The 72089-nt window shown below is 33.8% G+C and overlaps 6 protein-coding genes across 8 annotated transcripts; 3 read left to right on the top strand and 3 right to left on the bottom strand.

Annotated features, from left to right (window-relative positions):
* The first annotated feature begins 959 nt into the window (after window positions 1-959).
* On the top strand, window positions 960-4102 carry LOC145602797 (calcium uniporter protein 3, mitochondrial-like). Of its 2 annotated transcripts, XM_081658949.1 has the most exons (3): window positions 960-1644; window positions 1935-1949; window positions 3353-4102. In XM_081658949.1, the coding sequence occupies exons 1-3, from the start codon at window positions 1087-1089 to the stop codon at window positions 3821-3823; spliced, it is 1044 nt and encodes a 347-aa protein (XP_081515075.1). In that variant the 5' UTR covers window positions 960-1086; the 3' UTR covers window positions 3824-4102. The 2 variants fall into 2 exon arrangements, with proteins under 2 accessions (XP_081515075.1, XP_081515076.1); XM_081658950.1 differs by lacking the exon at window positions 1935-1949 and having other exon boundaries at window positions 961-1644; window positions 3353-4099.
* Window positions 4103-25461: 21359 nt separating this feature from the next.
* LOC145602259 (fatty acid elongase 3-like) lies at window positions 25462-26987 on the bottom strand. Its single transcript, XM_081658444.1, has one exon. The coding sequence runs from the start codon at window positions 26569-26571 to the stop codon at window positions 25657-25659; it is 915 nt and encodes a 304-aa protein (XP_081514570.1). The 5' UTR covers window positions 26572-26987; the 3' UTR covers window positions 25462-25656.
* Window positions 26988-30297: 3310 nt separating this feature from the next.
* Window positions 30298-31636, top strand: LOC145602184 (uncharacterized). The gene is made up of 2 exons (XM_081658353.1): window positions 30298-30476; window positions 30618-31636. Exon 2 carries the CDS (start codon window positions 30675-30677, stop codon window positions 31425-31427), a length of 753 nt encoding a protein of 250 aa, XP_081514479.1. The 5' UTR covers window positions 30298-30476; window positions 30618-30674; the 3' UTR covers window positions 31428-31636.
* A 12786-nt stretch (window positions 31637-44422) lies between these two features.
* On the top strand, window positions 44423-47721 carry LOC145601013 (putative galacturonosyltransferase-like 1). Its single transcript, XM_081656915.1, has 2 exons — window positions 44423-45240; window positions 47326-47721. Exons 1-2 carry the CDS (start codon window positions 44589-44591, stop codon window positions 47679-47681), a joined length of 1008 nt encoding a protein of 335 aa, XP_081513041.1. The 5' UTR covers window positions 44423-44588; the 3' UTR covers window positions 47682-47721.
* A 558-nt stretch (window positions 47722-48279) lies between these two features.
* Window positions 48280-54601, bottom strand: LOC145600303 (vacuolar lysine transporter YPQ1-like). The gene is made up of 12 exons (XM_081656220.1): window positions 54363-54601; window positions 52835-52877; window positions 51534-51560; window positions 50456-50554; window positions 49793-49893; window positions 49570-49714; window positions 49190-49287; window positions 48997-49114; window positions 48859-48879; window positions 48684-48742; window positions 48496-48586; window positions 48280-48369 (listed from the first exon to the last, which is right to left on the bottom strand). Exons 1-12 carry the CDS (start codon window positions 54599-54601, stop codon window positions 48280-48282), a joined length of 1131 nt encoding a protein of 376 aa, XP_081512346.1.
* A 4898-nt stretch (window positions 54602-59499) lies between these two features.
* On the bottom strand, window positions 59500-65371 carry LOC145602154 (vacuolar histidine transporter YPQ3-like). Of its 2 annotated transcripts, XM_081658320.1 has the most exons (12): window positions 65036-65360; window positions 64608-64650; window positions 63358-63384; window positions 62649-62747; window positions 62452-62558; window positions 62156-62348; window positions 61243-61347; window positions 61037-61132; window positions 60910-60930; window positions 60736-60794; window positions 60213-60303; window positions 59500-60060 (listed from the first exon to the last, which is right to left on the bottom strand). In XM_081658320.1, exons 1-12 carry the CDS (start codon window positions 65287-65289, stop codon window positions 59956-59958), a joined length of 1200 nt encoding a protein of 399 aa, XP_081514446.1. In that variant the 5' UTR covers window positions 65290-65360; the 3' UTR covers window positions 59500-59955. The 2 variants fall into 2 exon arrangements, 1 of the variants encoding a protein (XP_081514446.1); XR_014104501.1 differs by lacking the exon at window positions 59500-60060 and having other exon boundaries at window positions 60247-60303; window positions 60736-60818; window positions 65036-65371.
* Between the last annotated feature and the right edge of the window lie 6718 nt (window positions 65372-72089).

Genomic DNA, 72089 nt, shown 5'->3' on the forward strand with positions numbered 1-72089 from the left:
ATAAATTCAAATTTTCAAAAAAGATAAATTTATAGGATTAATAAGTTTAAACATTTAATTAAATTACAAATAGAGTCAATAAGTTCGAATAAGATGAGTTCAAGAAAAATAAGTCTAGAAACAAAAAGACATTTCAAGTTTATTTTACAACTCAGTGTTAATATGTTCGGATAAGATATGTTCAAGAAACTTAAGTTTAGATAAAATTTAATCAAGGTTAAGGCAATTTGAGTCCCATTTACGACTTAGGGTCCATAAACGGTTAAGATTAGTTTAGTAAATATTAGTTTAGATAAATATACGAGATAATTAGGGTTAAGAGAGATCATCGAAGTTCAAAATAAATAAATAAATAAATTTCAATAAATTATGATCAAAATCCGATGAATCAAACGGAAACTTAAGGGCTTGTTTGGCATTGTTTTTTGTTTTTTGTTTTCTGTTTTTTTGAAAACCAAAAACCAAAAACAGGAAACAAGAAAAAGGTGTTTCCACTTTTCAGTTGTCAGTTTTCAAAATTATCATGATTTTGATAAGTTTGACTAATTTTTAAACCATTATATGACATATATTATATGATTTTGAAAAACAAAAAAAAACCAAAAAACAGAAAACCACGGTGATGCTAAAACGAACCCTAAGTCATTAAGTTACTTTTTGCCATTTCATTGGTGTTTTGGTACATTGAGATATCCATTTAAAGTTATAAACACATAAAAACGTAACTCTAACTTAAGTAATTAAGCATAGATACCCTATAAGTTTATTGTACCATAAACTTATTCTAGGTCCTAATACACACAACCAATTTTTAAAATTTACGTCATAAATTCCATATTACCTTTTTTTTTTTTCTTTTTTCTTTTTTCTTTAAAAAAAATAGCTGGGTTGTCTTATTTATCTCCTAACCTATGGGACCTATATAAAGGTTCGCAGCCTACCCAACATTTTTCATTCAAACCTTCCATTTTCATTCGGATCTCTATTCTCTCTATTCAACTTAAACCCAATAAAATCCGATTAAATTCACTGATTTCCCCATTTTTCATTCAATTCATTCAATTAATTTCTCTCTCATAAACAACAATGGCGTTCAAGAAAACACTAGTACAACGATTATTCAATCTCTCACGATTCTCAACACCTTCAATATCACGAACCACCGCCGCAAAACCACCCTCTGAACCACCCGAACCTTCTAGAATAAAGCGAAACATGCAACGCCGTCCACTCTACCAAGCCGCGATGCCGCCGTCCTCGGCGGCGCTCCGGCTATTCCCTCCGACGGGAGAAAACCTCGTCGAAAAACTAAAGGAATTAAACGTCGCAAAAGATCGAATCCGATTGAGCGGGTTGATTCCGTTGCCGGAGAAATCGAGTGCGGCGGCGGCGCGTGAGGAGGAATCGCCGGTAGGATTGTCGGCGAGTGAGGTGAGAAAAGTGTTGAGAGCGTCGCAAGTTGAATTGATAAGATCAAAGTTGAACGAAGTTGAGAGAGATTGGGTAACGTATGAGGAATTTATGGAGTTGATTGAGGAAAGTGTTGGTGGTAATAAAGATCAAGCGTTTTCTTTTGCTAAGAGTTTAGATGATAGCGGTTCTGTTATTGTTCTTGGAAACGCTGTTTGCCTTCGTCCTCATCAGGTTGGTTTCAACTTTCAATCCGCTTTATTTTTTTTAATTTAATTTCGATTTGAATTTATTGTCGTTTAGGGTTCATTCGGTATCATTGCGAGTTTTCAGTAATTTTTAAAAGAGTTAATATAGATTGTTGGATGAATTTTGATTAATAATGTGAAAACTCATGACGATGACGAACAAAGTCTAATTTTAGATTGAATTGTTTAGTGATTGATTATTTGAAATGTTGAATGGGAACTGATGAGTTTATTACGTGTTTTTTTTGTTTTTATTTTGGATTGTGTTATGGACAGGAAGTTAGAACATTGGTACGCCAGATCTAAAAGGGTTCCACTATTGACATCTATTTTATCGTTTGTGGAACAAATTTTTAGCATTCTGGTAACGTTTCTGGAAGGAGAAAGGAAGGGAGAAAAAAGAGTGAAATTTGTGAGGAAAGAGGGAGGGAGGAAGGAACGGATGAAAAAAAAAGAAAGAAAAAAAAAAAAAAAAAGAGTGTATTTATTTATATTTATATATATAATTATTTATTCATGAGAAAAAAAAAATTGAGGGGGAGTAGCATTATTATGAAAAAAATATATATATTCATCATTTTTTATATTGGTTTTCAAAAAAAAAAAAAAAATCATGTTTGATATTAAAAAGTTATTTCATTAAAATGAACCCCCACCCCTCCCCCACCCAAGGAAAAAAACAAAATTAATTTTTATAAAAAAAAAATTTGGAGATGATTTTTTTAAAAAAAAAAAAATTTGTTGATGATATATCCTTCAAAAAAAAAAAAAAAAATTTAATTCTGGAGTGCTGTTTTTTTTTTTTTTTTTTTTGAATCGCTAGTTTAATTAAAAAAATAAAATTGAATTTTTTAAGAGATACGTGATGGCAGCAAATATAAAGTCGGTGTTACTTAAACAGAAAAACAATTTTTAAGGCCTTTTTTATGTTATTATAAAAGATGTTATTTGCAAAACAAAATCATTCAACCTTGATGACTAATTATAATTTTTTTAATTTTATTAATTACAGTACTAGTTATAATTATTCATTTTATTCAAAAAAATTTAAGTTATAATTGTTCCTAAAAAAATAGTTATAATTAAATAATTAATATGGAGCATTTAAAAGTTAAGAACAAAATTATTGGAGTTTATGTACGAATCATAATATTATTACTGGTGTATAATTGATGACACTAATTGCTTCCATCAGCTAATTTACCCATGGTAATGGGCCAGATCTTATTGCAAGAAAAGGACCTTAAAAACATCATCATCCTTGCATATTTGATAGTTGCATTTCACATTACTATTATTTTAAAAATTCTTTTCCGTCCATTTTACAATCATTTGTTAGTAGTCTTTCTTTAATAAAGGTAAAGAAAACGAAACCTTTAGGAAACCCTATTCACAATAGAAATTTCTAATACGTTATTATCATCTACTCCGTAACACAGTTATACAAGAAAAGGAGTCTTGTTTGTTGGTATTGGACTATTGGTCCTCTTCTCTATTATGTGATCGGACAAATTGTAACCAAATTGTTTTGAAGAATATGTGCTCTTTGGTGCACGTAATAATTTACTTTGTTATTACGTGTTTTGTGATTTTAAACTGTCTTAAAAGTTCAAGTCTTTGAAAATACTGGGCAATGTAAGTGAGAAGGCAAGTTTTACCCAAATATTGTTTGTTTCCAATTTCTTTGATTACAGGTAGCTAAGGCCATTCAGAGCCTAGTCACACCAGCAGTTGTTTCGGATCCAAATGATCCTCGGATGCACGAGCTGGAGCTGATGGAGGAGCAAAAGGCTGAGATTGACCAAAAGGCAGAGGCACTAGTCCGCCGGGAGTTGTGGGCTGGGTTGGGCTACATGGTGGTCCAAACCGCGGCCTTCATGAGGCTCACATTCTGGGAACTATCTTGGGATGTGATGGAGCCCATTTGCTTCTATGTTACTTCCGTTTACTTTATGCTTGGATACACCTTCTTCCTTAGGACAGCTAAAGAACCTTCATTCGAAGGATTCTACCAAAGCCGCTTTAGTGCTAAGCAAAAGCGGCTTATGAAGACTCATAACTTTGATATCGAGAGGTATACAGAGCTCAGGAAAGCTTTCGACCCTCACTATTCATCATCCTCCTTGGATAAGAGGATTAAGTTTGATCAACCTACAATTAATTGAAGAGAACAGGAATTATTGATATTTTTATTTTCTTTTTTTCGAGTATTATGACTTCTCTAATTATCGGATAAGCCATTTCTGTACTCTTTTTGGGTCCTTATCCATTAAAAACCGAATTCTATGATGATGAAAGGGATGTTGAATATAGGCAGCTGCGGCACTGTGTAAAGACTAAGGATTAGAGGAAACTCATTTTTGTTGCACCCCTTCGTTAGAGCGAGCCTTGGCTCTGCAGGCTATGTACTATCCATTTGAGAACAATATTTATTGACAGATGAATCAAAAGAAAAAGAAAAGATTGAAATTATGTTGATAACTTCGCATTCGTCCATGGTTCAATAATTAAAATTATGTTTATTACTTAGTATCCTAGGAACAAAGAACAAGTTTATTTACTAAAACCTTTTCAGGTTTTCTTCAATCTTCCTACCTCATTGCATAGAATCTGAAATTATATATCCGTATAATTGAATAAAATCCTATCCGACTTTATGTATGATGATGTGATGTATATATAGAGTTGTGATGATGTATCTTTAAGAAATTTATAACTTTGTTACTTAGTTCAACATAACAACGTAATGATTAATGAAGCAGTCCGAAAGAGGAAAATATAAATGTCAAGCAATTTTGAATAAGGTATAATAATGGTTAATAAGTTATGAACATACACTACATCAATTTTTTTTTTTTGAAAACAACATACACTACATCAATTAAATGAAGGAAAATTTCACATTTACTACCAGGGAAAGCACCATGTTTCACATTTGCTACCCCTTTAAAATTTTATTTTATTTTACTACCAACAAAACACACTAACTTTCATAATCACTACCACTTAACGGAATTCGTCAGGATTTCCGTTAAGTTTATTAAAAAAAATTTTAAAAAAAAATTAAAATAATAAATAAATAAATATAAAATGAAAAAACCACCCAAAAAACCCTAGCCCTCCCCGTCATCCACCCTCCCCCTGCCAGCGGCCAGCGCCCAAACCTGCGGTCGGCAACGGCGATTCGGGTCGGAATCGGACCCCTCCCCTTCCCCACCCAAAACCGACAATCCTAACCCGAATCCCCCTGCCCGAAACCACCCTAAACGAGTTTTAGGGTTTCGCTTAGGGTGGTTTTTGGTGGCAGGGAAATCCTTCGTCGCGGCCAGAAAAGGGAACGGGGGACGAGGAGGGGCTGGATCAGGTTTCGAGGGGAGAGGGGCTGGGATCGACGGGGGTTTCGAGGGGAGAGGGGTTGGGATCGACGGTGGTTTCGAGGGGAGAGAGGGGCTGGGATCGACGGAGGTTTTCGAGGGGAGAGGGGCTGAGATTGAGGTGGGTTTCGAGGGGAGAGAGGGGCTGATCGGGTTTTTGAGGGGCTGGGAATGCGACGTCGGCGCCGACAATCAGGGTGGTTGGAGTCGCGGGCAGCAGGGGATTGGGCTCAGGCCACTATGGCAGTGGCTTGGTGGCTGGGTTTGACGGTGAGTGGTGGTTGCGGCGGATTAGCAGCTGGTGGGTGGGAAGGAGTGGTGGCTGGATGGTGGTTGGGTGGTGGTAACGGAAATACTAACGGTATAAGTCAAGTGGTAGTGATTATGAAAGTTAGTGTGTTTCGGTGGTAGTAAAATAAAATAAAATTTTAAAGGGGTAGCAAATGTGAAAAAGGGTCTTTTCCCTAGTAGCAAATGTGAAATTTTCCTTAAATGAATGAATCATATACATGCTACTTATGTATGTGTAAAAAGAGCCGAATACTAATGAATAGTATTAGGCAATTCATCAGCTAATACATTTCTTAGAATCATGTAATGTGTTAATGAACTCGTATTAGGGAAGAAGGCAAGTCAACATCGTGTTACTAGACTATTGTAGAATCGTAATGTGGGGCTAAATTTCCAACAGGACATCCATGATATCTTATAGGCACAACAAACATAAAACACAATTAAATACTAGGGAAAAACCGAATACTAATGAATATCATAGGCAATTCATCCGTTCATATGCTTCAATTGTATCGTATAAGAAAATAAAATGAGTTAATGAATACTCGTATAAGAAAATAAGGCAAGTTAGTATCGTAGTTATGGGACGATTGTCGAATCGTAGTTTGCTACCAAGACTCTCAAGGCCACATCATCGATAACATCTTACCTTATAGGTTCAACACCCCATAAAACACATTTAAATACTTGGAATACAACATTTTTTTCCTAAATGTACAAAGTAACTAATGTATACTTCCTCCGTTTTTTTTTTTTTTTTTTTTTTTTAGTTGCAACAGTTTGACTTTTACATTATTCATGTTTTTCACTTTAACTAGCTTTGACGATTTATACTTAAATAAAAAATAGTCATGTGGGATCTTGTTAGATTCGACTTGATTTATACAATTTTAATATCTAAAATTTATAATTTTTACATATTGGTAATTAAAGATATTAACGATTAAAAACATGTATCGACAAGTGTGAAAAGAGAAGTGTTGCCACTATAAAAAAAAAAAAAAAAAAAAAAAAAAAAAAAGTTTGAGCTACACGTAAATGTGGTCCAAGTTTGAACTACGATTTAACACACATATTAGTGTGTTGTGTCGTGTATATCTATGTATGTGTCATGTCATGGCTTTTTCCGTGTTAAATATTATCATGTCTTACTACAAGCCGGCCTAACCCAATGTCATCCTATAAATATAGCTAAAGGGAGTTGCCTCATATAAAACTTGTTGACACCACGGTTCTATACTTCTATGTTCTATGTATAAATATCATACCAAACACAGTCGTATGTAAACGTGACAAGTTTCAATTGGTCGCTAAAAACTTGGAGAACAAACGCACAAGCCGCTAAATGAGAGCTATATATGTGGGGACAAACATTAATAATTCTGGAATTTTCTTAGAAGACATGAATACTTATAATTGAGGTTGTTGGGCCATATATTTGATATAAAGATATTATTCACCAATTTCGTTGTCTAGATGATGGTATGCCAGATTGATCCATATGTTTACCTCATGAATTCATGTGTCACTTCAAATCTTTGACAAGAGCAGCAAATGTCAATTACAATAATTTGGAATTATGTCCTAAAATTGCATGAATTTTGATTTTTGGGAGTGAACTAGGGGAGGTGCCATTGCTGCAAATTATGAACCATGCAATTTTTTCCATGCATTGGGAGTTCAAATTGATGCTCTGATCTGCTGCATTCACCAAAATGCTCTGCATACTGCTTTCATCAAGTTTTTTCTATACAATGCAAATTTTTATTAATATTTGGAGGGGAAAAAAAAATTATGGATAATATTAATCTAAGCATAACTCACAAGGCGTTCACAAATTATAAATAATGGAAGTGTTAAACTTGTGACCTATTGTACACAATTCTTCAGTTTTTGCCTCTAGGCTAGACCTTGTTGAGTCATTGTACTAATAGTGGTGTTCAATACTTGATCTGAATTAGAAACATGGATCAAACCGGATCGAAGAAAATTGACATTGAATTGAGCTACAAACCTCTAATAATACTCTAATATGATTATTTTTATGCTTAGGTAAATTAAATTGTATAAGCTATTTTATGTTAGACCTTTTTTTTTAAAAAAAAAAAAAAAAATGAACAATTGTTTTTTTCGTTTTACCAATGATTTATTTTTTTAATACTACTCGTATTATAAGAAAATTGAAAATTTTGAAAAATGTCCAAAAGCGATCCATAGAGATTTGGACCGGTTTATCATTAAGTCCAATTATGGTCCTATCGTATGTGGTGGTCCAATCTCTTACTCTTAAAATGTCATTTATTCGGTTTTAATTTAGTCTAATCTGATTTGGTCTGATCCAATCCGATCTTAAACCAATGACCCCTAACCTAATGGTGTAAATCTAATCAAAATTTGAAATCTTTTTATTATTTGAGCAGATCACCCATAGAAAAATATTCACCTACTTTTTACGACATTTTGAAAAAAAATATTTCATACTCCGTAGTTCCCAATTATAAGATCTAAAAATCCTAAAAATGTTAGCAACTTATTCCATATTTCCATCCCTTTCATATTAATCGACACCCGTTAACTTTTTGGAATAGATATAACACTCCGTAACAACTTAAGATTTCTTGTCATCAACTTTCCTATTTGGGGCAAAAAAAACAACCTCACTCTGGGATAGTTTTATATAGTTTTAGTTGATGTCTAACATGTTAATCATTTATCCCTAGTGAAATATACAACTCCCATTGTTGATTGCGTAGTCCAAAGGTAATGCTAATTTTGAGGAATGCCAATATCTAAACCTAACATTTGATTGGAAGATCAAGTAGATACGTATATGCAATATTAATTACACAAGCTAACCTTAAGTTAATTGGTTTTAATCAATCAAAGCAGTGGGACTCCCACTCTAAATTGCTTGGTCCATATTTCATAAATTGACATTTATCACTTTGAACGTGGCACGTCTTATGTCCAAATTTTTTGGGTTGTTCTTTATTTGTAACCCCTTTCTAATTAAGTTTGCTATGACATTGAATAGTCATGATTTTATCGTTATTGCGTGTAGATTGGAGAAGGGGCATAAGCCACAAGATAAGATCAATGGCTCCCAATGAATTTTTAGTTTGAAAATAAAGCTAGGGATAATTTAATTAACTATTAAAGCTAAAATTAATATTGGTGGTAATGGCTTAATGGGTTTATGAGAAGGCAAGATATTTGTTCTACCTGAACTTGTGAATGGACTATAATACATACAGTACTTTCTCTGTTTTAAAGTTAACACGTGTTGAGTGTTGACATTAATACCTTTTATTAGGCGCTTTCCATTCCCTTTTGAGTTTTGACAGTATTTTGTGTTTTAGATACTTATAAAAAGTTATAATAATAAATATATTCGTGTATATTAGGTCTTGTTAAATTTGACTCGATATATAGTTTTAAAGTATCAACTTTTAATAACTTTTGTTTTTAATTATTAATAACAATTGAATTTGTGAGTTCGTCAAATACTAGATTTATTGAGATCCCAATTTGTAATTAATCAAAGGCATTTTATTTGTATTATCATGACAAATTGCCAGCCACGAGGTGTGGAACGAATCAGCTGTTCCCCCACAATATTCCGACCAAGGAATCTCTCGATTTACTTCGAATCTTTTTCTGTGATGAAACCACTACAATATTCTTTTAACAAATGAAACTAGCTTGCTAAGCCTAATTCGAATATACTTACCTTGTACTCGTAAATAATCTTATCTGAGTCATCTCACCGGAGTACTTCTTCCGTTTTTATCTACTTTTAATACATCACGGTATAGATGAATGACTTTTTTTTTTTTTTTTTTTTTTTTTTGTGGGTAATCAAAGACGACTCTACTAGATCGGGATCACTCATAGTTAAACTCATAAACAAGTCTTGTTATTTAGGTCAGGCCCATAAACAGTACTTTGTTAATAAATACTTGCTCCATTTCTCCATGCGCGGAATTTTAGGAAAAATTGGAAAAAGTAATAAAATATGGAGGTAGTGGGGTTGGTGGAAGAATAAAAAATTGTAGAAAGCAAAATACTGGAGAAAATTGGAGGAGAGAAAATATATATTGGGTCCACTATGAGAGAGAAACTAATTAAATATTGTAAAAGGTTTCCAACTTAAGAAATGAAGCAAGTATGTAAAAACGGCCGCAAATGAAAAATGGAGCAAGTATTTAAAAACGGAGGGAGTACTACGTATGATGGAATAAGTATTGACGGATAGTGCCTATATGCTTTACAAACAAATAGGATAGCAAAATATATTACTACAAGTCTACAACATAATAGGTGACAGGATGGCAATGATGCATTGGACTAAAGTTGCAATGTGAAGTTGACGCACACAAGATTACAAACTAAAGTTGGCCTTTTCTACCGAAATTGAAAATGTGTTGGAAGGAATTAATACTATAATTAACCGGTCGAATGTACGTATTTATTTGTGATTAGCTAATCAAAAAATCTTTTGATTCAAGTAATCACTTTTAAATCCTTTGGTTGTTTAAAAATAAAATCATTGGTTATTTTGTGCATCAGCGCATAATAAATTAATAAGCAACATAACTACGTCAATTGCTTTTTCTTTTTATAATTTTCTTCTACTCCATTTGTCCTTGTTTCACTAATGTTTTATAGAGTTTTGACTTTTTATGATCTTTAACATTTTTCTCCATTAATAATTATATAAAATCTCTTGTAATGATATTATCTCTTCTAAATTCCATGGAGTAGAACGAGTAATTAATTTTGATTATGATTCTTAAGTTGTATTCAAAATTTTTTAATGAAGTAATCCTTATGCGAAGGAGGAAGTACGTTTTAATTATTTTGTTGACACATTAAAATATATTGAAATGACCATTGAATATTTATTAATTACTCGTATATAATATAGTTTTATTGTTTTAAGTAGTGTATGCTTTTTTTAGAGTTTTAGAAATTGAAAAGGTATTCGAATAAGTTAAATAGAATCATTATTGTTAGTGCCATGTAAAAGACAAGAGAGAAAACGATTGTTGCTACTTGTATTTAATTTGATGATAACGTCCTTGCTCCTTGTGTATTGTTAAGTTTCTAGAAGTGTGAACAGGCCCTTATTATTAGAACCTTTTTTAATTACTACGAGTAGACGTAATTCATTTAGAAACTTTTTTGTTAAAATTGACTACTATCATCAGAAAATAACGAATAGGAGAGGAAGAGTTGCAAGACTTTAGTGCTAATGAACAGGCACTTGAAGCTAGCAATAGCAAATTTGATCCGTTGTTTTAATTGCAAAGTTGGAGTTTTCATGCTTATCAATGCACATTATACAATCTTGTCAAAAAAAAAAAATGCTCATTATACAATATTTATATATTTAATTACTCGTATAGTTTACTAAAAATAACATAACGAAAGGAATTTAACATAAATCACATGATTATGTTTTTCTTAACATACAATCACAAAAACAGTCAAAGAATAGTGTTGAATTCTTTATCGTTACAATAAAATAAAATAAAATAAAGTAATTATGGAGTGAATTAAGTACATTGAAGGTCAATACTATGCATTGATACCCAATTATTCCTTGTAGTTCATACCCAATTATTGAGTAAAGCATACAACTACTCCCTAAACTTAGCCAAATGTTGCACTTTACTCACTAAACTCTTAAAAGTTGCAATTTACTCACTACTCAGGTGGCTGGAGGTCATTTTTCAGGTAGTAACCTGATATAGCAGGTTAAATCCCTAAACTTTGCCTAAACTATTATACTAATAGGTAAACTCCCTAAACTTTGGTATTTTTTTAAAATAATTTTTTAATTTAACAATCTAATCATACATTTGTAAGCTAATGGGAACTAACTAAATTTTTAACTTGGAAAAAAATTATTTTTTCATTTTTCCCTTTGCACTAGTTTTTAATACAATTAAGGGGTAATCAAATATGACTTTTTAACTAAATTTTTTTCTAATATGACTTTGATGATATTTTCATTTTAGAAAAGTGTTGCAAGTATTAAAAATGGAGGAAGTATTTTTTTCTAATATGACTTTGATTACCCCTTAATTTTTATATATATATATATATTTATATATATTGAAAGTAAGATACATGTAAAAAGATTAGGAACGTCTTCTCACAAGACCGTGCCCTAACCTATCTTGTAGTAAAAAATATGAAAACTTGCTATCAAAGAATGGATCAATATCCTGGTGGGTCAGAGTAGAGTAACCCAGAGATGCAACATTGTCTGTTGCTCTATTTCCTTCACGAAAGATGTGTTGAGATTTAAAGGGTAAGAAGGAGTCCAAGATGATCTTGATGTCGTCCATAAGGAGCTGAAGCTTCCACGGGCAGTTGTAGTGTCCCTGCAAAATACTAACAACAGTTAAATTGTCGCCTTCAATGAAAATATGGGAAATATTATGCTCCTTAGCCAAAAGAAGACCATTTCGAAGGGCAATTGCTTCTGCAAGAAAAGCCGAGCAAGAACCTAATCATGGCAGTTACCCTTTAATTTATTACCCCCAATCTAAGCATGACCTAAAACTTAACCCAAAATCAGCTATCCAAAAATCGCCCAAACCAATTTGACCCAATTGACACAATTCGAATGCCCAATCTAATTCGCAAAAGCTAATTTAAGCCACTTACCATAATGTCATCTTACTCATCAATTTTTACAAAACAACTTACGAGTATGTATGATGATGTATTTTGAAACAAAACAAACTCTACTCCGCAAACTTACAGGCTAAGCTAAACACAATTGATTTTCGATCTAGCCCAATATACAAACACCATTTTTCGGCCCATTGTTAATGTCAAACTAAAATTTCAAAGCCCAATATACAAACACCATTTTCTGACCCATTAACTAGTTTTGTACTTTTGTTGCTATAATGGATTAACCCCGCACCTATCGTATGAGTCCGGACCTGTTTAATGGGTCGGGTCAATTCTTAATGAGACAGGCGTGGGTTGGGTCTTTAATGGGGGCCCAGCCCAGTGAACACCTCTACCTACGTATCCATAACATTAATTACATGGTTGCTCATCTGGTTAACACCACACATAATATGGGCAACATTAATACCAGAAAATTGACAACACTCCGACACGTGTGAGTGGTTGACAGGAAGTTGCAACAACTTCGTAAATCTTTTAGGACTTTCAAGGTAAAGGATTCATCACTTATGGAACAATATGAGAGATGGGCTTGAGACAATGTAATTTGATAAATGAGTATTGAAATCCATTGTTGCCCACTTGTGAGTGTCCCGCATTAGAGAAAGAGGAGAGATGGTTTCACTTTATAGAGGAGTATCTCCTACTTATTGCCAATTGGTTTTAGTATGGAAGTTATAAAGCCTTATTTGTGGACCAAACTCTCTTCCTTCCTTGTTCGGATTGCCCAGGCCCATTCCATATTGTCTCGAAATTTAGCCAATTGGTCTAAGGTGCACCCTTGTGCACCATATATAGGTGTAACAGCAGCCCAGAAGCCCAATTACACACAACCCAATTAAAAAAGGCCCTAAAACTAAAAAAACACGGTAACTACAATATATTCACTCACACCCAATACACCCACCCACACCCAATAAATGTAACGTCACTTTCAAACTCAAAACTCTTCTTCTATATGATTTTCTCTCTCCTCTTTTTCACTTTCTTTCTCCTCTATTTCATTTTCTCTCACTGAAAAACTGCAAAAACATCAATGGACATTAAAAAAGAGATGCAAAATCAAAAGGATCTTCCCTAAAAAAAGGCAATTTTATGTAAATTTCATTTAATTTTGTTTGAATTATATGATTATCACTTAATTTTGTTTGAAATTGTTCGAAACTCTATTGTTCGAAATTTTTTATTGGAATTGTAAAAAAAAAAAAAAATAGTGAAATGAAACGGATACTTATGTTCACATTTTGAAGTTCATATGTTCATATTTTGAATCCATTTATAAACTTTCTGAAATGCATACATTCACTTTCTAAATCCATATGTTCATATTTTTTATGTATATGTTCACCTTCTGAAATGCTTAATTATGTTCATACGCATTCAAAAATGAACCAATGCATATGTTCATATTTTGAATGCATATGTTCATATTTTTTATGTATATGTTCACCTTCTGAAATGCTTATGTTCATGCGCATTCAAAAAATGAACCAATAATGCATATGTTCATATATTGAATACGTATATTCATTTTCTAAAATGCGTATATTCATATTTTTGATGCATGTTCATATTTTTTTTAATACTTATAATATGTATCTTTCATAATCATTTTATTTTTTATTTCTTCAATTTTCTTGTGTTCATAATTAAAGGTCGTAAATTCAATTCATATGAATTACATGTTCACAAACCTAATCGAATTGATCAAAATTCATTACAAAATCACCACATAATAAATCGAAATTCATACATAGATCAAATTGATATAAATTTAACAAAATACAATTGCAATTGAATAAAACATTTAAAAAAACTAAATGAACACATACAAAAATGAACATGATAAACAAAGTGATAAACAATTAGTATATTAAAATTGAACATGATTTTCATATTCAAATAGTTCAAATTCATTGTATATAATAAAAATGTTCATTTTTTGTAGTAAAATGTTCATGTTTACTGTACTAATGTTCATTTTGTAATAAATGTTCATTTTAAATTATTACATGTTCATTTTTCTTACATAAATTATACAAATATTCGATTATAATTATTCCAACTCCAAAATTGATTATATATCTTAAATCTAATCTTGACTCATCATAGATAAAATAATTACTGATCTATGATTGATTAAGAATAAAAACAAAAAAAATATATAAAAAAAGAAAATAGAAAAGGAGGAGAGAGAAAATAAAATAAAACCCACCTTCTTCTCCATTAGTTCTCTGAAACTCAAAATCATTTCACACAATGACAAAGGGATGAAGATCATTGTAATTATATTATCATTATTGCAAATTTTTGATCAAGAACAATCTTCAACAACATTCGTGGTTGGATTTGATGAATCAATTGAAATAAAAAAAAAGGAAGGAGAAAAAACAGAGTAAAAGAAAATTATAATGAAATTTATGATTGAAAATTTTGATGAGAATTAGGAAAGAAAAGAGAAAAGATAGAGTTAGGAAGAAGGAAACTAAAAATTTTAAAAAAGAAACAAACTTCTGCGGGAAAAACATTTTGTATGATTTGAGTTTGGGCTGCGTTTCATCCATAAATTCTTGTGTTTCATGTTGTTGCACCAACACTAGGTGCAGAAGGTTACACCTAAGAATATGCCAAATTTAGCAATGAGTAATCCTACTTTTTTCCTCTCCTTTCATTCCTCCCCCTCCCTTCCATTTTACTTCTACTTATTTATCCAAACAAACCGTTAATGAATTTCGTGATTATATAATTCACCTATATAGATATAAAAGTGGTCCCGCTTCTATCAAAATATTGAATTATTCTTTTGTAAATACCTATGAATCCAGGAGTGCACATGGTCGTGTTATTAGTGCTACCTTGTTTATGGACATGTTCTTAAAACAATTGTTTGTGTGGTTATTCGGATCCTAACATTAGACTCTGTGGCTCAAAAACTCTTTAGCTGCCATTTTGTTAGGATTCTGAGGAATTGTCACTAAGTGATGAAAAGTATCACATGGAAGATACTTTCATTTATGCTCCTTTGTATCTGAGGATTTGTCACTAAGTGATGAAAAGTATCACATGGAAGATACTTTCATTTATGCTCCTTTGTAACTTTGTTAGCTTGAAGATTAGTGAGGGATTGTTGTAAATTGTAAGCAGTCAATGGTGTGAAGGATGACCTAGGGAAATTGTACCACATGTCCACATACGAAGAAGTGAAACGAAAGATATTGCAACCTTTTTATAGAGTACACCACCTTCACTACCGTTTCATATATGATTAAAATTAAAGATATTATTGGGATATATTTTAGGAAACAAGATAATCTATCTATAACTATATACTAAAGGCGAAACCAGAGATGACATGTGTCATCTTTTGGTTAAAAATTTTCCCGCCAAAGGTGTTATTTTTTTTTTCCTTTTTTGTTTTTTGTCAAAAAAATCTTAGAGAATATTTAATATATGTAATATAATATTTTCATTCCTTTCTTACAAAATAATAACACCTTTTCCTTCCAAAATATTAATTATTTCATTAGTTGATATGTCAAGTATCTTTAATTATTTTACACAGGTATAATTTTTGTTTTCTATCTTTATCTAATAATTACATATCTATAACTATATACTAAAGGCGAAACCAGAGATGACATGTGTCATCTTTTGGTTAAAAATTTTCCCGCCAAAGGTGTTATTTTTTTTTTCCTTTTTTGTTTTTTGTCAAAAAAATCTTAGAGAATATTTAATATATGTAATATAATATTTTCATTCCTTTCTTACAAAATAATAACACCTTTTCCTTCCAAAATATTAATTATTTCATTAGTTGATATGTCAAGTATCTTTAATTATTTTACACAGGTATAATTTTTGTTTTCTATCTTTATCTAATAATTACATACTAGGATACTACATAGAAAAAAATAAAAGATGTACTACATACATGAAAACATGTAACATTATGATGCAACCAATGTTTTATTTTATTAAGCATACTATACAATTTTTTTTAATTTAAAGATTAAATTAATAAATCTGTTAGATTTATACATTTATTTTTTATCTTTAGATAAAATCAAAAAAATACCATGTAGGTAATTTTAAACATATTATCATAACTTTTAAAGTATTTAAAAGTTATTACTGTAATATTTTTGTATCAATACACCACATGTTTTATGTTAAACCACATGCCCAAATTATACTATGACCTTTTTTTTTTAATTATATTTTCAAATTTTAAAAGTGCTCAATTTTATATGGAAGAAGAAGAAGAAAAAAAGTTGTATACATAGATATGGTAGATGGAAGGTTAGCTATATACATATTTATAAAACTTATTATTTGTTTGTCAAAAAGAAAAACAGTACGGAGTATCACTTTGTTGTGAATTTTAAATCACTCATTGTCAAAGGAGTATTTTTACAAAACTCTTTATATTTCATTTGATATTTCGTGTTTTATTTTGATAAATATTAGATTTAATAAGAAAATAAATAGTATATCGTAGTTAAATTTTTCATGTGGTTTACTTTTTGACAAATTTATTTTTGAAATTAAATACGAATTATTATGTTACACGCACTAACGATAAATATAATTATAGTGTTACATTAATAATAAATTGAAAATTACCGTGCATGGCACGGGAACTAACCTAGTTGTGAATATTGTGAAAATATATCCTAGAGAATATTGTGAGCTATTTTAGGTTATTTGGTCTTGCCCTCCAAGTATACCTAATATATATATATATTGTATGTGGCCATTATGATTAATGAGAAGTATACAGAGAATTATACGATCATATTTTGTCATGGTATCAAGAGCCCGAGTGAGATCCAAAATTAATTTTTTTAATATTTTGTTCGTAACATTCATTGTTCACGCACAATTAGAGTGTGAGTGAGAGTTCACTGCTTTGAGATTTATACATACACAAATTTGTGAGGTTCGTGAGTTTGTGGGGTTCACAAATTTTGTGAGGAATTGTGAGATTAATTCCTTTATTTGTGAGGAATTGTGAGATTAATTCTTTTATTTGTGAGGACTTGTGAAATTAATTGTATCAATTACGTGACATTACATTGTGAGTGTGATGGCTGGCCGTGGTGAGCAACGTTTTGTGGGCCTTTCTTCTGATCAATATCAGCAGCTTCTTAGTCATCTAAATGGTCTTAAATCCAAGACTAATAGTAACCATGACCCGGGTTGGATCATTGATATCGGGGCATCAAATCATGTCACTTGCGAGTTATCTTTGTTGACGAATGTTTCTAATGTTCAAAATTGTCCGGTGGGATTGCCGGATGGAAAATATGCCAATGCTAACAAAATTGGCTCAGTGATTTTGCAAGGGGGTTTGACTATTGAGAATGTTCTTTATGTCCCGCAATTGAATTGTAATTTAATTTCGGCGACTCAATTGTGTGATGACTCAAATTGTGTCATGCAATTTAATAACAACCTTTGTGTTATACAGGACCTAGCGACGAGGAAGGTGATTGGAGCAGGTGAACGAGTAGATGGATTTTGTTATTTCCGGGGTGTTCCTACGGTGAAGACTTTGATGATAGATGGGGATCATTCGACAGAGTTGTGGCATAAACGTTTGGGGCATCCTTCGACAAAAGTACTACAACAACTTCCATTTGTGAGTCGTAGTAGTAATAAATTTAAATCTTGTGATGTGTGTCCTCGGGCAAAACAACATAGGAGTAGTTTTCCTTTGAGTCAAAATACAGCTAGTCGGGTTTTTGAACTAGTACACTTAGATTTATGGGGTCCTTATAAAACTCCATCATCTTGTGGTGCTCATTATTTTTTTAACCATTTTTGATGATTATTCTAGGGGTGTGTGGACTTATTTAATAAGGAATAAAACGGAAGTTGAGTACATGTTTTATAATTTTGTGGCTATTGTGAAACGACAATTTTCTCAAGAAATTAAAGTTGTTCGGAGTGATAATGGTACGGAGTTTAATTCTTTGAAGGAGTATTTTTTTACAAATGGGATAAATTTTGAGACCTCATGTGTAGGCACGCCCCAACAAAATAGGCGTGTTGAGAGAAAACATCAACATATCTTGAATGTTGCTAGAGCCTTGCGGTTTCAAGCAAATTTGCCTCTCAAATTTTGGGGGGAGTGTGTCCAAGCTGCTTGTCATTTGATTAATAGAACACCATCTCGTTTACTAGATTATAAAACCCCTTGTGATATTTTATTTGACAAACAACCTTCATATGAGTATATTCAGGTGTTTGGGTGTTTATGTTATGCTTACAATCAGAGAAGTAAGGGTGACAAATTTGCTAGTCGAAGTAGAAAATATGTATTCCTCGGTTATCCTTTCGGGAAAAAGGGGTGGAAGATGTATGATTTGGAGACACGGGAAATATTTGTTTCAAGGGATGTGATTTTTAATGAGAGTGAATTTCCGTACCTTAATACTAGTGGGCATAACAATTCGGTGTCAAAGAATGTGTCTTGTGATGTTGGATGTGTGAGTGATGATGAGTGGTGTATGGATACAAGCTGCGTGGGGGAGGAGTATGTTTGTGTGGAAGGTGAAATAGGGGCAGCAAGGGGCACCGCAGGTAGGCCGCGGCAAGACCCCACACACCGCGACCAGCCCGCGGAGGAGCCTGCCTCTGCTGGGTGCGCTGAAATGAGGGTAGCAGGAGACACCGCAGGCAAGCCGCGGCAAGAGCCCACACACCGCGACCAGCCCGCGGAGAAGACTGACAACTCCTCTGTCTTGGCTTCTGGACAACACACGAGTGAACACATGTCTCTTGAGCGGGGCAAAGTGTGCAGCAAGAGGGTGAACATATTACAGCAATTCCCGAGCAACCAATTGGGCATGAGGCCTTGGGTAAAGGCATGAGACAGAAATTTCCGAATTTGAAGCACTGTGACTATGTGACACACACGATTCGAAATATAAGTCCATCTACATCATCTCAGAGTTCACCTGCGACATCATTTTCCTCAGGTAATGTTTACCCTATAACACATTTTATTGATTCTCACCGTTTCTCTGTGAAGCATAGAACATATATTGCTGCCATTACAGGAGGAAATGAACCCAAAAGTTTCAAGGAGGCTATGAAACACGAGGGTTGGAGGAAAGCAATGGCGGATGAGATCCAGGCTCTAGAAGAGCAGGGTACTTGGGTGCTAGAGAAACTACCACCGGGTAAAAAGGCACTTGGAAGCAAGTGGGTTTACAAAGAAAAATATGATGAGCATGGGAATTTGATCAGATTAAAAGCGAGATTAGTCATCTTTGGCAATCATCAGGTTGAAGGAATAGACTGCAATGAGACATTTGCTCCGGTAGCAAAAATGGTGACTGTTTGAACCTTTCTTGCAGTAGCGGCAATGAAAAATTGGGAAGTTCATCAAATGGACGTTCATAATGCATTTCTTCATGGTGATTTGGAAGAAGAGGTATATATGAAAATTCCTCCTGGTTTTGAGAAAGATAATTCTGACAAAGTTTGCAGGATGCAGAAATCGTTGTACGGGCTTAAACAATCTCCTCGATGTTGGTTTGCAAAGCTTGCTACAGCTTTGAAAACTTATGGCTTTAAACAGTCATATTATGATTATTCTTTGTTTACTCTGACAAAGGGTAAAATGCAGCTTAATGTGTTAGTATACGTCGATGATTTAATTGTTGCAGGCAACGATAAAAATGCTATGCTCAGTTTTAAATCATATCTGGGAGATTGTTTCAAGATGAAAGATCTTGGAGTGTTGAAATTTTTTTGGGGTTAGAGGTAGCCCGAAATAAACAGGGATTTTTTATTTGCCAGAGGAAGTATGCACTGGATATTATTACTGAAGCAGGTTTACTTGATGCTAAGCCTGCAGAGTTCCCTATGGAACAAAATCACAAGTTAGCACTATCTCAGGGAGAGTACTTTCATGATATTGCGAAATATCGTCGCCTCATAGGTCGACTGATTTATTTGTCTGTTACGAGACCCGATTTAGCATATTATGTACACATTTTATCACAGTTTATGCAAAATCCCAAGATTGATCATTGGGAAGCAGCTCTGCGAGTTGTTAGATATTTAAAGAAGAGTCCGGGACAGGGAATTTTATTGAGATCTGATAGTGCTTTACAGTTGGAAGGTTGGTGTTATTCAGATTGGGCAGGTTGTCCTCTCTCCAGACGATCCTTGAGTGGTTGGCTTGTGCTTCTTGGTTTATCTCCAGTGTCATGGAAAACCAAGAAGCAGCCTACTGTAGCCCTTTCTTCATCGGAAGCAGAATATCGTTGTATGAATGCAACGACTTGTGAATTAAAGTGGTTGAAGCGACTACTTGGTGATTTAGGTGTTCGACATGAGAATGGGATGCACCTTTATTGTGATAGTCAGTCTGCGTTATACATTGCGCAGAATCCAGTGTTTCATGAACGAACAAAACATATTGAGTCAGATTGTCATTTTGTTCGGGATGCGATTACAGATGGGACGATTATACCCTCGTATGTTCCTACGACGGTTCAGCTGGCTAACATTTTTACAAAAGCTTTGGGAAAAGCTAAATTCGAGTTTCTACTTTGCAAGTTGGGCATTTGTGACCCGTATGCTCCAACTTGAGGGGGGGTATTGGGATATATTTCAGGAAACAAGATAATTGTGAATATTGTGAAAATATATCCTAGAGAATATAATGAGCTATTTTAGGTTATTTGGTCTTGCCCTCCAAGTATACCTAATATATATATATTGTATGTGGCCATTGTGATTAATGAGAAATATACAGAAAATTATACGATCATATTTTGTCAGATATGCATAGTATACTGTTGACTTGTTGTTAGATTTGTTTAAATGTGTACTCTATTACTTCCTAAAATCTAGTTTTTATGTACAATTTCTGCAAATGTATAATTTAAGATATTATTCATAGTTATTTAAAATTATGCAAAACATTACTATAAGTACACAAAATGTAGAGGAAACATAACCTACCGAAGAACAAGTTCATACAAATTCAAAAAGTTAACTTAAGGAAAATGAGGACTACCAACATTTAGTTAGAACTAAAATAAGATATAAAAATAATTATATTAATTTTAACAAGCTCAAATAAGTAAAGTTTATATGAAAAATATCTCTTGATATTTTCCAATATCTCATATCTTTAACAATTCTACCCAAAAAAATACTACCTTAGTTACCGCTAGATGTTCTTGGTTAGTTTAATCCATTTGAAGTGGGAAACTTTTGTAGGAAATTATAGGTACTAATTGCGAATAAACATGAATCATACTCATACAGTACCTAATCCCAAGATCTAATGCATAACACATAAAGAACATATAATTGTACCTTTAAAGTGTGATTCCACGTGTGAACGAGTAAGAACAATGGGTGACAAAGAACCTCAAGCGTGATTCCTCTACTTGGTCCACGGGCACAGATTAAACCTCCAGTATTGCTAGTTAGTCGTGATTGAACCTTTCAATCAACCTTCTACGAAGAGGAGAGGACAAACGAGCCACGAACCACCACCACTATGCGTCCACTGTGCGCCGGCGTTCGTACGGACAAAGGGGAGGAAGAGAGAGGTGTGTGAGAGAGAGGTTAGGGTGTTTGGTTGCTTGCTTCACAACTTACTGTATGGTTGAATTGTCACTTAATTCAACCCTAGCACAATTCAACCCTAGGCATGGCCTCTATTTATATATCACATATATAATTAGATTCCATGTGAAGCCCAAACACTTAGCCCACTTCTAACTACACTAGCTCTACTCCTTACATGGCTTGTCATATCCTCATGAGGCCCAATAATGAGTCTCTAGCTTGTTTAACCCAATACCCTTGTGTGTGACTTCATAGGATCCATTCTAGCAGGCTTTGGACCATTTGACTAGTCCAAAGATCATCGCTCATAGTCTAGCAACAGATGATGACGACCCAAGAGAATGAACTTACTATCTCCATAATAGTGATCCTTGATATATCTAGTAATTGCACTTATCGAAGACACAATTCCTTCAACTTTGACCATGGGCATAAAAATCAATCTATATCAAAAGAAGACACAATTAAGTGAAATCTTAATTATTAGATTTATTCTAATAATAAAGCTACTATGTTTTCAAACCACGAAATCCACAATAATTTGTTACAACTTGTATATTTATTTCATACAATTTCAAAGAAATGATGTTTTTTCTTATTCATTAAGTATTCCACTCGCATTGTAAGTAATTTTTTGTCGGGAAATTCCCTGTTTCTCATGATGAGAAACGAAATTTGTTTCTCATAGGGGCATTTTTGTGAATAAATCAACAACTTTTTCATTATTGTGGGCTCCACAGTTGAATAAAGTTGTTGGTTTATTTACGAAAATGACATGTGAGAAACAAACATGAGAAATTGGGGCATCCTCTTAAAAGATTTTTATTTAACTTAAATCTTACAATTTTTTTGGACTAATATTTAAGGGTTAGATATTTAAAAGTACTTAATAGGAGAGGGTGAATATTTGTAGCAATATTTAATTTTTTGTATTTGAAAAATCAAAGATGCATTTGATTTTCCAATCCATAAGCAACTGCATCTTTGAATGACAAGACGCTACTTGTCAATATTACAATGTCATTTTTTTTTTTTTTTAAAAGAGTCACAAAGATGGGGGTGAGAATCGATTATATCCCAGAATCTCTTAAAATAAGAAGGAAATCTCTAGCTACTTGAGTTATCCTTCACTCTCGTCAATATTACAGTGTGAATATGTTCAATCAATTACTCGTATTAGTCATATATGAAGTCTTGCCATAAATTTGATATTGAAGTCACTTAAAAATTGGAATCCAAACTAGTCCTTAAGTAGGAAAACAATGGGGCTAAGACTGATTAAGGACGGTGACCAAAGTACGAGTACGTAGTCAACCAAGAATTCTTATTCTAAACTGGAGGCCTTGTCCCAATTTTGAATAATCGAATTTGACAACTCTCAACCTTGAATTTTTAATTTTTTAATTGTTGAATTTGTCTTCTTACGAAAAATAATAATTATTACATACCACGTTGGACAAATTGACTAATTATTTTTTACAATTCTTGTATGGCTGTATTTGTCTACTCTGAAATATTATACACACAAAGTCACCAATGAGAGGAATTTTTTTGTCAAAAAAAGAGAGGAATTTTATTTATTTTTTATTTTTTTAAAAAAATGAGAGGAATTTTATTATTTCATTTCAGTTGTCTTTTAAATGTTTATGATGTCACATTGCTAAACTTCATAAAACTAAAAAACAAAATAAGTCACACTTCTACTATCTCCGCACACCCTTACCTCCACTAGGCACCACCACCCCCAAATTAAAAAATGAAGCCGACCATGGTTCTATACAGCATTACATCATCATAAAAGGCATGAACTAATTAAGACTATATTATCTTCATTATAATTTACTTATTTCTGATATAATAAAATAAGTTATAAAGTAAATAAACTAAAAGCTTATAAGTTTAAATAATATAAAGTTAATAAATAAATATTTCAAATAATACAAGGTCTCGTAGCTTCAATAAGAAGTAATGAGGCCTTATAAGTTCCAACATAGTATATAATAAGATGAATCTCCTACGTAATTCAATTATTTAGTTTCATAACTTTTGTTAAACAAAGTACATACTTATTATTTGTGGCATAGTGTATATGTGGTAAAGGCCTCGATGAGAGTACGTACTTTATTTTTTGCAAATTTAAAGACGGTGAGAGTATGTATTTTGTTTAACATACTCTCACAATCTCACTCTTACCTAAATGCATTAAAGACGGTGAAATTATCTATATACTCTATTAAAGGGCTCTAAGTGTATATGTGGCATAGCATAGGCCCCCTCATATTGAGGGATTGAAGAGATTTGTACCCATGACCTTTGTATCAGTTGACTCTTGATATCATATTAAAGGATCAACTCAACTAAAAAATTAAACTGATAGTTAAAAGCCATGATCGATTTCTATACTCTATCATTACAGATAGCTTAATTAGCTTTGTCAAACAAGGATATATATGTTCAACAAGTGTATGAATTGTGGTGGATTTTTTTTTCTTTCTTTATTTATAAAAATTTAAGCAACAGAAGTCACATAACTAGCACTTGTCACACCTTTTCCAATCAAATTTTAAACATTTTGTTTATAAATCAACAGCTTGGCTTAATCCTTAATGTCAACTAGTATTGGCGTTTCACCTAATACTCATTAGCATGCCATGTTGTCATTTAAAATTACACAAAGTATTCCTAATTATAACTTTTAAGTTTCAAAACAATAACACTTCGTATGTGTAACGCATACATTATTTTAAGTTAGCTACTTCATCATACTATTTATAAATGCAGTAAAGAGGTTGTTAATCATAATTAATACTTGTACGTCATTGAAAGTATGCTACTTTCTAACACAATGCATCAACTTAATGGTGTTTCCATCCGATCGACTTTCCGTGTTTGGTATGGAGCTAGGTAGCTTTAAGACTTCGGAGCATCATATGTACATGACATCTATTTATATACAGTAATACGTACACGTTTTCTCATTTAATACTTCGTTATTTTCCTTCCAAAACTCAAACTAATCTTGTACCCGGAATAAACAAAATTTGTGAAATGGGGGAAGTATTAGTAAGATCTCGTACGCAGCAAAAAGCAAAAAAGAAACAAACTTTTATAATTATGAGTAGGAAATAATGTTTACTTTAAGTGACAATATTTATGACCAATTTGATTTAGATGAGAAAAAAAGGTAGCAAAGATATTTTCAATTTTCTGTTCATGAAAATAACTAGTGTCTTGTAACACTCTTGTTTTAATGATTCAGCTGTTAGCCTGTTACTCGTGGAAAGCAAGGGCTCACCAAATAGTATATATGGTGGTACAGATATTTCCATAACCACCTCATAAATATGAAAAAGCCATGACATAAATAATTATTTAAAGGACATAATCTGGAAAATCTTAAACTTATAGATGCTAATTGTGGCTGCTTTAGTTTAGTGCTTTTCAATTTTCTGACCATATTCATATTCGTCCGTATATAAATGTAACATTGAGTATGTTAGTTGAACGTGAAAAGTACGACACTTTAATTTGTTTTCGAGTTTATTTATGAGTATCATAAACAATAATGTCAAACCTTCCTCGGAGAATTCAGCTTGCCAAAGAGATTACGTAACCAATTTCCTTCACTTGGTATAGAACTTCCGAAAATGTCGCATTACATTTCTTGTAACTTATTGATAAGGTATGAACCTTCCAATCCGATGTTGCACAATAAAATTAGTAAATTTCCTATACATCATTACACAAATTCTCAATTCATAATAAAATTATTATTGTTTTAATAATCAAACCAATACTAATCTCAATCAATTTAGAAGGCCAAATAAAATTAAAGACAAAATATTCTATTCAACCTCTAAATTCTAAACTTACAAAATATTCACAACACTAAGAAAATCAAAAACTCGTACTACCATATACTTGTATATTTGATACATATCTACCTCAATCATACTACAAACTTTTTATATACATACTAGTAAAACACAAGGTAATAATATATAATGCACCCACCATTATTATTGATCCTTAAGCTTTTCCGACTCAATGCCGCCGTCGCTGCTGTCACCGTCGCCGCCATTATTCTTAATCTTGCTCTTATTGAGGTATCTCTTGACATAAAAATTCAAAAAAAGGGATAAAATCGCGGTGTTTAACACCGAATTAAACCCCCAAGCGCCAATCCCATTACACCCGCCTTTCAAAAGATGCATTAATAGAACACCGACATGACAGATCAAGTTGCAACCCAGAAGAACAATCTGGCAATTCAAGACAAAGGGAAAACAAGCGCTCGGCAATCCAATCGCAGTCCAAAATCGATACCCATATACAATCGACGAAACAAGGGTGGTAGAGATGATCGCCAAAACCTGAAACGATTGCGAGAACTCGAGCCATAAAAAGGAGGAGAAGATGAGAATCGAGTGGTTGAGGAGGTGGTGCGTCGGAAGTTTGCGACGGCGGAGGAGAGAGAAAAAGGTGCGGAAGAGGTCAAGGAAGCGAGAGAGGTAGAAGACGTAAGACCAGAAGAAAACCCGGCCCGAAGGTCGGGTTCCGAGGGGAAAGCAAAGGAGCCATTGAAAGGGGGTTTTACTCCGGCGCCAGAACCACCGTGTGTCGCGGATCTCGGCGGCGGCGGAGAGGAAGATGCCGGAGAAGATGGTGAAGGAGATGAGGGCCATTGAGAGGGAATGTAAGGCGGGTATCGGGCCGAGAGAGATGGGTTTACGGCGAGGGAAGATGAGGCAAAGGAGGAGGTGGAGGAAGAGAGAGAGAATGAGGTAGAGCGAGATTGAGGTGAAGAGGAATGACCATGTTGACCCCCATGATTGGGAGGGGCTCCATCGGAAGTTGACGACTGATGGGTGTTCGGATAGGTAGTATGTTAGGTATTGGATCGGTTTCCGTATCGGTGTCGCTATCGCCACCATTGCACGGTTGATTAAGCAGTATCAGGATATTCGTTGTTTTGCAGGTGGTCGTTAAGACAAGTAATAAAATCAAGGATCAAATAAATATAAGAGTGAGATCATTCAAAATAGAAAGGGATCATTCATCCCATATCTTTGTTTTGTGTTTTTACAAATGATTTGGTTTTGGAAAGAGAGTGTGATTGTGCGAGGAGGAGAGAGAAAAGAGGAGGGGAAGACGAGGAATTGGTTGGTGTGGAGGAGAGAGGGATGTAAGATTAGAATATATAGAAAGGGGTACACGTGGAGGGATGTAATAGGAAGGAAAAAGGTAAAATAAGGTGGATTTTATTGTAATTGTAAGAGGAAAAGTGTAGGTGGGAAAGTTAACGTAGGAGGGTTGGAAGGTAGTGAGAATATTTGGGGTTTAGAGTAGAGAGAAGAGAAAGTGGTGTTCAAACTTGTAGGAAAAACACGGAGTATGGACAATAGTTGTGCAGATTTATAAGGACGAGTGTGGTGTTACTTGTTAGGCACCGGACGAGTACAAGGTCGGTTGCCAGCTTGACTCTAGAGTCTAGATGGTGTTCAAAGGCGCGTAAACGTGTTTATGAATGTTAATTAGGAATGTTAATTAGGGTTAGGGAATACTATGCATTATAGTACTCAATAGTATCGATAGGTAATATAGGTAGTAGATGCAAGTAGATATAAATATTAATACTCACTCCGTCCCCTATTGATGGTCACTTTTGCTAAAAAATCACGGGAATTAAGGAGAAATAAAGAAAGTACATTGAAAAAGTAAGGGTCTGTTTGGCATCGCTGTGGTTTTTTGTTTTTTGGTTTTTTGTTTTTTAAAAGTATATTATATATGTCACATAATGGATAAAAAATATTTAGTCTTATTAAAATCATGATAATTTTGAAAACTGACAACAAAAAAGTGGAAACACCTTTTTCTTGTTTCCTGTTTTTGGTTTTTAGTTTTCAAAAAAACAGGAAACTGAAAACCAAAAATGATGCCAAACAAGCCCTAAATTTACATATGCAAAAAAGTAGAGAGAGAAGGTAATTAAAGTACATGGGAAAGTAAAATTTACATGGAAAAGTTAAATTTGCACAAATATTTTTGCAAATGTTAGAGAATTTTGGTAAAAAAAAATAATATTAATGGTACTTGAAAAAAGCAAATGTGACTAACATTTTGAGTCACCAAAAATGGCAAAAGTGACCATCAATAGGGGACGGAGGGAGTAATACTTTTACTCGTAGTTTATTTACCCGACCACCCCATTTATAGAATTAAGATTTTAATTAATTGATACTTCGTATATAGTTGTCGATTAATAGCTGTTTGAAATAATTGTTTGTTTGTTTTTTAAAATAAGAAATACGAAGTAATTCATGTATTAATCATTTAGCTGTTAAAATTACAAATTATCCAAATTAGTTTGACATTTTTTGGCAAATAAGTATTATTTTAATTTTTTAGATTATAATAAAGGATTTTTTCACATTTGCTACCACCCAAAACACCTCACCTCAGATTCGCTACCGTTTTAAATTTTTTTTTTACTTTGCTACCACCCTAAACAGAATTTGTTAGAAATTACTACTCATGTCTTACACCGTTACAATTTCCGTCAGTGGGGTCGAACCACCGTCCAGCCACCCCACTACCACCCCCTCCCCCCTACCTGCGGCCGACGGCCAAAACAACAACTGACGTCGGCGACCCACCCCCTCCCTTTCCCCCACCACGAACCTAACCCCCACCTCCCTTTCCCCCACCCACCGAAGCCAACCCCACCAAATTCAGCCTCCCTCCCCGTTCCCTCCACCGGAATCGACCCCCCTCCCCTTCTTCTACCCTTTTCGACCACCCCTAACCCTAAACCACCACCCAAAAACCACCATGAGCGAAACCCTAAAATTTGTTAATAGTGGTTTCGGGCTGGTGGTTTAGGGTTAGGAGTGTCGGTTTTTGGGTGGGGGAAGGGGAAGGGGGTCGCTTCCGATGGGGGTAACGGGGAGTGGGTTGATTTCGATGAGGATTGGCTTCGTGGGTGGAGGGTTTGGCTTCGTGGGTTGTGGGGTTGGCTGAGGGAAAGGGAGGGGGGGTTGGATTCGTGGGTGGGGAAAAGGGAGGGGGGTGAGGTCGCCGGCGCCGGCCGAATCTGTTGGCGCTGGTCGCCGGCAGGGGGGAGGGGGAGGGGGTGGCAGTTGAGGGGAGGTGGTGGCAGTGGGGTGGCTGGGTTTTCCTTTTCTTTTTCTTTTAATATATATATATATATATATATATATTTTTTTAAATAAACTCAACGGAAATCCTAACGGATTCCGTTAAGTGGTAGTGATTTCTAACAAACTCTGTTTAGGGTGGTAGCAAAGTAAAAAAAAATAAAAAAAAAATAAAACGGTAGTGAATCTAAAGCAAGGCTTTTTAGGTGGTAGTAAATGTGAAAAAATCCTATAATAAAAGTGTCATACATTACCTATCTATTCCAATATATCGTATAAATTACAAAGATATGATCAAATTAATGTCTAACCATATATTATAATGACTTTCAATATATCAAAGTTGTCTGTGAGTGTTCGGATGCTCGAAATTTATTCGAACGGTCATTTTGATTAAAAAAATTAATCAATTGACACAATCTGCATGACCGAATCGATTGAATCAATTTGATTGTATATTTTCATACTCAAATTGGTTGCATCAGTCTAGATTTCCTTTTTTGTATTGATTGTAATCTAAACATTTATGATGACATAACTTGGATTGAGCAAATTTTCATCATAATATTCTAATATGGAAAAAATTAGTCCTTTATGTATTTTGTGAATGTCTAAATAGCATGTGACATTGTATCATAACGAGCAAGTTCGATTATCTCTCAATGACGGTTATATCGATAGTCAATTTAATTTGTATCTTTCATTTTCAAGAAGTTAAACTCTCTGTTAGGGTTAATGAGTGCGTTTTAGAAGAAAAATTAAAGAGGTAGAAGTTGAGAAAATAAGAAATTAATAAGACAAGATAAATAATAAAAGAGAAATGGACACACAATAGCGAGGGAAAACTTATCAAAAAAACATACAACAACGAGCACCCAAATGATGTAGGTGAATAAATCTTCCCAAATGATGTCCAACACCATTATTTATAGGTGATATATGGAGGTAGAAGAAGTGTGTGGAACCTTTTACACTCATATATGCTATTTAAATTCTCCACATAAATCTAGAATCTTCATAAGCATTTACCATTTCTAGATTTTATCACGAGACATGCCTTGTTTGGTAATTAGCGGATAACTGATTGATGGGATATGTTTGTATTAACTTGTTTGACTAGCTGATTGTATTAGCTTGTTTAAGTAGATAATTGTTTTAATCTGTTTGTATAATATTACATTATTACGACTTTTACAAGTAAAGCTTTAAATATTACAAGTAGAGTTTATGACAAAACACTATATATCGATACAATTGATTCTTAATTATTTCAATTTATTTTTGATATATTTAACATTTTTCTAAAGATTTATAATATTGACAATAAAGGGTTTACCCAAAATTTTTAATTATTGGGTTAATAATGAGTTGATGAGCTAGTAATTGTAAATTAAACCCACTTAAAAAAATAGTCTTGATTCTCTTGGTCTTGACCCAATGACTTTTCCATCCTATAAAGAAAGCCCACTTGAAAAAAAAAAAAGAAAAAGAAAAATCGAGCATCGATGACAACCTCGAATCTTCCTAATCTCCGTTGTTCCTGTTCATATAATAATTTTCTTTTCGATTTTCCAGTTCCAATTTCAACTGTGACTAATTATTATTACTCGTATTTATACATCACACCTAATTGAATAATCCCCTTTTTTTTCGTGCTCCTCACTATTCAACCAATTCTACTGGTAAGTTTTCTTTGATTAAATCTCATTTTTATTCATACTTTTAATTCTAATTTAAGCTTTATTACTCTTTGATCTTGCTTTAATAATTTGTTTTATTCAAAATTTCGATTGCATTGAAATCTTCGATCCCATTATTTGCAGGTCGATTAAAATTTCTGGGATTTGTTTAAAATTTGTACAAGAATTAGGGTTTAGAAAATGGAAAGTGGGTTTGAGGAATCAATGAAGGCTGAATCAAGCTCAAGTAATGGAGAATCAAAGGATAATAATAACAATAATAATAATAATAATGATGCTGGTGATTTTGAGTGTAATATTTGTTTTGAATTAGCACAAGACCCAATTGTTACACTTTGTGGTCATCTTTATTGTTGGCCTTGTTTGTATAGATGGCTTCGATATCATTCTCAATCACATGAATGTCCTGTTTGTAAAGCCCTTGTTCAGGAAGATAAACTTGTGCCATTGTATGGTAGAGGAAAATCCAATACTGACCCTAGATCGAGGCCGGTCCCGGGTGTTGATATTCCTAATCGACCATCCGGGCAACGCCCTGAAACCGCCCCGCCTCCCCCGGGACCAGAACAAAGTTATTTCTCTAATTTGGGGTTTGGGTTGTTTGGTGGGTTTATGCCAATGGCAACAGCTAGGTTTGGGAATATGACTATGTCTGCTGGGTTTGGTGGTCTTTTCCCTTCATTGTTGAGTTTACAGTTTAATGGGTTTCCTCATAATCCAATGTATGGGACCGCGCATGGGTTTCCTTATGCTTATCCACAGGCGGTACATGGTAATGCAATGCACCATGGTCATGGGTACGAGCACGGTCATGGATTCCAGCAGCATCATCATGGTGGTGTTGCAACTCCTGCTAGCCAAAGACAGGATTACATTCTCAAGAATTTGTGTCTCATTATTGGCTTCTGTTTTTTGGTGGCGATGCTCTGGTAATTGTTTAGCTTCCATTCCTTTTTGATCTTGTACAATTGTTTAGCACATTTTCCATGTTAGCTGAGGAAGTTGTCCATATAATAATAAGAAGCTTATGATCACTTCCAGTGGTTTTCATCATTGTTGGAATGTAACTAATAGATGTATTTTGCTTTGCGTGTCAGACTCTTGAGTAATTAAAGAAATTAAAACTCTATAATTGTTGTTAACAGTTTGTGTGCTTTTAATGTTCCTAGTCATGAATCATGATTACTGATGTTTGAGATGATAGTTATCTTTTCTTCCTGAAGTTCTGTTCCTATATGCATTGACACTTTCATGGTTTTACGTTTCGCTATTTCTCTATTGCTTTTGGGATAAATTCTCTTTTAATGACCGATATCTTCAGTGATATCTTTTTCCTTTAATTGCTCGATTTTCTTAATTTGGGCATGTTGTGATCCTTTACTGTGAATAGGATATGATTATGTTGCTTGTGTGTTAATGATTTGGGATTTCTTCAGTAATTCCTAGGCCTGGGGAATTTTATTATATCGATTAGCTAAAAGCTAGGATCTGGATAATATGTTACTCCTTAGCACCAAAGATTTATTCTTACTTTGTCTCGCTAACAAGTGAATAAACTGAAAATGTGGTTGATGACTCGATGGTGATGCATGGAGTGCGTAACTTACTTCCTCGGAGGATGATAGGAAATAGAATGAACCTCTGGTAATTACGAATTATTTGAGTTTGGGTCTACTCACCTTTTCTTTTGGTTTGGCTCCATTCCCAGTGTTGTATGTTGCTCTTTGAAATTGGTGGTCTTAGAACACCTTTTTTACACATCTGTTCTGTTTGTCTTCTATGCATAATCTAAGTTTGAACAATTGAAGACCGTTGTCAATGCAGCCAAGTTTGACATTTTATAGAACACTGGTTTTTTTCCCCTGTAAGTTTTTATTTATTTGAAGGCTTAAATCTGGGTTATGACTCCTTATGTGCCAAATTTGAATCCATTACTTTTCTTTGAACTGAAAAAATCAGTCATGAATTTTGCTATTCTCCTTTAGTCTTCGGGAAGAAAGAGTCCGGTTTCAGAGGCTTGATCAACTGTGTAATCATGGATCATCAAGACCGTCTCTTGCAGGTTCAACAGTTAGTTTCTTGATACCAAAATTTTCCTAATATTCTGAGGCTTAGGCTGTGTTTGGCTGGTAGTAAGTAAAGGTAATTTTCCTATGTACCTCTGGTTTGTAAGTTGAAAATTTAGTTTTTCTTGTTTGTTTTTTTTAAAAAAGAATGAACAAGATTTTTCTTTTTGAATGAACAAATGCCTTGTTTTCTCCATATCTCCCAACTCCCTTCACCCCCTTCCCATTCCTAAACTTGACTTTTTCCTTTTCTCTAAAACTTTTTTAGCAATTAAATAAACAAATGTATTGTCACATGTAAAACCTATCTCCATTGAAAATAATACATAGTCCAATGGTTTTTCTTTGAATAAAAATGTAGCATAATACAAGATAGATCAAATATAAATTCGATGACTAAAGCAAAGTGCCAATTATTTTGATTAATACTTGTAAACAAAAACCACTTAGTTTTGGTATCATTATTGAGAGTTTGTTTTCTTCTTGTTTGCATAATGAGAAGTCAACTGGGTTTGATGAAGCCAGGAATGGTGATTGGTGGCAATGTTTTTATTTTTTCCTGGGACCCTGTCCACATCTGATTCTTTCCAAATTACTTTTTTCCTAGTGGAGCATGTAATTGGAGGCAGTCTAGACAGATTATTACAGCCTCTCATAAACATTCAGGGCGTGTAACTTACATATGACCATTCTGGATGGCGACATGTATAGATTCATTCTTCGACCCTAAGTTTGGTGATTTTCTTTCACCCTGGTTGCCCCTATCATGGGTTGTTTTTGCATTGGCAGTGGTAGTATTTGTGAATCTGTGGTAAGAGGGATGTATGCACATATCAATTGATAATTTGATCTAGTAACCTACTATTATGATACTCTTCTATTCGCATCTTGGTGCTTCACCATTTTTGCCTGTTGAGTGGGTCAAATCAATGTTTGATGAATTTTTACTTTAGGCCAGTTGTGTTTGGGTGTTTTATCTGTTCATGCCTGTTATAAACTGTTGTTTGAAGTAATATTCAGGCATTACCTTATGCATGGCCCAAAACTTTTGGGTGGATTTCTGTTGGTTCAATGAGGTCCTTATTTCTATATTTGCTTAGAGCTTGAGCTTGGAAATCAGCAGTTTCATGTAGAAAATAAACATAAACTTGTATTTTATGGTGGTATGAAGTATGAACAATTGAATTGGATTGGGGCAGTTGTAGCCTGTTGGAAAGAGCTTGAACTATATTTTATTTACTTATCTATTTATTAATTTTGATGGTGTCTTCATTTGTAACTCAAAATCAGTGACTTTCTGTTTTTCTGATGACTTGGTTGCTATGAACCATATACAGGGCGAATTTTAATTCTTAGCATGCCCTGTTGACCAGACTGATAACTGAGGTTGGCTGGGGCTGGGCCGAGTTCTTAACTTATTAATTCAGGGAATTTTAGGTATTAAAACGAACGTTTGTCTCTATTGGTGAGTTTAGGAACAGTAATTCAGCTTACACTTGGGAGTAATGTGTTTATTTAGCTCGGTCTGGCATTTCTTTACCTATTTGTGTGGCTTGTTTTGAAGCTAGTGATGTAAGTTGTGCTTTAGGTATGGTACTCTTATGCTATATTTTCTCTGTATGTTTTTTTCCTTGTCATTAATAAAAAAAAAATTCAAACTGGAACAACTGAACCACCTACATGAATCTTGGGTATATTATCAGAGTACTTACTCTCTATTCATGAATTACAAGGAATTTATTTTACTTTATGTGTTGCCTTAATCTTTAGAACCCAGCATGCCCTGCAGGTATAGGGTCAGAGTTCTCAAATACTAACCTTTTGGTAGGTGTAATGATGAACCTAATATTGTGGCAACATTGTGAGTCAAGATTGATCAAGTAAATTTTTTCATGGGAAGAAAATGAGACTCATGAAAGTGCCAATTACTTAAATTGTAGTTCTTGGTTGGTTGACATAAGAAACATGGAATGTAGAAGACTATGAAGTTGTTTGGTTGTTAAAAAAAGATGTTGCATTTCCTAGAAAGTGATCAATGTTCTTCATTCAAGAGAGAGTTTGGTTGTCTTTTCGGCTTTTGAGTTTATGTTAGCACAATGTACAGTTTAAGGGTGTAATTTATGTCCTTAGGAGAAATGCACTCTTTCTTTGGATTCACTACATTAACCCAGCATCCTTGATGAAACTTTTATCTAGAGGCATAAACCATTACACATTTCACCCAAAACCTTTCGAGCATGCAACTATACAAACCTTTTAGCTACCCGTTTTCAAAAGCAGCATAAGTTGGCAGTCAATCATATTTTTCCGTGAACTTAAATGTGGTGATAGCACATACTTGTATGTTTTTATGTTTCTGGTTGCCTAAGCTCATTTAATGTGACAGTAGACACAAGCACACAACAGTTCAGATGTGCATTTGCAGGTGTTAGTGAGCAGGAACAATCTGAGATATATCTAATGAATTTAATGTGCAAACTGAGTATGATCTGTTACTATTTTTTTAGTTACTTCTATATACATTATACAGTTTGGTGCTCCCACAATTTTTAGTTGCTAAACAAGTCTTTCAGGCAGGTTGGTAGTTTGTTTTAGGTCTTAGTCATTTTGTGGAAATTTTTAATGTCATGTTCACTTATAGTCGATATTAGCAGGATTTGTGTTTGTTTGTGTGTGTTTGTCTAATATCAGGTTCATTTATAGTCGATATTAGCAGGATTTGTGTGTATCGTGTTCTAAATCCTGGTTTGTGACATGCTACCCGTAGTGAAAATAGTGTTGATTGTGTTATATACCTTAAATTCGATGAGGGCTGCACCCTCATGACCAAAAGCCGTAACCCTGCAGCAAACTGCTAAGAAATCAGTTGTCAATCATATATCAGGAATTTAGTATTTCTAACAGTACTATAGGTTATGTATGATTGCTTCCTTGAAAGTTCGTGTTGATCCATGAATAATTTGTTGTTAAACACAAAATTGAGACCGCGATTAGACTCTTAAACAGAGTTTTAGGATATAATGCAGTAGTATGCCACATAAGCTGAAGTTTCTAGTTAGTTTCAGTGTACAAACATGGTTGTATAAATGCTTGTAAACAGAGTAGTTCGGAGAAATAATGATATACGGCTGTTTATACACAAGTTGGCCGACTTACGCTGCATGAAGTGAGAGTGAGACCCACCACATAGCTGTTCCAGTGTCGGCAGGCAATCAGGCATGCCCACTTCCCACTCATGTGTGCTTTTTATCTCATCTCTCTTCACTTTACTGTCTTAATCATGGATTATACTTGATACATTACACTGTTGATGATTTTAATTTGGGTTTATGCTTTTATTTGGAATGCTCTATGTTTTGTTAATTCTGCCATTATCTTGGTTCGAATTGGAATTATTTTGTAATAATTGAATTGGCAGTCTATCTAGATGATATACGTACACGAGTAGTTGCCTCCAACTACTACTTATGTAGAAATAGTTGTATACTGAATTTGAGGTGGTGGAGTAGTGGCATCGCACTCCCTATCTTGGACTCCTTTAGGGATTTAACTTTATGGGACTCTTTTAAGGGATTTTCTTTGTCTTTCCCCTCAAGCGAGTTCCCTTCTATCTTGAAAAAAAAGATACAAATATGCGAATTTGTTATAAATTTCTGAGTTTTTGTTGAATATGCCATTGACTAGGACATTATGTGATTTGTGAGGGAGCATTACAAATGTTAAAACGGCGTGTGATTTTGTAATAAATACTACTAAAATACCCTGTTAATGGTTAGCAAAGTCTAATTATATGTATAGTGCTTTTGTAATTGTATTCTGTCTTTATAAATCGACAATAATGCAACGACGACCGATCAGACATAAACCATCAACTATGGCCACTTGGGCACTTGGCGATGATGAAAGCAGCAATTAGTGCTAAATTCAAGTAATAGGGATCGAGTAAATAATGTACAACAACTCCAAGCTCATCTCTTTAGAAGAGTAAAAGGATAGGATCGATTGTATGAACAAAGAAGTTACTCGCTCTGATTTTTTCTGTTAATTTTTAAGTCTCATAAAAAGAATTTAAATGAGAAGAATATAAAGAAACGAAGAGAATTTTTTATTCTATTTTTGGGTAATGCTACACATAGCCCTTAGGGTTATATATAAGTATTAAAAACACTCTTGAAAATATAATTATTAAAAACACTCTTAAAAATTGTATAAAATTAGGAATTCATGATAAAAACACGCGTAGGTCAGTGTAATTAGTATGTTTTTGTCATGATTTCTAAACTTATACTCAATTTTCAAGAGTGTTGTTAATGCTTATATGTAACCCTAAGGGTTATGTATGGATTTTATAATAATTATACTCCGTAGTAATTCTCCGTTGACTTCTATAGTTCAATGTAGTATTGCATGTTCTTACAAATCTAATAATTGCTTATGTATTGTACATTTTAGTTATCTCTGGTTTCCTCCAACTATCATTACAAATGTCCAATTCCTTCTCAATTGATGTCTTACATGTGTCAAACCACAAGACTTGTTTTCCCTTATCTTTTCTTCAATTTGAGTAGCTCCAATTTTTCACCGACTATCTTCAATTCTAATTCAATTACTTAAGGGATTTGTCATGCATCTATATATCTACATACCCATTTTTGCAATAGTAGTGTAGTTTTTTTTTTTTTTTTTTTTTTTGACAACATATAGTAGTTTAGTTAAAAATAACTTTTAGTTTAAAATTTTTATCTTAATCGTCCAATTGCATGACAAATGTGTGGATTATATGTTTCTTGTATTATACATGAACTTACAATGACATTGCTCCACGAAGTTGACACTACTTGGAGTTGCTCAAATTTGTAAAACAGTATAGTTTTAACATTTTCGTTAAAAAACACCTACTCCTATTATTATTTGTTTCAAAATAATTTGAACACGTACACTTCTTTTATGGTATGGTTTTGTCAATTGTCTATTACTACCTTCGTTTATATGTGCATTATCTATTAAAATGACTGCTACACATTATATACAACAAATGTTTTCTTTTCTTCTTAAGTTGTCATTTCTCTATATTTATCTCTTAATCGCATGTATGTTTATCCTTTTATCTCTGTTTAACACTCACAAATAAATTTTACCTAAAAGTGTATGTTAAGGTCTTTGTTGCATATAATATGAATCGAAAGTAATATTTCTTAGATATATCCCTAACTCTAATTACATCTTTATTAACCAAAGTAGCTACTTGTACAATTTATCACATACTATGTAAAACCTTGTGCAATGACAAGTATTTGAACTATTTTAGTACGGGAGGTATAAAAATTGCAAGTATATAATTCGGTTGATTAGTTTCATTATATATTCTCATATTATCAATTAATATACTAGTAATTTAATTTGACTAATAAATGATTTAATAATGATTAGGGTTTCAATCTTTATTTAAAAAATAATAAAAATGATTAGGGTATGTAAGAGTTTTTTCTTCATCAAAATGCCTTAAACTGGTCAAATACTACCGCCGAACATGCCTTATTAGATATGAAAATTAAATTGCACAATCAACTGAAAAAGTAAATATTCCGGACGTTATTAGTTACAAGAACACGTGTAGAAAGAGCAAGGTAGATACAATAAATTAGACAAAATGCGTAGGTGAAAAGGCGGCAAGTCGGTTGTAAGAACGTTAAAGTTGAATTCATAGCATAACTTAAGGCAAATATACTACCAGAAAGAGCAGTGCAGTTTCAGTATCCTGTTTGTTTTGCAGTAATTGCGGTGAGATGAAGAAGATCTGATTCTTTTGAATTTAACAAATGTGATGTCCCCCAATTAGCCATACATTTTTCCATTTTTTGGGATTGATTTTTGGGGGGTAATTTAAGCTTCACATGTTTGCATTCATGTATTGTTCACGCCTTTTTTTTAAAAAAATAAATATGGTTTAGATATTTTGTTAATAAAGATCTTAGGGATCACATTGAGTGGGAAGATTGGAAATCAATGTAGTTGCTTTTGCTTTGACTCTTTTCCATAATTGTTTGATTAAAAAAAAGTTTTTCCCTAATAGCTAGTTTGAATGTTTGATACCCTATAGAGGTAATAATTTAAGAGTAATGATTTATAAGCTTTTACTCGTATTATCTTTCCTAAATTGTACATTATTATAGAAATGTATGATAAATTCACTAATAATTTTCAATCTAAATTCCTGTTTTAAAAAAAAAAAAATTAGATTCTTATAATATGCCCTTAGCCTAAGAGCTTAATACGAGTATATCATTTTTCATTATTTCATAGTAATACAAATACATTCTTTCATTTATAAGTCTTCCCTTGAGATAGAGAGACTTTTAGATTCTAGTAGTCTTTCTTGAGATAGGGAGATTACTAATACTGCGTAGCTTTTCATTTTTTTAAAAAAAAAATAATAATACAAATACATTTTGCTAAATTTGAGAAGAAAAATGCTAAATACTGTCATTGCTATTGCTCATTTTCTTTCTTATTACTCCGTATTTTATCTATTACGATATGTATACAGTATAATGTTTAATACATTTCATAAATTGCTAAAAGTTTAAAAATATATGACAAAATAACATGTTGATCGGTACAATTAGTGTTTCTTGATTCATAAATTTTCCAATTTTTTCTTCTCATAAGCAACTTTAACTTTTATGATCATTTACCTTATCTTAGCTTATTTTGTTTCATTCCCATGTCCAATTCATTTATTACCACTTGTAGGTGTGATATGGTATCCAATAATAATGTAATTTTGTTGTGAAAAACACATTATTGAAGTGGAAATCCATAAAGTATATGAAGGTTGAACTTTTTGTGAAAAACTTTGTAATGAGATAAAAGGTCACATCGAAGAAAAGTAATTGAAAAACAAGCGTAAAATTTGACCAATTGACCTCCATCAATTAAGAAAAAAGGGTTGAACTTTTGTGAATAATTAATGTAGCTAAATATTTTGAGTTCTGACATAGATTAATAAACCCAAATTTTGATATAGATTGTTATTTCGAGTCATAGTCTCGGGATTATAATGTGTGTTTGGGTAATTGTGTGTTTAGTATAGCTAGAGTGGTGACTGGTGAGATGCAACTAAATTCAGCCTTTAAATGATCTATAATCTTGAGAGTTGAAATGATATTTATGACAAGGGGAAATTCGAAGGGAACCATTTTCACAAAAAGTTACAAGTCATAACTCATAATATCTAACATTTTTTTTTAGGAAAATGCTATACATAGCCCTAAGGGTTACATATAAGCATTAAATTTACACTTGAAAATCGTAAAAAGTTAAGAAATCATCAAAATATAAAGGAAATTTTGACATTTGCTACCACTAAAAACACCGTGCATCACATTTGCTACCGGTTTAATTTCTTTTTTTAATTTACTGCCACCCAAATCAGAGTTTGTTAAAAATAACTACCACTTAACGGAATCCGTTAGAGATCCGTTAAGTTTATTAAAAAAATAATAATAATATTTAATAAAAAAAAATAGAAAAAGAAAAAGAAACCAGCCGCCCTTATAGCTTGCCCCCCCGTCAGCCACCCCTCCCCCCTGCCGGCGGCCGGCGCCGGAGACCCCACTCACTCCCTTCCCCCACCCAAAACCGCCATCCCTAACCTTAAACAGTTAAACCCTAGCCCGAAACCTCCCCTTCCTCCTCCCTTCCGTTTTCCAATTTCCGACCATACCATCCACACCACTTCCTTGACGCTCCTCACTCTTCCCAGCCCCGAAACTCAGGCCACCCCTTTATCTATGAAACCCAGAACCCAAACACACAAAATCCAATTTGAAATCGGACTAAATTGAAGCTTCTTGGGGGCTGCTGTTTTGTGGGTTCGACTGGTGATTGAGTGTCGTGGCGGCTGATTGCAGGGTGGTGCGGTTGGCGGTGGGTGATTGAGTGTTGTGGCGTGAGAATTTGGCCGGCGCTACTGATTGCGTGGTGGTTTTGGTGTTGAATTACCGCTGCTGTTATTGTTGGGGCTGGGATGCGGCAGCAGAGAAGGGTCGGTGGTTATTGCGGTGGTGGTTGATGAGAAAACCGGTGCGAGTCATGTGGTCAGGTGCTAGGCTGCTGGTGGGGGCTGCGTAGGTGGGGGAAATTAAAGGCAGGGGAGGGGTGGCTGACGGGGAGGGGGTGGCTGGAATGTGGTTGGACGGTGGTTGGGGCCCGCTAACGGAAATAGTAACGGTATAAGGCAAGTGGTAGTTACTTTTAACAAACTCTGATATGGGTGGTAGTAAAGTAAAAAAAAAAAAAAAAAAATTAAACCGGTAGCAAATGTGAAACACGGTGTTTTTAGTGGTAGCAAATGTCAAAATTTCCAAATATAAACACTAATTACACTGATTTGTGTGTTTTTGTCATGAATTCTTAATTTTATCCAATTTCCAAGAGTGTATTTAATGCTTATATATAGCCCTTAGGGCTACATATAGCATTACCCTTTTTTTTAAGGCAAGTTATAACCCTAACATAGTCCCTTTTCAATTCCCTCCGTTCCTTTGAGAATTGTTCATAATTCTAGTGGTCGTATGATTGAAATGAAAAATAAAAATTCACCAAATTTCATAACAAAAGTCATAAGAATTACGTAAAGTTGTTTGGTTGATTAGCAAGATCGAGTGAAATACTTTTCATAGTAATTTTAACTTATTTATCGAGATATTAGGTACTCTGTAAGTATATTCCTACGTAATATGAGATGAGAAGGGGAAATATAGGAAGTTTCAATTTTCCTATTTCAGCAGCAAATTTTATTGAACTAAACAGCTTAATTATTTGCAATTCGTGATAAGTCTCACTTCCTATGTGATTGATATAAATCAAATAAATTAGATGTTTATTTGTCTTTTATGATGAGAGTTATGATGATAATAATTGATAAAGGAGTTGGTAACTTTGTCTTTTAAGAGAAGGTTTTGCGTAGAACCAGGGCCGTTTCAGAAATTTCGGTGGCCCGGGGCGAAGACATAAATTGGGGCCTAATTCACATATAGTATCATAAAATAAAATAAAAATTGGGTGGGAAAAAAAATACATATTTTATTACGCATAATAATCTTTACAAACATTAAATTTTCTATAGATAAAACATTGTAATCAAGGCCTAAGCGTTCATACGAAAATATTTCTCCGAGCCTTTTTCGAAGCAAAGTCACTAATAATAGTTTCTACATTGATATGTTCCATCATATTTTTTTCAATACATAAAGTAGCTAGACCATTCAACCTTTTTTTTCAATAAGTATAGAATAGAACAAAAAGACCTGATTATTGAAGCAATTGAACAAAAGACTTAGTACGCTCAATTTGCACTCCAAACAAATGTCATTTCAAATAATCAAATCTGAAAAATACAAAACAATTGAAACAAAAAAAATTAGTAAAATTAACCAAATAAAAATAAAATTACATAATTACATTATGATTTAGGAATGAAAAAGTACAAAATTAAAAAGTTAGATAAGAAATAACCTTAGCATATCTAAGCATACTACTCCGTAGCATTTGGGTGAAATGATGAACTCGTAGCTCTCGTCGAACGAGTCGAAGCAATTAGAACAATTAAACAACCAATTCAACCAGACAACCACCAATCAATGACTTAGATAGTTTTCCCCCAATTTTATAATTCTTGATTGAAAGAAATTGCACAGATGAAAACTTAATAGAAAGAAAAGATTTAGATGAATAAAGTAGAATTTACAAAGAGAATTTTATATAATTAGATAAATTGAATTGAGATACATTTTGAAAAATAAATTTACCGAAAAAAGGGGTTAGAATTGAATTTATGGCATTTTTTTTTGGGTTAATAAAATTCACTTAGGAAAATGAATATTTTGGGAGAAAAATTAGGGAGGAAGAAGGTTGAACAGCGAAAAATATGGGGATTGAATTTCTGAAACTCAATGTTTTGCTTATTCAGTTATACGCTTCTTCCTTATTTTTTTTAATACATAATTATTTTGGGGCCTTTCATTAATCTGAATTTGGGCTTTTGGTTCAGGGGCCCAGGGCGGTCGCCCCACCTGCCCTGGCTTTGCTACGGCCCTGCGTAGAACGGATTCACGTGAGACCGGGCTCAGTAACAAAAAGGTGCGGGTCTAACAAACCCGATCAAAGCCCGTGCCTCAACATTTTATATCTTATTCCTGACTAAAATAGTCTTATTCCTGACTAAAGTAGTCTTATTCCTGAAAAAATTATCTTAATCCTGACTAAAATAGTCTTATTCCTGATAAAAATTATCTTATTCCTGATAAAAATTATCAGCTTTGTTTGTTGTTGTATGACTTGTATCTTCGTTAATTTAGGTGGTTAGTAGAGTTTGCAGTCTGGAAACATTTTATATAAAGTGGCTGGGTTTTTAGGTGTAGCATATTATGTATTCTGAAGAGGATTTTCCCTACCTATTAGTCATGTACTATTGAGCTTATGAGCTTATTGCTTTGGGATGGTGTTGAACAAGTTTATGTGATCTGGGTTTCGTCCAAGTATTGATTTAGTGAAACCCGTTGCTGCCTTTACAAATATTACAGTTTTGGGATGGTGTTGAGCAAGTTAATGTGAACTGGGTTTCGTGCAAGTATTGATTAAGTGAAACTCGTTGTTGCCTTTACAAATATTTTATACTACGCATCCTTTTTTTTGCTTCTGTTCTGGAACTCTGAGTGCCTTCGTTTTGTGAACGAAGAGCAGGAATAATATGAGGTTTAGTTGAGCAAAAAAGAAAGCTCATATGCACACCAAAGCTTCTTCATTCAACTGTTGATGGGCGGGAGGAGAGAGAAAGAGGAAGAAAGAGAATGAAGATGGTGGACTCACGTGAGTCCGTCTCAACCAAAACTTTACCGTCTTGTAATAAGAGAGATTAAAAATTAAAAAGACATTATACCCTTATGTTAACTCAAAGGGAAATATGACAATATTGGCTTTTAAGGATAAAATAAATTAAACTAGAAAAATATGGTGGTGGTTTTCTAGGATCAAGGATATAATGCGTTTAAATCCTACCTTACTCTTTCCCTCCCAATGAGCCTCAAAATGAAACCTTTCAAAATGCAAAAAGTGTTTCCAATCATCTTTGTTATGACTTGAACTTGATGTGTTTGACAACATGTTAAAAAAAAAAAAAAAAAAAAAAAAAAAAAACAAACACTAAGGTCCGTTTTCACCAAACCTTACCTTTTTTTGGAATTTTGCAAGGTGAGAATTGAAGGACAAAGTAGTGTTATTCATTTATTTATAATAAAGTAAGAGGTACGGAGTACTCTATTACATTTTTACTTGGTTTGGTAATAAACATACTAGTAACCATTGATGTCCAAGCTCTTCATCAACTACTTTCCTCGTCCCTCTAAGCTTGCCCCTATTTAGTTACTCCATTTTCTTTTTAGAAGAGAGTAAAAGAGATAAAAACTAAGAAAATGACAAAAGAACAACCTTACATGTCAAAATTTAAACGAAGTCTTAAAAAAGTAAAAATTTATCATATGAGACAATCTTAGAGAGACATAAATAGTACTCTGTAATTAAACTACATCATGTGCGATTGTGCATTACAATTGGTCCATTGCTAAAAACTAGTACTAGTAATGCACCATCAAATTACTCCAAAAGATGATAAGCAAAAGAAATGAACATGTTTACATTTACATAGATCATGAAAAGCTTTGACTAGTAAACAACCCATTGGTCCACATTTCTTGATGCATTGGCCCGCCCTTTCATTTTCATTTTCATTTTCATTTTCCTCAACCAAATGACCTCCCTATTCATGTACGCGCATTCAAAGCTAAAGTTTGCAACTAACACCACTCAACACCTAAGCATCTCTTTTCCTTTTTTTTCCCCTTTCCCTTTTTATACTTCTTCTTGTACTCCTTACTTATACTTTTATCACTAATCATTTCACACTACATCAACACACTACACTACATACACAACTTCTTCCCTTGCTTACCAAGTCGATCATGTAACTATGACTCGACTCGTAACACTCTTCCTCCCCATATTCTTACTATCCTTCTCTTCTAAATACTTTGAACTTAGATCCGCCTATGAATTCAAAGAAGCACCTAAATTCTACAACTCCCCAAATTGTGTAAACAATGATCAAACCGTCCACATTGCAATGACCCTAGACGCCACGTACCTCCGTGGCTCTATGGCCGCGATATTATCAATCCTCCACCACTCCACTTGCCCCGATAACCTCCGATTCCACTTCATATCGGTCTCCTCCACCGCCACGAGTCGTGATCTCAACCGTACAATAGCTACCTCCTTTCCTTACCTCACGTATTACATGTACTCATTGGATGATGCCAATGTTGCCGGTCTTATATCCACGTCTATACGGTCATCACTGGACTGTCCGTTAAACTACGCGAGGAATTACTTAGCTGCCCTTTTGCCGGAGCGTGTGAAGCGCGTGGTGTATCTTGACAATGATGTTGTTTTGGTTGATGATATTGGTAAACTTGCTGCTACTTCTCTTGGAGAAACCGCTGTTTTGGCTGCTCCCGAATACTGTAACGCTAATTTCAGAACGTATTTTACGCCGTCATTTTGGGCTAATCCTGCTTTGTCTATGACATTTGAAGGCAGAAAAGCTTGCTACTTTAATACAGGTATGCCATTTTTGTGCCATCTATACTTTTTGATTTGTTTAGCCGTGATTCGATTTATTTGCTAAAACCCCGACTCGGTTTTACTCGACTTATAAGTTCAACAAAAATAAGTTAAGTTCAGCAAAAGTAAGTTAAAACTAAGTACAATTAAATTAAGTCGAGGTGAGCAGAATACGGTACACTTATGTAGTAAGTTGACTAGTTTGCACATATTAAGGCAACATACACTACTATTGAGTGCGAAATTGCGGATCCATCTTTATTTTAACATAGATTAGATTCCGAATTGAAGTAATTAATACATTGATTTTATCCCTTCAATTAATTATACAAGTACTAAATCTAATTAAGTATTGACTCTGCCTTTTTAATTAGGATGCCAAACTTTTGATATAGGACAGAAAATTAAATGTATAATGCTAGATTCTATTACATCAATTGTAGATGGCATATTTAATTTTTTGACACATTAGAACATCATATTTCAATAATGTCACAAGTAGTGCTCTAATAAATGTTACCGCGATTATATTCTCTCTGCTCCCTTTTACAGGCAAGTGTTATATGTTCTTTATGCTCGTTTTTAATTTTCGAAATGAGTAAGGGCCTGTTCATATTTACTGAACTGAGCTGAACAGAACTGAACTGAACTGATTGGAGCTGAACTGAACTGAACTGAACTGATTGGAACTGAACTGAACTGAACTGAACTGAATTAAGCTGAAATGAATATTTTATGTGAGAGGGAAATTAAGAGCTGAACTGAACTGAACTGAACTGAACTGAACTGATTGGAACTGAACTGAACTGAACTGAACTGATTGGAACTGAACTGAACTGAACTGATTGGAGCTGAACTGAACTGAACTGAACTGAAATTAAGTAAATATGAACAGACCCTAAGAGATTGGGTGTACCTCGGTGTAGAGTAAAAAGGTTAAAAAAGAAACTGTAATTGGAAAGAAGATTTTAGGTTGATATGATTGTTTAGGGGGTCTTGGAGATGCTTGTACGACAGTATTTTTGGTTCTAGCTAGTTGGTCATATTATCTCATATCAGAGAGTTGGGAATCTAAAAATTCTGCTTTACAGGAATAATGCGATGAGAGTTGTATACCACCTTTGATAAGCTGTTGGCAGAAATTCTAATAATAGTAGTAATCTTCTACTATTTGTTAGAAGTTTTAGAACATTGGACAATAAGATACTAGGTGACCGAATGTTTCTTCTAAACCCGTGATAAGCTATCTATCATGTACGATAAAATTACGAGTTTATATATAAATACATTTATCAAATACTCATACTAAGTCACTCGAATGAATAAAAAGATTAGTTCAAGGGATATTTTAACAAGTGACAATCGGATTACTAGATATATATCGGATTTATTTTATGTACGCAATATAGAAATTTTGTTACTGTTGTTGATGTAGGCTTGAACTTATGTTAGATAGCCATGCATAAAAAGTCAATTGAGACAATTAATGTAGGATTGAGTTAAGTTCTCTTGTCATTATTGAACATCAACTAGTGTTGAGATATTTTCTAGTGGGAAGGGAAGTGTCCTACGTGAAAAGAAAAATATGGGTACAAAAGTAATGTATATGATCTATATATAGATTGACTAGTGATTGATGATGCTGCATGACATAATTGATTTTTATATAGGTTTATCTTACGATATTCAACTTTATTTGGGCCTAGCTAGTAATTTTAACTTTTATTTGATCTACTACATATATATTAGTTGTAACTTGTAATATGTTTATTTATATGCTCCATATATTAGAACGATTTTAGGTTTTATAAGAGTGTGATATCTGTACTGAGAGTCGAAATTGTGAACTCTAAGTCATCGACAACTTAAATTCTCTTTACAACTCTACAAACAACATAAACCTAGTAACGAAATTCTTACATCAATGTAAATCTTTGTCACCTCCAATAAATCATGTAACCCCATATAGCTTTAGTAGGTTGGATTATAAATATATACTTGTACAAAGTTGTTAGGTGCAAGACAAATAGAGTTAATTTCATATCAGCTGACGATGATATTTTCGACCACAAAAATTTCGACAGGTGTGATGGTGATTGACTTAGAGAGATGGAGAAATGGAGATTACACAACAAAGATTACAGAATGGATGGAATTACAAAAAAGAATGAGGATTTATGAATTGGGCTCATTACCACCATTTTTATTGGTTTTTGCTGGGAAAATAGCCCCAGTTGATCATCGTTGGAACCAACATGGGCTAGGTGGCGATAACTTTCGTGGGCTTTGTAGGGACCTGCATCCAGGCCCAGTTAGTCTTTTACATTGGAGTGGTAAAGGTAAGCCTTGGGCCCGTTTAGATGCTAAACGGCCCTGTCCATTGGACTCACTTTGGGCCCCTTATGATTTGTTGCAGACACCTTTTTTACTTGATTCCTGAAAAAAAAAAAAAAAAAAAAAAAAACCTTTTTATGTACTTTCTATCATCTATAGGTAGGGATGTTAGGATGCATATAACATACTATATGTATACGTAAGTTTTGTTATTTTTACAAGTAACTTCCAATGTACTATTGAAGTTGTAGAAATACAAAAATGAGCTTGGTTATCATCAACTTGTTGATAACAAGAGAAAACGTTGCATTAGAATGAAAGGTTCATTCTGTATTATTGTTACGTACTTACACGCCATAGTTTACTTATGTACGTAGTAAGTACTTACCTTCATCTGACATAGAAAGGCACACGCGTAATATGTTATTTCAAGCCCGAGTATAAACATATTTAATAGGAATCTGAAAATAATGACTTAATGGCTGTGAGCAAAATGTATACAATCACCAGAAAAACTATGACAAGTTTGTTGTTCATCATTTGTTAGCATATAAAGAACATTAAACACCGTTAGTGTAGTGTCATTAGACATAGATACAGGAAGCAAGAATACAGTTGCTCATGATCCTCAGATCCTATAATAAGCTCAAATTTCATCTTTCTAACGGTTGTATATGTAAAGCTATAGGCTAGAGTTCAATTGACTATGGCGCTTCCTCGTAGCAGGAATCCTGGTCTTCCTCCCTAGTATTCCTCTTTCGCATGTGTTTGTAGTACACATACTGCATGATTATCTTTAAAAGAAGCAATGTCAAGGCATAACAAATTGTTTTCCCAAATTAAATTTATTCATACATCAATATGAATATATGATTCAAGACCTTTGGGCTATTAGTTGTCCAAGGGAGAATAAAGGATACAAATAGGTCAAGCACAACGCAAACAACAGCATCCAGCAACCAAGGCATGTTGGGTTTGATTTCTTTGAATTCTGTATGTCTCACCAATATGCTGCATTTGGTACAGAGAAGTAATGCAGGGTGAAACTAAGATTAAGCATCTCATGATTAGGCTAAAGCTCATTATCACCTCTAGTAACAAAGAATACCTTGCAACATAGGCGACATTAGCGATAAGTGCAAACATAAACATCAGTGGATTCAGGCCCTACAAAAGCATATGACAGCAGATTAGATTTGTCCACTATAATAACAGGATAACGGAAACTACACGTTGCAACTTGATGTAAGTAAGTGTTAATTAGGTCCGATGACAAATATTACCTCCACACTTCCTCTTTTATTCTGATCAATAAAAAGACAGCAATGCTTGTTAGTATCAAATAGTGTTGCAGGAGGAACGTAACAAATCAAAATAAAATCAAGCAGTGTAAAATGATTTAGTATTGAAGTGTGGCTCACATTCCAAACGATCTGAGGAATCCGGCCGCCCATGTAAATAGCAGCCATCAACCAACCCAGCCATTGACCCACTGCACTGTGTTCAGAAGCATGTTCCTGCATATGTAGATTAATTAGTCTCATAGTGAACGATATCATGCACATTAAGTTATGAGATTTTAAGTTGTTGGAAATGAATAGGCATACGCTTAACAACATCCTCCTTCCTGTAAATCCCCTGTAAGTTTCTGATAATGCATTGCCCACACTTGGTAAGTTAACAGACACGGTCACCATTGCTCCTCGAGCAGCCTACCAAAAGGCAGTGGACAAAAGAATAAATGAAGTTAGATGCTATTGGTAGATAAGAAAATCTTTTCACAAAGTTGTAACAAAATACTCTGTGATTCATGCTATGCTAAAAAATAACATAGAAATATATAACGTGTTTTCACAAGATAATGAAAATGACTTGTTTTTTAAATTCATAAGCAGCTAAGTTGGTGTACAAATTAAATTAGCTCAAGCTAGAATGTGCACCAGAAAATGTTCACAATAAACCTAAAATAAGTTGAAAAAGAAGTGAAAACTTACAGGGCGTGGAATTTGTCGCGGTAGGCTAGTGCCTGTGGTTTTGCATCTCCTACCAGGTATGGGAATGGGATTAGTCTCTTCATGGCTCGACCTCAGATAAGATCGGAACAGAAATGTGTCATTCCCAGCTAGAGACCTTGCTGACCTGCATTCTTATAGTTCAGCAAGTTTGGATGCTAGCTAGCTTAGTTGATTATCTAGGATTATCTACAACTTTACGTACATGTAGTATCTTGGTGTTGGTGCGTTTACTGGAGAACTCGGAATTGGAATTGGAGTACCTGACTCATCTGTTGGCTCTGGTCTTCTCTCTTCTTGAGAAACCTATAATATTATCAACACTATCTAAGTATGTGTTATTTGTTAGTAGGGATGACAACGGGTCGGACTCGGAGCGGATTATGCTAAATCCGACTCCGACCCGACAGGAAGTCGGAGGTTAAATTCAACATCCGACTCCGACATCGACTTCAATATCCGACCTCCGACTTCGACTCCGATCCGACCCGATTCCGAGTTTTTTTTCATTATTCAATATACTTTGAGATGTTGGGCTATTTGGGCCTTTACAACCCACACCCAATGCCACCATGACTCACACAAAAATCCACTATCTATTGGAGTCAGAGTCGGATAATCCGTCAAAGTCGGACATTTGTTGGAGTCGGATTTTTTTCTCGGATTTTTTGTAGGATCCGACTCCGACCCTCCTCCGACTCGGAGTCGGATCATTTTAACGGAGTCGAACTCGGATTACTTTTTTTTCGGACTCGGAGTGGATTTTTTTACCTCGGATCGGGCCGGAGTACGGTCGAATCCGGACTGGATTGCCATCCCTATTTGGTAGGATGTACTTCAAGTCTTCAACAATATAACATATAATTACTTCGTTATGGACTTCATCATGACAGCATTTCCACCACGAATACAAGTAATCATAGTACACGCTCTGTAACACTAGCACTATTGTGCTAATTGTGTAAAACTGCAAAAAATACATTGTATGAATTCCATTATTTCAATTCGGAATGCATGTAAGTTCATGTAGCGACTCAAAATAGCAGGTACACAACAAAGGTGCCAATTCGACTATAATCCCATCATAAACATCTCCATTTTATAATTTGTTTATAAGCCATAATTTGGTTTTAATAAATCTTAAGTAATTTAATTTCAATTAACTCTATAGTTTCAATCGACTATAATTATTAATAAATCTTACTTTATAAATCCGTACATATAGCACGGGGCCAAAAACTAGTAACCTAAAAATTTGTACCTTTAATTTAATAAAATTTAAAAACAAAAAAAAAAATGGCGGGCACCGACCCCAGGCCCCTTAATAGCTCTACCACGACATGCGCGATGCCCTGCATCGTCTGTCTACTACAATAAGGGTGAGCATTTTGTCAAAAAAATACCTTTAATTAAAAGGACTCAAATCCTAGGGGCCTCCGTTTTTTTTTATTTGCATCACTTTTCTTTTTTGAGTTTTTGTTTTTTTTTTAAAATGCATCACTTCTATTTTTAATAACTTTATACTACTATATTTTATCATTTCTTTCTCTTACTTTAAACCTCATTCAACTTATTTTATCATATCTCTCTCTTCCATGGTCCCCACTAAAATAATAAATTATCTATTCTTTCTCACATACATTCTCTTTTATGGTCTCGTCTTACTTTTACTATAATAATTTATTCACCCACTCACAATATTATATTACTCTCTTAAAACTTTGTGCAATCCAAAATGATACAAATAAAAAAATACGAAGGGAGTACAATTTTGATTTTTGATGCAGTCAAGAAGCATAAGAACATTTATGTAGGGATATTCTTGACTCAACTATTTTTCTTTTAAATTTTAATCATTCTAACATAACAATTTAATTGACCTTTTTTCTTTGGTATCCAAAATAAGTACTGTAGTGAAGATTGAGGAGTTAGGTCGAGATACTAACCAAAGCTGTATAGAACTGTGTTGGCAGCTGCAAATTCACATACAAACAAAGTTTAATTTAATTAACAACCAAACAAATGAAAACAGCAAAATAATTAAGGCATAACGCCAAACATGGACACTTATTGAGTTATTTCCACAACTAAGGAATTCAAACAATATTTATAATAAATTCTTACTGTGTATAATTTTGTTTACTTCTTGGTTTTTTTAAAAAAAAAAAAAAAAAAACAAAAGAATGAGAAAGGAAAATACTCACAAGATTATATTTTTTCTTATATATAATTCACAAATGTTAGTCAAATTATGTTTAGTGAATAGTGCCAAAATCTCAAATGAGACACTTAAAAGAAAAGATTTTTTTGACATTTGCTACCACCTAAAACGCCTCGCTTCAGATTTGTTACCGTTTTAATTTTTTTTTTTTTTTTACTTTGCTACCACCTAAATTAGAGTTTGTTGGAAATCACTATCACTTAACAGAATCTGTTAGGATTACCGTTAAGTTTATTAAAAAAAAATTAAAAAGAAAAAAGACCCAGCCACCCCACTGCCACCTCTCCCCCTCCCCCTGTCGGCGGCTGGCGCCGGCGACCTCACCCCCTCCCTTTCCCCCACCACGAAGCCAACCCCCACCTCCCTTTCCCCCACCCATGAAGCCAACCCCCACCGAAATCAGCCCCCCTCCTCGTTACCCCCATCAAAAGCGACCCCCTCCCCTTCCCCCACCCAAAAACCAACACCCCTAACCCTAAACCGTCAGCCCGAAACCACCCTTAATGGGTTTTAGGGTTTCTCTCGTGGTAGTTTTGGGGTGGTGGTTTAGGTTTAGGGGTGGCCGAAAAGGGGAGAGGGGTCAATTCCGGTGGAGGGAACGGGGAGGGGGGCTGAATTCGGTGGGGATTGGCTTCTGTGGGTGGGGGAAAGGGAGGTGGGGGTTGCCTTCGTGGTGGGGGAAAGGGAGGGGGGTTAGTTTCGTGGGTGGGGGAAGGGGAGAGGGCGGGGTCGCCAGTGCCGGTCGTAGTTTTGGGCGCCAGCCGCCGGCAGGTTGGATGGGGAGGGGTGGCAGTTGAGGGAAGGGGTGGCAGTGGGGTGGCTACGACCCCACTGACGGAAATTGTAACGGTGTAAGGCATGAGATAGTAATTTCTAACAAAAACTCTGTTTAGGGTGGTAGCAAAGTAAAAAAAAAAATTAAATAATAATCAAAACGGTAGCAAATATGAAGTGAGACGTTTTAGGTGGTAGCAAATGTCAAAAAATCCTAAATGAAACGAACCAGAAAATTACTCAGTTACTCACCGTAGCCGGCTCCAGAAGGCACCCCGCTAGATTACATGTATCTCTGAAAACAATTTTTATAAAACTAAACTTGTTACATGCTCAAATGCAACTTCTCACACTCAAAACAAAAGCTACTACGTATATCATAATTTATATACCTACCTTTTATGTATAGAAAAAAATTGTACTTGTAACTCTTAATTAAGTAAGATTTTAATAACCCCGTCAAAAAAAAAAGTAGGAAATTTTGTTAAAAACTACCAATTAAAGTGCATGTTTTGAAAACAACTACCTTTTAAAACTTTTTTTTAAAAAGAACTACCACAAAGTTGTAAAAAGTTTAAGTAGCACTACCACTTTAATAATTTCAACTAGAATATTCGGCATGTAGGTTCTACTTTTTACCTTTACCTTATAAAATCATCATCTAAATTGACTAAATTACCCTTCATAAAGGTAAAAAGTGATAAAAAGTAAAACCTAAATACCGGAGATTTTAGCCAAAATTGTTAAAGTGGTAGTGCTAATTAAACTTTTTACATCTTTGTGGTAGTTCTTTTAAAAAAAAAAATTTAATAGGTAGTTCTTTTCAAAATACGTACTTTAATTGGTAGTTATTGACAAAATTTCCAAAAAAGTAAGATCTTAGTAAATTACTGCCACTACTATTGCATAGATAACATAATTGATCTTGTGTTAACGTTTTGAAATGTGGTGAGTGCAATAGTGCATCCTTATCTCTCGGATAGAGCGTTCTTTTAGTTTGTTGTTTCCTTATGTATTGGGTTGACCACGACGCTCAGGAATAGGTTTGATACTCGATCAATACCTCAAATTGAATAAACTACTATAACCACATTGACTAGTTCAAATTAAAATATCAACGCAAAATGAAAGAATTATAACACTCAAAACAAAAGCTATATCATATTTTATATACCTATCTTTTATGTGTACAAAAAAATTAGTACTTGTAATCTATTAATTAATACTAAAACAAAACATTGCTGACATCATTTCTACTCAAAACTGCATATGTATCGCTTTCTTATGAAATATTTTTCCACCTAAAACCATTGATTATGTCATTATTTATTTGTGATACTTTTAATTTTCTTAATATTCAAACTACTACGTATTGTCGTATATTCATTTCAAGAAATCTCCTTCCAATGAGTTTATAACAAAATTGAAAAGATTAATTGTATATAAAAGTGCTACACTATAATTTTTTTTTTTGTTAAAACCGTGCATTGCACGGAGGATAATCTAGTTCTTAATTAAGTAAGATCTTAATAAATTATTCCCAGTCTCCCACTACTATTGCATAGATAACAGAATTGATCTTGTTTTAACGTTTTGAAATATGGTAGGTGCATCCTTGTCCCCCGGATAGAGAATTTGTTATAGGGCTGACCACAAGGCTCAAGAATAGGCTATATGCTCTATCACTGCCTCAAATTGAATTAGACTATTATAACAACGGTGACTAGTTCAAATTACAATATCAACGCGACAATAGATTCCGAATGAAAGAATTACATACCCAAGAAACCAACCAATGAGGAAGAGAAGAGAAACACCATGGCTAGACTTGGTGCGAAAATTAGTGATGATTTGAGGAACCTCGGCAACAGCCCAAGCTATTAAGCTGACAATACCAAAACCAAAGGAAAGATCATCTCTAACATTACAAAGGCAATCTTTGAAGTATTTCTGAACAAATCTCGAACATGGTTTCTTCTCTTTCCAACAGTATATTGCTCTGTTGTACGTCGCCTTCATTTTCTATCTTACCAAGTTGTGTGAATGGGTGTGATTGATTTTATATAGTACTTGAGTTGTGGCTTACTTATTTAGTCTTTTTTCATTATAATACTCCGTCTATCCTATGAATGAAAGTACCTCATGAGTGTAATTTATATTGAATGGCAGTAAGATTAGTTGGTTAAAGTTTTGAGGTTGAAATTTAAACATGTCTACGTTATTGTCCTTGTTTCTCTTTCTAAATATATATTTTTTTAAAAAATATAATATATATGATTTAAACTCGATATATATGGTTTAAACAGGATACGTATATATGGTTTAAATTGATAATAGGCTATAATGATGGATTGTTAAAATAATGGGATCACCCATAAAATGGAATGAAATATTCTTGTAGGTAAGTTGTAAATAAAAATTGTTGGTAATAAGTATGGAAGGAATAATAGCTTATCGGATTCAATTTTTAATACTCCTTAGTCCTTACGATTATCAATGTTTCATTTTGACTGATATTTTTTTTTTTTTTTTTGAAACTCATTTATTTTGACTGATATTTGTTTAACTATTAGTACATGTTAATTTTCTCAAAAAATAAAAAATTTAGTACATGTTAATTACTGTCCTTATAAAAATCTTCAAAAAAAAAAAAAAAAAAAAAAAGAAAAAAAAAAGAAAAAACAAAACAAAACTATCCTTATGAAAATAACTCGGTACTATTTCAAAGATAAAAAATCATGTCGATGCAATGCATTTCATATATGGAGTATAAAATATTTTAAATGTTTTTCCCTCAAATAAATAAATAAAATAAATAAATGTTTAAAATTTTATGTAATTAAAGAAAAAGTTAAAGTATTGCGTTTTACATAAATTTTATAAATCTAGTTGTCGGTCAATTGAAGATAGTTACCGATCCTTCACTTCTCCTTTTTTCCACTTGTGGAATTATCGAATGAGGTTGTTGTATTGCTGAAACGGTTCAAAAATTCTCGACGACGCAAGAAATTGGGGCACATGCTGTTGCTCGTATATTTACTAGGATACGATTTGCTATAGCTAGAGGAGTGGGGGCCCAGATTCGGCTACCCACTAACTTTTTTATAGGTTGTATGACTTTGTTTGTTTTTGAGATTTAATAATAATAATAATAATAATAATAATAATAATAATAATAATTCGGTAGACCGTTCAGTTTTATTGCGTGAGGTTCGTCTCCGTTGTCCTTCTCTCTCGCGATGGGTTGAATTCTGTTACTCTACTCCAGCCAGGTTATTTTACGGTCAGCATATCTTATGGTCATGCCAGGGAGTAGTGCAACAGAGTGATCCTCTAGGCCCTTTGCCTTTTGCTTTGGTTCTTCACCCGTTAGTGTGCCAAATCAGGGATTCTTTTGACTATGTTTGCAAACGTGGTATTTACATGACGGTACTATTATTAGTGATACCTTAGTGATAGGAAAGGTTTTGGAATTGATTTTGGCGGAGGGACCTCGTCTCGGGCTCCATGTCAACGTTCAGAAAACGGAAGTATTCTAGCCCTCAGAGGACCCTCGTAGCCGTCTCGTCGGTGTCTTTCCTCCAGATATTGGTTGTCCTGTGCATGGTGTTAAGTTGCTGGGTGGTCATGTCAGTGCTGATTCCTCTTTCGATGGTGAGCTTGTTTTGCAGAGAGTGTCGAAGACCATTGTGCTAATGGATGCTGTTGCTAAGCTCGATGATCCACAATGCGAGTTGTTGCTTCTTCGTGCGTGTACTGGGGTTTCAAAACTCTACTTTGTTATGCGCACTTGTCCTCCTCGTCTTTTTGAAACGGCACAAGTTTCTTTTGACGTGGCCCTTCGGGCTTCTTTGGAGCGCATTGTAACTGCTTCGGGGCCTAGTTTTGGTGATTGGCAATGGCGACGTGCCACCTTACCTTTTGCTTATGGTGGTTTGGGTGTCTATTCGGCGTATGACGTTCGGCATTATGCTTTCCTTGCGTCGCGTCTCCAGTCTTCTGGTCTTTAGGCTACGCTTCTTCGCAATTTTGGTATTGTTGGTCCGGGACCGGCCTTCGATGGTGCTCTTAGTCTTTTTAACAAGACTGTGGAGACTGGCCTTATCAGTAACCCTGATGAGATCGCTACCCCCAAACTTATGAAAAAATTGGCAGATATATATTTCACGAAGGTCACTGCATCTGCGGCTTCCACTTTCTCCTTATCTCCGCGTCAGGTTGCCTTATGGAAGTCCCAACAGGGGGATCACTCTTCAGCCTGTTTGCGAACGGTCCCGATATTGGGTTTGGATCAGACTATGAATGGTAGATTTACCGTAGTGTTCTTTGCTATCGGTTGGGTGTTCCTTTGTTCTTCGTTTCAACAACGTGTTTTGCTTGCTCAAGGGTTTTTGATGGGGATCATGCAGTGTCTTGTGCTGGGATGGTGGGTATTAAACATCGACACAACGTTGTTCGTAACACTCTGTTGATATTTGTTTTCGGTCTGGGATTTCTGTTTGAAAATAAAGGAGGTTAACGTTGGGTTGTTCGGAGGGAACGACGGGGCTCTTCGACCAGCATATGTGTTGCTTTATTCCTGGGATAGAGGCCTTGATGTATGTGTTAACTTGACGGGGTCTTCACCTTTAACACAATCGAGGATGTTTGACTTCGTTTCTAGTCGTGTTGGGTCGACGGCGGCTCAGCGAAAGCAGGAAAAGTATGGGGCACGTTGCAGGGCTATTAGCTATTTATGGTTTTCTTCCTTTTTCCTTTTCTTCATTGAGTGAATTAGAGAAGGATGCTATTGCGTTGCTGAAGCGATTCAGGCGTTCGCTAAGACTCAGAATATTGGTGCTCGTACAACTGCTCACATCTCCAGTAGGATCGGGTTTGCTATAGCTAGAGGGGTGGGAGCCCAGATTGTATCTCGGCTCCCCACCAATTTCTTGTAAATTGATTGACTTTGTAGGTTTTATAATAATAATAATAATAATAACAATAATAATAATAATAATAATATTATTATTATTATTATTATTATTATTATTGCTAAATTGACTCAATTAAATAAATGCAAGTACCGTTACGTTAAAAAAAAATGCAAGTGTGACCCATTAAGGGGCATTTGGTTCGCTGAGTGGTATGAGTTTGGAATTAAGAATTGAGTTAAGGTGGTATTGTGTTGGACTTAATACTTAATAACATGTGTTTGGTTCAATTATGAAATAAAATCTCTCACTATTTTCTCCTTTTATCTGATACCTAAGGGAATGGAATGAGCCTAACCCACCTCTCCTACCCTCCCAAGGTTTCTAAACGACTAAACCCCATACCTCATAGATTTGAGGTATGAGTTTAAAATTCATAATTTTGACAACCAAACATATGGCATGGATTTTAGTGATTGTAGTGGAAACCGCAACCAAAGCAGCCACAACCACTAGTGATTGCTGTGGAAACCACGACCCATACTACTACTTTGGTTGCGGTTGAAACCCAGATTCGCAGCAATTTCGCGCTAATCGTACAACACCCATCATAAATTGAAACCCATATTTGGTCCGACCATTTAGAGGGGGGTTAGGGAGGTGGCTTGTCGATTTTCGTTTGGATGTGGGTGGCCGGGATTTCACGGTGGGGGTTGGATGGAATAGATTTCTGTTTTTTTATTATTATTTTTTTAATATTTTCAATCATGTGCTGACATGTGGGGTTTAAAAACAAAACAAAAAAAAGTTTTCCCTTTCAACAGGTAATCAGGTTTTGGGTATGTTGAAGGCACAATCAAATCATAATTAGGATTATTAAAAAATCAAACTTAGTTGAGATAATTAGTTGTAAATCGACAATAATTGAAATTTTTAAAAGTGTATTTCCTAAGTAGCAACCTAATTTCTCCCTTCTCTCTCCATCCTCTCTCTTTAATTTAAAGTTTTAAATTTCTTGACCGCTTAGGCTGAAAATAGTCTAATTTCTTCGGAAATAGTCTATTTTTCGAAGAAATTAAACTATTTCCGGCCCTTTTTCTTTGATTTAATTCGCTTATTTGTTATTTGATTTGTTTTGCTTGGGGTTTTCCCAATTTTCAAGGATTTCAATTCTCATCTATGGTTGAGAATTTTATTTTTAGTGTTTTAATAGTAATTGAAAAGGTGATTTGGATTCATATGGGTTTAGGGTTCGTCGTCAACTCTACGATCAAAACATCAGCGCAGATTGCGAAAGTCTCTATTTGGAAAGATGCAAAGACGTCGGAAATCACTGCTCGCGTCAAGTACGAAGCGGTAGAGTGTAAGCTATGCCCAATATGCAAAATAGTTATGATTTTGATTGTAAAAGTTATATTATTTTCTCAAATTTGTGGGTTACAAATCTTTATTATTATTGTAGATATCGTATTATTCGTATGGCTATTTATTAATGATAATATTCTTCTTCCTGTAAAAAAAAAAAAAAAAAAAATGTATTTTCCTTATCTTCTTTTTTGATCTAGATTTCTCTCTTGGATGATATTCTTTTCTTCAGTTCTTCCTTTATTTCTGTCAGTTGGAGTCATGTTAAGCGTAATGGCAATGTAGTTGCTCATAATCTAGCTCGCTTAATTCCTTTTGTTTTTTTTTTTTTTTGTTTTGACAATAGCAACTAAAAGAAGAGCTTACAACGAGAAATTAACTAAGAAGAGCTTAATTCCTTTTGGTAGTGAACAAATTTGGGAGAACTAAAGCCCTTGTGAGGTTGCTCCTTATGTACTCGTGGATAAGTTATCATTATCAATATAAGGCTCCGACTACTCTTTCTCAAAAAAAGTCAAAATTGAACAATATATTGGGTCTTAGCCACATATGCAACTAATATATAATAGAAAGAGAGTCCACTTTACAAGATCAAAGGCGATTCCACCCCAAAACTATATGACAATAGAAAGAGTTTTACCATAGATTTATAAAGTACTACCTCCGTCCCCGAAAGAATGACTCATTTACATTAAAACAACCACCAATTTGCAATAATATTTTTGCAAAATTAGTTTTCCCATATAAAAATTTGATTTTCCATGTAATTTTATTACTTTCTCTCTCTGATTTTTTTACAAACCCCATGTAAATTTATATTTTTCAATATACTTTTACTTCTTTTTATTTAACTTTCTTAATACCCGCGTAATCAACCCAAATGGGTCGTTCTTTAGCAAAATGCATACAAGCACTGGAGAAACTATGACAAGTTTGTTCATCATCGTTCGTTAGCATATACAGAACATTAAACACCGTTAGCGTCGTGTCATTAGACATAGATACAGGAAGTAAGAATGCAGTTGCTCATGATCCTCAGATCCTATTATAACCTCAAATTTCATCTTTCTAACGGTTGTACATGTAATGCTACAGTTAGGATACAATTGGCTTTGGCACCTCTTCGTAGTAGAAATCCTGATCTTCCTCCCTAGTATTCCTCTTTCTCATGTGTTTGTAGTACACATACTGCATGATTATCTTTGAAAGAAGTTGTGTCAAGGGATAACAAACTATTTTACCAACATGTACTCCATATTCATACACATCAATATGATTCAAGACCTTTGTGCTATTAATATAAGTGAAAACATGTATTGAAGATTTAAACAACAGGGGAAAATAAAGGATACAAATAGGTCAAGCACCACGCAAACGACAGCATCCAGCAGCCAAGGCATGTTGGCTTTGATTTCTTCGACTTCTGTATGTCTCGCCAATATGCTGCATTTGGTAAGTAATGTACGGTGAAATTTAGAACACGTGTGACCAAATAACAGTGACATTGAGATAGTAACGAGTAGGGGTGATAGCAAACTAATCCGAGCTTAAGCATAAAGTTATAATGGGCAAATGGCTCGGCTTGCACCAACTCATATTCATGTTCGAGTGTCAAGCACATAAACTTCAGGCTTGACACCTTAATTAATAAGAGCTTGAGTAGACTCAGCCTGATTCACAAGCTTCAAGAAAAAGAAAAATTCTTTGAAGCAATGATATTTCAGAATTTTAACCTTTTGCCTATAGACTATAGCTCATTTTCTTACCATTTATATATTTGAGCCGACTCATGAGCTTTTGGAGCTGAGCTTAAGTAGCTCATGAGTAGGCTAAGATCATCACCTCTACTAACAAGCAAGAAGTCAGAAAGAATACCTTGCAACATAGGCGACATTAGCGATAAGTGCAAACATGAACATCAGTGGATTCAGGCCCTACAAAAGCATATGACAGCAGATCTGTCCATTATAAAAACAGGATAAGGGGAACTACATGTTACAACTGATTTAGATAAGATAAGTGGTAATAAAGTCCGATGAAAAATATTACCTCCACACTTCCTCTTTTAATCTGGTCAATAATAGACAGCAATGCTTGTTAGTATCAAATAGTGTTACAGGAACAAATCAAATTAAATTAAAATCAAGCAGATTTAGTATAAGGAAGTATGGCTCACATTCCAAACGATCTGAGGAATTCGACCGCCCATGTAAATAGCAGCCATCAACCAACCCAACCATTGACCCACTGCACTGTGTTCAGAAGCATGTTCCTGCATATGTAGATTAGTCTTTACTGTAAATCCCCTGTCTCATATTGTACAATATCACAAGTATGAATTAAGTTTTGAAATTATATGTTGATCGAAATGAACAGACATACACTTAACAACATCCTCCTCCCTGTAAATCCCCTGTAAGCTTCTGATAATGCATTGCCCATACTTGGCATGTTAACAGACACGGCCACCATTGCTCCTCGAGCAGCCTGAACAAAAGACAGTGGACAAAGAATAAAGGATATTAGATGCTGTATGTGGAACTGACTATGCTATTTGATGATAAGAAAATCTTTTCAGAAACTTCTAACAAAATGCTGTGTGATTCATGACATAATGAGAATGTTACATAATTGGACTCTTGTATTAATCCTCAATATCTTAGGCTGCATTATGTTTAATTTTCTCAGTAAGTTTCTTTTGTTTTACATAATTGCAATCATCATAAAAACACTCTAACTTGAGGAGAACATAACTTTGAGAGTTTGAGTGACCAGGCCACATAATTATGATTAATTAGACAAAATGCTCGATACATTCTTATCTCAATCCTCTTAAGTCAATAACACTCAAATCAATCAACATACAAAATCTTAGGTGCAATATGAGTCTTGTAGGTAACAAACATCTTCAGCGAATCTAACAAACAGAGTTTTGCTACAACATTTCGAAAACATTCAAGTTACGGGTCCAATAAGAAGCTGACTAAGACAACCTCCATAGCACCAATGTGTCAATTAGAATGTTATGGGGACCAATAATTTCATGATTGTTTTCATGCAAAACCTTGGACTACACTTTACATTATTGCCAATATACTATATGTGCATAAAGGGTACTTTCGTAAATATATCATAGGAAATACAAAGTGAGCAAGATAATGAAAATGACTTGTTTTTAAAATTCATAAGCAGCTAAGCTGGAGTAGAAATTAGTTCATGAATGTGCACCAGAAAATAGTCACAAGTGGCAAAATGACTAAACCTAAAATATTTTGAAAAAGAAGTGAAAACTTACAGGACGTGGAATTTGTCGCGGTAGGCTAGTGCCTGTGGTACCTCTCTTAGCAGGTATGGGAATAGGATTAGTCTCCTCATCATCTGAAGATGAGTGGTCGTCGAGCCCCACTGCTGAGGGACCGCTCCTAGGGCCTGACCTCAGATAAGATCGAAATGGGGGTGTGTCACTCCCAGCTAGAGACCTTGCTGACCTGCATTTTGATTTCACAAATAATTTATTCAGCTCATCTTTTAGTTCAACATGTTTGGATGGTAGCGAGCTGATTTTCTAAGATTATCTACTAATTTACGTACATGTAGTATCTTCGTGTTGGTGCTCTTACTGGAGAACTCGGAATTGGGATACCTGCCTGATCTGTTGGCTTCTTTGGATTCAGTGGTTTTTTCACTTCTTGATCAACCTATAACATTATCAACAGTATCTATCCAGCATATATTTCTCCATATGTACAAAAAATTACAGATAGACAATAGGTGTAACATTTTATTACCTCGGTATGGACTTTATCATGGCGACATTTCCACCACGAATAGAAGTAATCATAGTACACGCTCTGCAACACTAGCACTATTGTGCTAATTGTGTAAAACTGTAAAAAGTACTATGTATGAATTCCGTTATTTCAGAATGTATGCATCTTCAAGAAGTGACCCAATATTGTTTATTTTTTCTCTGTTACTCAATTTAGTTAAGTTAGTTTCATAATCTTTCATGCCTAATTAAAAATTTAAAATCCTTATTGTTTATGTACATAAGTACATAACAAAGGTGGCAAATGAGGTACTATAGCTTAAATCTATTGAATTTGACTATAATCCCATAGTAAACTTCGGCATTTATATAATTTGCTTATAAACCATATGAATGCATCATTCGATAAGTACATTGGTTCAATAGAATCAAATTATCTCATGACTTCATGAGTGATACACTCGATGCCCTGGACCGAGTGCATCGTTCTTTCTACGTAGTACTACCATAGAGTGAGCATTTTGGCACAAAGATACCTTAAATTAAAAAGAATATTCTCTAAATCTTAGGGGAATACTTCCTATAGTACTATTTTGATTTTTGAAGCAATCAAGAAGCATATAAAAGTTAATATAGGGGATATTCCTGACTCGATTATTTTTCTTGTAAATTTTTTTTTTTTCCCAAAATAAGTAGTGAAGACTGAAGTGTGAGGACGAGATACTAACCAAAGCTGTATAGAACTGGGTTGGCAGCTGCAAAATCACATACAAACAAAATTTAATTTAATAAACAACCAAACAAATGAAAATTGTTGTAATTTTAAACAAAAACTCTTATGTCAACAACTAAAGAATTTAAACAATAATTACTATAACAAATTCTTGTAGTTTTATTTACTATTGGGTAAAAAAAAAAAAAACACAAAACACAAAACAATTATGGGAAAGAAGAAAATAACATAGGAGATAACGTAAGAGAGGTAAATTATTTTTAACTTTGTTGTAAATGTCATTATGTCAACACTCAACTGCTAACATGACAACATGTACTCTTATAAGCCTTCTCTTCCCGGTGTATGCTATTTTGCCCTTAACTTAATATGGTATGGAATAGATGGACTAGCTAATTTTGTCGACTTGATTAATTGTAGTTAAGAATTACAGTAATTGTTACATATAATTTATTAAGATCTTACTTAACTACAATTAATCAAGTCAACTAGCTAATTTTGTCGACTTGATTAATAGTAGTTCAAGATTTAATTACCAAAAACCTTTTGTTATTATGCTCCTTTACTTGAATATATAAAACTGTATTAAGGGTCATTACTATGAGATGATATGTATAATGATCAAAACAGTTCTGTAAAATTAAGCTTAAATCTTGCATTGCTACAACTAATTCAGTACCTTTAACAATAAAGAACTGTATGCTTAAGCTATGAGGACACTATGGTTCAATGTTACATAGTACTCCTTACAAGTATTGTATTTTATTTATTACTCCCTCCGTTTTTTATGTATATATATATATATATGTATATATATATATATGTATATATATATTTTCTACTTGACCAATTCTATCTACCAAAAAAATTCCAAAAAAAAAGAAAAATATAAGTTAGAAGAAAAATTAGTGTAGTAAAAAATTATCAAGTTTTGTAAAAGGAAAAGTTAGGTTTCGTTTGACATCACCGTGATTTTCTGTTTTTTGGTTTTTTGTTTTTCAAAATCATACGATGTATGTCACATAATGAATAAAAACTTAGTCAAATCTATTAAACTCATGATAATTTTGAAAACTGACAACTAAATAGTGAAAAAACCTTTTTCTTATTTTCTGTTTTTGATTTTTTGTTTTTTTTAAAAGAACTGAAAACTGAAAACAATAAACAATGCCAAATAAGCCTTAAAATAATATAGGCCAAGTTCAAAGCTTCAAATAAGAATATCTAGGGATGAAGATTACTCACCGTAGCCGGCTCCAGAAGGCACCCCACTAGATTAAATATATCTCTGAAAACAATTAATAAAAAAACTCAACTTGTTACATGCATAATGCAACTTGTCACACTCAAAACAAAAGCTATATCATATTTTATATACCTACCTTTTATGTGTACAAAAAATTAGTACTTGTAATTCTTAATTAAGTAAGATCTTAATAAATTACTGCCACTACTATTGCCTAGATAACAGAATTGATCTTGTTTTTCCATTTTGAAATTTGGTAGGTGCATCCTTGTCCCCCGGATAGAGAGTATGTTAAATAGGACTGACCACGAGGCGCGGGAATAGGTTTTATGCTCTATCAAATTGAATTAGACTGCTATAACAACAATGACTAGTTCAAATTACAATATCAACGCGACAATAAATTCCGAATGAAAGAATTACATACCCAAGAAACCAACCAATGAGGAAGAGAAGAGAAACACCATGGCTAGACTTGGTGCGGAAATTAGTGATGATTTGAGGAACCTCGGCAACAGCCCAAGCTATTAAACTGACAATACCAAAACCAAAGGAAAGATCATCTCTAACATTACAAAGACAATCTTTGAAGTATTTCTGAACCCATCTTGAACATGGTTTCTTCTCTTTCCAACAGTATATTGCTCTGTTTGAAGACGCTCCCCTGTATTTCGCCTTCATTTTCTCTCTTTTCGTTTCTCCTTCTTTTGTACAAAGTTATGTGAATGGGTGTTATTTTATATAGCACTTTTGTTATTGCTTACTTATTTAGTCTTTTATTAATATAATACTCCGTTTTATCTCACGAATGTACGTATGTAGTGTAATTTATAGTGGATGCCAGTAAAATTAGTTGGTTAAAGTTTTGAGGTTGAAATTAACACATGCCTGCGTCATTGTCCTTGCGTCTTTTTTTAAAAAAATTTATATATAAAAATGAATACTCTATATAATTTATACATTTAAAAGACGATATATATGGTTTTAATATTTGACTAAATTAAAATTGATAATCTATTAAACTATACTAAAAGCAAACCTAATATGACACTTGTCATTATCTTGTGAAAAACTTTCCCGCCTTTTTCACTTATTTTTTTTCTTTATTTTTTTGTGAAATTCTTTAAGTAAACTATATAAACCTTATGTATTTTCCTTAAGTTTCACAATCATATTCGACGTATACCCAAATGAACGATTATCAATGCTTTATTTCGACTCATTAATATATTTGGATGATAATTACCCAAGAATTCCACTATAAGGCCCTGTTCTTTTCACCTTAAAAAAATAATATTAAGTAAAAATAATTTCAGTTCAGTAAAATTAATTTCAGTTCAGTAAAATAATTTCAGTAAAAATAAGTTCAGTTTAATAAAATTCAGTTTTCTTAAAGAAGCATTATAATAGAACATCAGTAAAAATAATTTCAGTTCAGTACGTAAAAGTAATTTGATTCAGTAAAAATAATTTCAGTTCAGTAAAATTAAGTTCTGTACAGTAAAAATAAGTTCAGTTCAGTAAAAATAATTTCAGTTCAGCAAAATTAAGGTGAATCAAACAGGGCATAAGAAAAAAATAAGAGGAACCCTAAAATATTGTTGAGTAATGTTTCATTATTGTTATTATTATTAGAGATCTAGCTAAAGATTATAAGTAATCAAACATATATGCCAGAATATTACGGATGTGAGGGACGCTACACTAATAGAGTGTTTCGTTTACGATGATCGAAGCATTAGAAGAACTTCTTGATTATTTCTCCTTTAATTGTCATATGATTCCATCCCAAAACCATATGATAATAAAAGGAGTTTCCCCTTAACCTTATATATAAAGTGTTTAACTCTTTTAAATTTCATCTCATGTGATGTTTTATGGTCTTGATTGTGAACCTATGTTAAATACGAGTTTAGGCCGTACCTACAATAATCAAGAAAGAGAGTTCAACCAATTGGTTATTGATGACTTGGTGTAGTGGTGATTGGGACTACACTTAGTAGGGAGGACCCGTATTCAATCCTCCGCAACAACAATTGAGAGGGGACTGGAACCTAACCACCCAGAACTGATTCCCGAATCCGGATCAGCTCAAAGGGTAAACCAGGTGGAACACAAAAAAAAAAAAAAAAAAAAAAAAAAAAAAAAAAAAAGTTCAATTCAAAAAAACCAAATGAGGCTCTATCCCAACATTATATGACAATAGGAGAAGTATACAACACTTTAGCCTTGTGTTTAACTTGTTTTTCTTTTCTCAATATGGACACTTTATATTGTTTGAAAAGTTTATACTTCAACAATTAATGATCAATTACTCGTACTACAGTGGTATTTACTGCCATTGCCACTGTGACTTCAAACTAAAATTGCCATGTAATACTTTAATAAATGATGACTTACAAAATTTCTACAGCAACAAATTAACGTTTGACTTTTTTTCTTCATCATAATATCATGAAATATGGAGTAGTAATTTGATAATTTTTGACATAAATGAGAGACTATATTCATGACAAAACTTTCAGAAATTGTACTGTGTTGTCTGAAAACTGTAATAAGAAAACATGATGCCATACGGACATACATATACACTACCATGAATATAACCACAAATCATAACAAAGTTCAATGCTTTATTAAAATGATAAACTTACATGATATTTTATATTCTGAATCTGAAGCTAGATAACGTCACTATACATGTACAACATCACCTCATAAGTCATAATTCTATATATCCCATGATAGTTCTATATAAGGAGCATGTTATATACTATGTTGATACCAAATGGTCTAAATGATGGCAACATTCATTCCACTTAGTCATACAGTCCGAGTTATAGGGAAAAAGGGTCCGAGTTATAGGTAAAAACTCCATGTGATTATATATTACTCCGGGCCTGTTCTGATTTATTGAACTGATTGGAGTTTAACTAAACAGTTTATGAGAGAGGGAAAATAGGAACTGAACTGATTGGAGCTGAAGTGAACTAAACTGAAATTAAACTGAAAAGAACAAGCCCTTCGTATCAGTTTTAAAAAATTGAGTTTGCATAACTATTTTACATCCGTTGTGAAATTGCCTTTAAAATGATCAAAAGTAATTAAGGTTATCCTATATAAATAAAAATTATCTATGCTTTATTTATAAATTACCTCTTTTAATAAGTAAAATTCAAATATCAATAAGTGAAAGTAATATATTACACCTTCATAAAACTTATTAGATCTCATTGTCTATTTACATTAAAATCATATTAGATTTAAATTTACGAGGAAGTACTAATGTAGTTTTGCAAATGCATAACAAATATTAAAAAGTACATGGAAGAAAGAGAAAGGAGAAGAGAGATAGGTAAGTGGGACCATTTTTAAATGTACCACTGAAAACTAATATAATATCATTATGTATTTAGTGATACTATTTCTACCCATAGTTAGTACAACTGAATGCATATATAGTACCACTACATGCATATATTGTACCACTAAATGTTCAATAAATGGTAATCTTTGATCATCCAATGGTAGTATTAACCACCTAATGGTACTACTTTAAATTCAGAATATGCATTTATGTGTAATAACACCCTTGCCCCTTTGTCTACATTTCTCTATGCATAACTAAACTCCATTAGAACAAATTCTAAATTTACCTCAAAAGGGTTAAAAGTTAACCCAAATCGCATAAAATTTATCTTAGTATTGAATGTGTATTAATATTACACTCCCTCCATCCCCGAAAAAACGACCCATTTGACCTAATTTTAGTCCCAAAAAGAATAACCCATTTGTTTTTCCCAACATCTATTAAAATCACAAAATTACCAATATATCCTCAAATACTTTTGTCATGTAGCTCCTTCTCCCTATTTTACCCTTGTATTTTTTCAGATCTTTGTGCTATCTCTTCTCTAAGGGCCTGTTCTCATACGTTTATTTTCAGTTAAAGTCGGTTCAGTTCAGCTCAGTTTAGTTCATTTCAGTTTAATTTAGTTCAGTTCAGTTCATGTCTAATGATATTGCTAATGATAATACTAATAATAATAATAATAATCAATAAATAATAATAATAATAATAATAATAATAATAATAATAATAATAATAATAATAATAATAATAATAATAATTCAGTTCATGTCTAATTTAGTTTGTCATGCGAGTTGTTGCTTCTTCGTGCGTCTACTGGGGTTTCAAAACTCTACTTTGCTATGCGCACTTGTCCTCCTCGTCTTTTTGAAACAGCACAAGTTTCTTTTGACTTGGCCCTTCGGGCTTCTATGGAGCGCATTGTAACAGCTTCGGGGCCTGGCTTTAGTGATTGGCAATGGCGACTTGCCACCTTACCTTTTTCTTATGGTGGTTTGGGTATCTATTCGGCGGGTGATGTTCGGCTTTATGCTTTCCTTGCATCGCGTCTGCAGTCTTCTGGTCTTTAGGCTACGCTTCTTCGCCATTCTGGTATTCACATATGTATAATAATAAATAATCAATAAATCATCAAAGATCACAAATCCGTAGTTAAAAATCACTATTTAATAAGTTCAATTCAGTTCAGTTCAGTTGAGTTCATGTCTAATGATATTGCTAATGATATAAGCCAAATTTCATTCTTTCAAGCTCTTATTACAACGATAATAATAATAATAATAATAATAATAATAATAATAATAATCAACAAATAATAATAATAATAATCAATAAATAATAATAATAATAATAATAATAAATCATTAATTAATAAGTTTAGTTCAATTTAGTTCAGTTCAGCTCAATTCAGTTCAGCTGAGTTAAGTCAATGAGAACATGCCCTAAATTTCTAAACTTTTTTCTCTCTCCTGCCACAATTAATTTTTCTTGTATTTATCCATATATTTGTAATCGCAAATTAAGTTTCTTAATACCCGCGAAATTAACCCAAATGGGTTGTTCATTTGGGGACGGAGGGGGTATTATAAAGCAGGTGTATACAAAAGTATGTGCTCTATAAATTAAACACCGATTACCACAATATATGAATCCATACTTAAACTAAGTGATTTGACTTTTGAGTAACCAAATCATTTTAATCTTAAATTCAATTGATTAGAAAATATTGCTAAATATAGAGTGCATGTATCCTAGTTTGACATTATTATTGCGATGCATATAAATTTTTTTACGTAAATTGAAAAAAATAAAAATTGAAAGTGGAAATCGAAAAAGGCAAATGATGAGGTGTAGGATGAGAAGGATGACATGATTATGATGAGAAGAAAGAAAAAGGCAAAAGATAGAGTCGATTGTAAAGACGACGCGTGTGAGTAGCGGCCTCGGTTCGCTGCAATCTGTACCTTTTGCTATCACTCTGTCTTTCTCGAATTATTTCTCTTTGTCTTTGTGTTACAATTGCCTTCTATTCTCTCTCTTTGCATTTAAGCAGTAACAGCCAATGCCATCATCGATGTTTATTCTTTTTAGCTTTCTTAGCACTTGTCAATATGCAATATTTCACCATATCAACTACGAGTATATTCTAGATTATTACTCATTTTTTGTTTTTAAATGCAGCAAAAATATATTCGTAACATTAGTGACAAGGTATGAAGTTATATTTTACATTTTGATGTATAATTATTTATTCACAAAGTAAAGCCTCACCTGATATTTCATGAGGCGGACATTTATAATATTATCTATAGGTTTGATGATATTTTCTATAAATATCATCTATAAAGATTTAAGGATATATATTTATTGGTTATTTGTTCATTTAGAACAAATTTTAAACAAAAAATAATAAATAAAAAATTTACATGTATAGTGTAGAATCGTAGATGATGTATGATACTACGAGTATTGTACACACTAATCATTCAAAAAACTCCTACATGATTAAATGATTAATAATTACCTTAGCTAATGTCCTATCTTTGTTTTATGAATTTTTAGTTAACGTTATACAAATCGACAATTGCCTTAGGAAAGAACAAATCAGAAATTTGATCACTCTTACTTCTACATTCTACATGACTACATGCAACTTGATAGAACGAATCAATGAGGATATTCGTATTTCGAAATTCCAATTGTGTCATTACTCCTTTGTACTACTACACGAGGGATATTCGTGTTTTAAAGGGATATTCAAAAGTACTACGTTGGGACTCTTGGGAGACATTCGTCATGTGATGATATATTGATATGAAGGGTAGTATTCTTACTCTTTGATGCCAATAGTTGTTGACAATTTTATTCCTACTCGGTTCTTGGTATTCTAATTAATCCACTTTGGCCACTTACATCTAAAAGGAAAAAGTTGTTAGAAATCAAATCAGTATGTTGTTTAATTGAAAAAGACTGCAAAATTAGAATGATAATCTGTATGTATGTTCTTTTAATTTGTATGGACTACTGAATAGCCCTTTATTAAGTTGCTGATCTAAAACTATTAAGTCTGTAGGGGAGCCTGCTTGTTAAGTCAAACTGGATCCTGCAAAACAACGAAAAGTCAACTGTCTCGGGGGGTGTCTGTATTTAGAGAGAGAATTTTTAGAGAGAGAGAGTGCGGAGAAAATTAATTACCTTGCTAATCTGTCAAGATTAGTATTTATAGGAGAGGATTAACTAACTTGATTAGGGTTAGGATTAGAGTTTCTGGCCGTTGTGGGCCGTGTTAGGCCCTGTTGGGCTATAATAGGGTTTCTCGGGATGCACGCAATGCATGATTATGGAGTGTTCCCGTTTAGGGTTTAGTAAGGACATTTTGGTGATTTCTGTATTTAATGAACGTGGGCCCACAGGGGTCCAAACAAAGTCGATGGAATTGACAACAGTTAATCCAATATATACTCATTATATTTTTATTTTTTGTGTATAGAATATTTGGATTTTTATTTTTTGTGTATAGAATATTTGGAAAATGTCGAGGCACGTGCCACCAAGACTCTAGGGGTATTTGGTTGTACGAATTGAGTAGAATTAGTTCCAATGTTTGGTTGAGCATTTTTTTGCTATAAAGTCTCATACTAATGGTATCTAAGATCATTCAAACCAACTACAATCTCATATCCACCTCAACCTCTAAGATTCTAAATCTATTCCACCCTTAATACAAACCATAACTAGATGCAAATCCATTTCAATTCACACCAAACAAGTTTAGCAAGGTATATGGTTATGTGCATCAGTGCATGTGGTTATCTAAGATCATTCAAACCAACTACAATCTCATATCCACCTCAACCTCTAAGATTCTAAATCTATTCCACCCTTAATACAAACCATAACTAGATGCAAATCCATTTCAATTCACACCAAACAAGTTTAGCAAGGTATATGGCTATGTGCATCAGTGCATGTGGTTACCAATACATTCCATTCCAATTTGTTGAACTAAACGACCCTTAAGCCCATAGGATTATTTTATGCTCCTGTAGTAAGCAATATTCACATACTCAATTTTGATAGCTATTTTATTAAGGTGTCGTCAAAAAAAGGT

The sequence above is a fragment of the Chenopodium album genome, chromosome 21 (genome assembly GCF_948465745.1).
Source record: "Chenopodium album chromosome 21, dcCheAlbu1.1, whole genome shotgun sequence".
Taxonomy (NCBI): domain Eukaryota; kingdom Viridiplantae; phylum Streptophyta; class Magnoliopsida; order Caryophyllales; family Amaranthaceae; genus Chenopodium; species Chenopodium album.

Coding starts and splice junctions, on each gene's coding strand:
- LOC145602797 (XM_081658949.1), top strand. CDS start 1,087: ATGGCGTTCAAGAAAACACTAGTACAACGATTATTCAATCTCTCACGA.
- LOC145602259 (XM_081658444.1), bottom strand. CDS start 26,571: ATGGTGGCGATAGCGACACCGATACGGAAACCGATCCAATACCTAACA.
- LOC145602184 (XM_081658353.1), top strand. CDS start 30,675: ATGGAAAGTGGGTTTGAGGAATCAATGAAGGCTGAATCAAGCTCAAGT.
- LOC145601013 (XM_081656915.1), top strand. CDS start 44,589: ATGACTCGACTCGTAACACTCTTCCTCCCCATATTCTTACTATCCTTC. Junction 45,241..47,325: donor AGCTTGCTACTTTAATACAG/GTATGCCATTTT, acceptor AAATTTCGACAG/GTGTGATGGTGATTGACTTA.
- LOC145600303 (XM_081656220.1), bottom strand. CDS start 54,601: ATGAAGGCGACGTACAACAGAGCAATATACTGTTGGAAAGAGAAGAAA. Junction 51,561..52,834: donor GCCTTCTGGAGCCGGCTACG/GTGAGTAACTGA, acceptor GTGAATTTGCAG/CTGCCAACACAGTTCTATAC. Junction 49,115..49,189: donor TTTACAGGAAGGAGGATGTT/GTTAAGCGTATG, acceptor GTTCACTATGAG/ACTAATTAATCTACATATGC.
- LOC145602154 (XM_081658320.1), bottom strand. CDS start 65,289: ATGAAGGCGAAATACAGGGGAGCGTCTTCAAACAGAGCAATATACTGT. Junction 61,133..61,242: donor GGAGGAGGATGTTGTTAAGT/GTATGTCTGTTC, acceptor CTACATATGCAG/GAACATGCTTCTGAACACAG. Junction 60,931..61,036: donor TTCCTCAGATCGTTTGGAAT/GTGAGCCATACT, acceptor ATTATTGACCAG/ATTAAAAGAGGAAGTGTGGA.